This window comes from Nannobrachium achirus, assembly GCF_963921795.1.
Source record: "Nannobrachium achirus genome assembly, chromosome: 3".
In the NCBI taxonomy this organism is placed as follows: Eukaryota; Metazoa; Chordata; class Actinopteri; order Myctophiformes; family Myctophidae; genus Nannobrachium; species Nannobrachium achirus.
This window is the reverse complement of record NC_137812.1, coordinates 54299903-54371991: the sequence shown is the minus strand read 5'-3', so window position 1 is coordinate 54371991 and position 72089 is coordinate 54299903. Positions and strand designations below refer to the sequence as shown.

At 41.8% G+C, this 72089-nt stretch overlaps 3 protein-coding genes across 3 annotated transcripts in view; all 3 read right to left on the bottom strand.

Annotated features, from left to right (window-relative positions):
* The window catches only part of LOC308281660 (uncharacterized protein), a gene marked incomplete at both ends in the record, with an annotated part of 1757 nt that extends 1157 nt beyond the window's left edge, over positions 1-600 (bottom strand). The window contains 2 exons of the mRNA XM_080721893.1: positions 1-156; positions 444-600. The exon at positions 1-156 is cut by the window's left edge and continues 1157 nt beyond it. Of these exons, the coding sequence (XP_080578019.1) occupies positions 1-156; positions 444-600 (313 nt within the window). The remainder of the gene's footprint in view (positions 157-443) is intronic.
* Positions 601-16766: 16166 nt separating this feature from the next.
* Positions 16767-26651, bottom strand: mogs (mannosyl-oligosaccharide glucosidase). The gene is made up of 5 exons (XM_080721360.1): positions 26629-26651; positions 25314-25677; positions 24493-24716; positions 23540-23730; positions 16767-19099 (listed from the first exon to the last, which is right to left on the bottom strand). Exons 2-5 carry the CDS (start codon positions 25660-25662, stop codon positions 17329-17331), a joined length of 2535 nt encoding a protein of 844 aa, XP_080577486.1. The 5' UTR covers positions 25663-25677; positions 26629-26651; the 3' UTR covers positions 16767-17328.
* A 1387-nt stretch (positions 26652-28038) lies between these two features.
* pdcd4a (programmed cell death 4a) lies at positions 28039-56872 on the bottom strand. The gene is made up of 11 exons (XM_080721377.1): positions 56416-56872; positions 47754-48053; positions 47161-47258; positions 41514-41627; positions 40864-41085; positions 40387-40484; positions 39472-39586; positions 34078-34185; positions 33118-33228; positions 30537-30676; positions 28039-29982 (listed from the first exon to the last, which is right to left on the bottom strand). Exons 1-11 carry the CDS (start codon positions 56477-56479, stop codon positions 29931-29933), a joined length of 1422 nt encoding a protein of 473 aa, XP_080577503.1. The 5' UTR covers positions 56480-56872; the 3' UTR covers positions 28039-29930.
* Positions 56873-72089: the final 15217 nt, after the last annotated feature.

The following is a 72089-nucleotide window of genomic DNA, read 5'->3' as shown; positions in this document are numbered from 1 at the left end:
TGCAGCACGACGCCCCCTGAGATGCTTCCACATAGAAGCTGCCGGAGTAGGCGACAGAAGAGGAGGGGGTGGTGTAGCTGTCTTTTGGGTTCTCGCAGGAGTTAAAAGCGAATTCTGAGTTGGATGCTTCGGTTTTGAGGGTGACGGGGGCTCCCTCTGTAGAATAATTAAAAAAAAAGACAACTTTGTCATCGTTTTATTCTGATAACAATCAATCAGTGCACTTGAAACGAAACAGGGTGCATGCAGCCATGGCATGCACCGTTACATAAACATGCACGATCGCCTTATCACACTCATTATAGGTGCCAAGTAAGCAACCAAGTTCTTTAAGCTGATATTGAAATCCCCACATCTGACACAGTGCACTTGATTCATTGCATGCATGCACGCACGCACAGTTTACAGCTCGTGCGCTGTTGTTGCAGTATATGCGAACTCACCATGGCCAAACTGAGCAGGTACCCCCCGCTCTGCATCCACGTAGACCTCCTTGCTATCTTTCCGCACGTTATTTTCCATTCCCATGGAAGAACTGTTGCAACTGTCAAACTGTGGGTAGAAAGAATCCTTGGCATTCAAATCCATGTTGTTCAACATAATTGCGAGCATATAAGAAGTCCGTATCTCCAAAGTGGGTGGTAGAAAAAACTAAAAAGGAAAAAAAAAGCGAAATTCTTCTTTCACCACGGATGGTTTACAAATTATCCAAGGAGCGTAATATGTCAAAAGGTGTAAAAACAACAACAACAACAACAACAACAACAGCCCCAAAACAATTCCTTGTCGTCCAGTTAATTAGTTTGTCGGGTTTGCTGGTCCTTCGATATCTGTTGCTGTGAATGTCAGATCGGCGACTACCGTTGTCTCTCCTTATATACACCTTGGCTGTTCTCTCGGCCCTCCTCCCCATTCATCACCTCCAGTGAGAGGATTCCCCGCTGCGTGGAAACTTCATGCCCATACATGGACTAGAGGATGTGACGGGCTTCCCCCCGAAAAGGAGTGATGGATTTTGACGCTGCAACAAGTGGCCGTGACCAGGTAAAGAGGGGAAGAAGCGCGCCACAGCCACGCCACGTCTGTTATGTCTGAGATTATTTGTGATGTAAACATCATCATTATACTGAGTAGGCCTGTCTGAAAACTACCTGTGTGTGTGTGTGTGTGTGTGTGTGTGTGTGTGTGTGTGTGTGTGTGTGTGTGTGTGTGTGTGTGTGTGTGTGTGTGTGTGTGTGTGTGGGTGTGTGTGTGTGTGTGTGTGTGTGTGTGTGTGTGTGTGTGTGTGTGTGTGTGTGTGTGTGTGTGTGTGTGTGTGTGCGTGCGTGCTTCTGTGATTGCAAAGAGGGTACCCCAGCTGTGGGAAAACTATAGGGGCTGTTAAGTCTGACATCATTTTGTAGGCAGAGGAGAACTTTTGCCTATTTTTACTATTTACACATTTTTCTTCTCTTTGTTGTTGAAAGGAAAGTGGTAGAATTATACTTTAGTCGTTATTTTTGTCTCGGATCTGTTGAAATAGCGAGGGACAGATATTGACAATAAAACTGCTTGGAGGTCTGACTAAAATGATGTCACGGCTTAAAAGCCCCATAGCCGGAAAGACTCCTGGAAATCCAAAGAGTAGGCTATATCCTAAGTAGGTCTATCTCTGAGTGCTGAAATGGCGAAAATGTCTTCAAAGTGTATCTGCTATTTTCCTATAAAATAATTGTACAAAGTGGATCCTATTGTAGCCGTAGTCCCACATGGGAAATTCCACGCATGCACATGGCTGCATGCATGCTATATGTTGATAACATTTGCACTGTTGCCACTGGCTATCCCCTCTTCTTCTGTTATGTGACAACGTGTGAAGATGTGTTTCACTTTAATTCACATGCTGTGACAGTTACATTCTTGGGGAGTATAGATCTATCGGACATCATTCACAAATTATGTTATGCGATTCTTCAATATTGCTCTCACTACTGTTGACATTTACGTTTTTTCCATCCTTGAACGACGTAGGTGAACGATTTCAGGTGTAGCTGAGCTGACAGTGAGTACAGCCTATATGCAACTGCTCTGTTTTTGTCAGCCACTCAATACCGCGGCGCTGCCAGGTCGCCGGAGAACGTGACCGCTCACACTGAGGGCGAATCCCTTTGCCTTTCAGGAGTCAGTCGATAACACCCCTGAGGTGTTCAATGGTTGGCATTTCCCACCCAGCCCCAGAATCGTTTTTTATTTCATGTTCAGTTTCACACCTGTTTTCGGATGCACGCCGAAGTGGTCCTATTCTTTCATAGACTTATGAGTTCTGTGTGACAATATGGAAACTTTGCCAGTTGCTGTTTCAGCACCACGGAGAGCGCCAGTGTGGCCTGACTCCAGCTGATAGGGTTGTGGCCAGCAGTGTGTGTGTGTGTGTGTGTGTGTGTGTGTGTGTGTGTGTGTGTGTGTGTGTGTGTGTGTGTGTGTGTGTGTGTGTGTGTGTGTGTGTGTGTGTGTGTGTGCGTGCGTGTGTGCGTGCGTGCGTGCGCGTTGGGTAGTCCCACCACCTATTGTCATACCACCAGTAAGACGCCCCAAGGGCGAGAAGCGCACATGGATGCGTGCACATGGGCGCATGCACATGGGTGGTGCATGCACGCATCCGCCTGGGTGACAGCAGACTGCTGGGCGAGCGCTGGTGCTTTGGCATGCATGGATCAACTTTGACCAAAAGAATGCACAGACCTGGTTGGTTGTTTAAGTTGGACAAAATGTGGCCATATTTTCCCAAATATGGAGATGACTGACTTCTGACATCATAGATATTTGACGTCATAGACCACATGAAACTGACACAATTATGTACATGTGCATTTCCTGATATGGGCTATGTCCATAAATGGGCATTCCCAGATATGGGCTTAATATTGCTGACATCAGGGATTTCCATATGGGAATAAAATACATTTTACAGATTACATCTGTAATTAAAGTGTTCTATTATGATGAGAGCTTTACATAGCGGAGCTGGAGGTTTTCATACTAAATAGCGACGTTCTAGGCTATAAGATCTATACAGTGCAGTAATACTGGGGCTCTAACAAATGAGCATTCCATTGAGTCATCTTTTTGAAGTTAAAGTGTGATAATAGGCCTAGCATATATGCTCTTTCATTTGCGGCGTTGACATTCTCCGGGAACAAATTGTTTTCACCTCTGATGTGCCCTCTAATTCTAGGGCCCCGAGATGTTTAGTCTCACGGAACTGCCTTTAAGGTAATTCAGTCTATCAAAAACCAACTGGATCACAGGGAGTTCACGTCACGAGCCGCTATTATGATGACCGCGGCGCTGCGGCTTTGAACTCTCTTTCCTTCATAAATGCCAGAGCACAGGACCAAAGTAAAAGCATTTATGTAATGTTACCACTTACTGACATTATAGTGCAAGGGCAACTGCATAGCACCTGTAAAAGTAAAAAAGAATGCCTTTATTGTTTGTCATTTTATTTAAATTGCGCGAGTGATGGGGAGATGGAAAGGCGAGGGGGGCTCTTTCATTTCTTGCACTCGAGACGAGACAGTGAAACGAATGAAAGTTACTGGCGTGATCTAAGAACATTGACTTCAAAAGTGTTGGCCATGGGAGGAAGATGAAACATATATTGCTATAATGAAAGGACATAGCACTCCTTCTGAATGGATCATTTAAATAAAGTAGAACTGAGACACACAATGATATTGTCATGGGCTCAAGTAGGCTACGTCTGCCTTATTAATTAGCCAAAGCCAATAAAGGCTATTCCTTTGAGCTCCTAGAATCCAATACTCTAAATGTTGACTAGTAGGCTACATACAAATGATGTACACATTATATGTAAGCCAGCATGCAGTTATAGTCTATAGGCAAATATGTTATTCTGTCACTCACAATTCAACATAATGGTCAGTTCACCACACATGTAGGCTTAGTTAGCCTATTTTAAACCTTAACCAATCTCAGAATATGCTACTTTCATTATGTTTGTAAAGTGGGATTTGGCCTACACCTTACTGTAGCTTAAGAAGTCATTCGATGGCAATCAATAGCAAGTCATGGAGATTCAGCCATTCATAAAGTTCTCTAATGGTTTCTAATTAACCTTCAGTCATTTTCCCTTGTCATCATAGGCTACTATAACAACACATACATTTAGTCTGTAAATAAAAACAACACAATTATGTCTGATTCTATACATAATATCATGGATATTACCCCATCTATATGTGGTGAAAAGCAATACAATTCAGTATGGATTAACAATACACAACTCAAACCGCTATCTTGAGAGATACTAATGGTCTCTAAATGAATGCTGCATGCTGGATGTGCATCTTGTTACTGGTGTTAAACCTACTGTAATTGACATAATTGATCATGTTATTCTAGCTGACTGATTGAGGAAATGGGTTGGATAAGTAAGTCAATGACAGTCCAATACTAATAGGTAATAGCAGTAGGGGTAATGATGATGGTGATGATGATGATGATGATGATGATGATGATAATAATAATTATTATTATTATTACACTTATTATCTTAAATATTGACATGTTTTAAATTCATTTTGAAGAGAGTCCTTGCAGTTGCCTTTGATGTAAATAACATCATTTTAGCTATATCATTCAGTACATCACTATTTTGAACAACCTTTTTCTTTGATCTTAACTAAGGCACATACTAATGCCAGATGCCAATGCATAAAGAGAATAATAATATTCTACACAGATATGGGAACACATTTAAGACTTAGTGCTTTACTGAGCATTCCTTATGATAATGACATTCATTTCATATGCATATTAATTTAAATTCATCGTCAAGAGCTGTGTCTATTTCCATTACTGCTATTCCAACTTTCCAAGATACATATAAGATTAGTTTGTTGCAATCCCACGATAAAGCAAAGGAAGATCCAGAGAAATGTGTCTACCCTACCCCCTCCCACAATTACAATGTGACAACATGTCACGTCTTAAGCCCCCTCCCTCCCCAGGCAATAGAAACAGCTGCATTTTAAAGCCTGGACACAATGCAGATGGTTAAGAAACCGCAAAAAAGGGGATTGAGAGTGCTAAGAGCAGAGAAACCTCTGCCGGAAACACAACTTGCTATAAATATAAGATACTCGCTTCAGCTGCCAAGATGCATGCTCTCTCTCTCTCTCTCTCTCTCTCTCTCTCTCTCCCCCCCTCTCTCTCTCTCATGTTGGGTAATGCAATGTTACAAATATATCATTCAAAAGCTGGACAATCAAGAAATGCAAGAAGTGAGAGGGAGAAAGACTGAAGGAGAGTGGAAGCATAATTCTTTCTCCCTTTTGAAGAAACCATCTCTCACATTTTCCCTTTTCGCTCTCAATGTGGGAGTGGGTTAGGGAAGCCCGGTACCTGGCCCCCTATTGGATCACTGTTGGCAGTGGCAGGTTTCCCATTGCGTTCCAAAAATACTTACCCACATCGCCCACCTCGGTCCCCAGCCGCCTGTATTCTCTGCTTCTCCAGCAGGGATAGGTTAGAATCATATATTCCGCTCTCCACTAATCGTGACTGCAGTTGAGGGCATCAGTGATTCTTCAGCCATGCCCCCAGACTCCCCCACACAGAGCTCTGAGCTAACATGGCTCCCCCACCATGGCCCTCTTCTCCGCAGGATCCATAGCAATTCTGCAGGCACTTTTGACAGAGCTGCTATTGGGCCTGAGCAACCTGCTGGTATAGGTTTTGAAATTATTAATAGAAAAAGTGAAAAGTGACAATTAAATCATTATCTCATGTCAGGTATTAATACTTGATATATTATTTAGCACCATAGGAAATATGAAAAGAAAATGCTGTATTAGGTCTTTCCTGTCATTTGGCCTTGATATCAGTAATTTTTTGTCATGCCTAGACTACTGTATACCTTATAGCAAAAAAGTGATCTCCCATCTCTGATTGGTACAGCTAGACTGTTAACTAATTCTAAGAAACGCAACCATATCATTCTAATCCTTGCTGCTCTTAATGGTAAATGCATTTATATAGCGCTTTTATCCAAGGCGCTTTACATAGCAACTCACCGGGAGCAATTAGGGGTTCAGAGTCTTGCTCAAGGACTCGTCGACATTAACTCAGGGGGAGCCAGGATTCGAACTGGGAACCCTTCGGGAACCCTTTGTGCTCTAATAATGGTTTCTCTACCCCTGAGCTATGCCGCCCCTCTTCACTGGTTGTCTGTGAGTTTCAGTATAGATAGATACCTTTATTATCCCAAGGGGGGAAATCAGTTGCTCAGAGGCAGCACAGCAGTAGGCTATAAGGTTATTTACAAAGTTACAGAGAAGTATGAAAAAGATAAAAGAAAAACAAGATCAGAGTACAGAGTACAGTAAGAGCAAGGTACATCAAGAAAGGGAACGAATAATATGAATATATATACATAAAGTGTCCTAAAGCACAACTATCAATATAATAATACAGTGTCCAAATCAAAGTGACCATAATGTCAATATATATCAGTGTGAACGCAGCCTTAGATCCTCATAGGGCCCTCTTGGTTGTTCCTAAAATCTGCCTCATTGCCATGGGGTGATCAAGCTTTTGTGGCCACGGGCCCGGGGCCACACTGGCAGGAACTCCCAACAACGGGCCTATGGCTAGCAAAGTAAATGTCATGTTTTAAATCACCTTTTGAGGACCTACTTTTATATGAACGTCGGTTTATTTTATTGCATCTTTTGCATCTCTTGTTGTTTTAATTGATGCTATTTCATCTTCTTTTTTTTTTTTTTTACCTTGCAGTCGTATCTCTTTATTATCTTACTGCACTTCTTATCTTGTTTAGTAAAGCACTTTGTTAATTTTGTGGCATGCTTTCATTTCACTTCAATTGATGGTACAATAGGGAGTAGCACGTACGTGTCAGAAACGCAAAGATGTATTTTCAAGTAAGTAATTGTAGGCCAGTAAAATTAGAACATAGGCCAATCAAACACACATTTTGATAATTTTCTTGTCATGATTTTTTGTTTCATCAATTAGGATGTAACACTGCCAACTACTATCACACACCAACTCCTGCCAGTTTCTCCCATTCTCATGCAATAACAATGTGACAAAATGTCCAGAAATACACAGTGAACACCAAGTCCTGAAAAGGTAATGAAGAACCCATTGTTTCCTAGCTTCATTTATACATGACCCCCTGGAGGGAGACAAAATAACAACCAATTTAAACATCTTAAAACAAACACAGGAAACAGTTGAGGTGACAAATTAAAGTAAAGACCAACATAAAGTGTCTTTGTAAGGTTCTGGTGACTGCAAAGGCCATAGCATAATGACCTTCGCCATATGCTATCTAATAAAACAATCAATCAATCTATGATTCACATAATTTTGATACTCATCAAACAATTCAGTGAACCCTCTTTCCCTGTGGATGGGGACATTGGCATCCCGGATCCAATCAGGATAGAAGTGTCATCACTTGTCCCCTCTGCCTGAAAAATGCCCCACACAACATAACAGAACTACCGGGACACCCTCGCTAAAGGGGTCAAGCATTCAGACCTGTAGCGTTAAATGGTAAATGGTGCATTTATGCATTTATATAGCGCTTTTATTCAAGGCGCTTATGGCGGAGGAAACATACAAGGCACCAATCTGCTCACTGGCACCAATCTGCTCACCGGGAGCAACTAGGGGTTCAGAGTCTTTCTCAAGGACTCTTCGACATTAACTCAGGGGGTGCCCAGGTGCTCTAATGACGCATTCTCGTTTACGCCACACATGCTCTCACCGCTTGTGGAGAATACTGAAGAATGACAGATCTAACCATATCCCTTATTTCATTGAATGCAAACTCTATTTACTGATATGTGTCCTATAGATTGAAATTCAAATGTAATTAACCCATTTAGGACTGAGGTCAATTCTAAAAATGCCATCTAAATCCTGACCTAAGCTTTCTGAAAAAAAAAAGAAAAAAAGAAAAAGCATATTTATTCAAATATGAAAAAGGAAAAAAATTATGTTATATACTGTACATAGCAACAAGAACGCCAAAAGGGGTTCCCGTCTTGAAAGGTAAAAACCCCAAAAGGGCTTCCTGTCCTCACTGTTCCTATTGAAACACCAGCCATGAGTCTATGACTGAAGCTCCTGCCATCAATGCCCCAATTTATTAAGCAAAAATGCAAAGTCCTTGGCTTGAGCTAAGCAGTTGCCTCCTGGTCTGCATGGAGGGCAGACTTTGGAGAGGGCAAGCTTCAATGGTGTGCTCCATTGTTTACACCTCTCCACAAGCACACAGTGGGCTTGGGCTGCTGCCCCAAACAGGGGCCATGTCTGGTCCTTAGGAGGTTGGTGCCAGGGACCTGCTGGGTGAAATCTGACACCAGGGGCCCTATTTCCACCAACTTCTTTGCTTTTTTTTTGATTTTTTACTATTTTGAAAAACATTTTTAAAAGCTGTTTGAAGACTATTTGAAGTATTTTAAAATGTTTTTCAAAATAGTAAAAAATGCAAAGAAGTTCAGGGATTTAGGGTTTAGCATGGAAGAAAATAGGGCCCATATGTTGGGACCTCCTTGGACTCCTATTCCTTTTCCTAAGCTGATTGGATGGTGAAGTCGGGGTATTCTTCCAACTTGGTCTTCTACTGTAGATGGAAGTGGGTTTTACATTATGTTCAACTTATGATGGGTCAATTACTCGTATTTTATATAGCCTGGATTCTGGTCTGGTGTTATTGTTTGGAGTGTCATATATATAAAAACTAATAAGTAGATGGAAGTGTGTTGAGGATATCTGCATGGATTGGTTTAGTTGTTGCTGCTGCTTTCGGATTGGGGACAATGACTAGTATTCTTTGACTTGGCTCTCAGGCGTCGTCTCTTAGTTGAGTCTGTTGGAAGGATCATTTGCTTCCCTAGGCTAACTTGGGTACTGATCCAGTGCCCCAATAACAAAACCTCTTTCATAGTCACTTAAATCTTTTTCTTACCATCTTGATTCAACATCGAGGTGAACTCAGCCTACATTTGAATGCATGTCACAGAGCATCATAGGATGTTAATTGCTTAATTGCATCATGTAGTAAACCTGTATAGGAAGCCACTCCTTTGTGTTGTTTTTTACTTTTCACCTTTCAGGACGACCTGATAGCCAAACGACTCCAATTCCAGATAGCAGGTTCCCGGTTCACTTCCCGGCTGGCCGGACCATTTGATACAGTACATGTCACTCCCCAACTCTCTCTCTCCATGTTTTCCGTCTCTACAATGTATCAAATACGCGCGCGCACGCGCACAGAGAGAGAGAGAGAGAGAGAGAGAGGGAGAGAGAGGGAGCTTGCAGCTAACAAAAGTAACTATGGTAACGGCCAGCTCTACATTGCACTAGCTTCCACAGCTCTGGCCAGAAATAAAAAATGTTGGTGCTAAGAGCGAATCAGGTAAAGACAAAAGATCCAGGGTGAGACTATTTATAGTGGGCTTTACATAACGCATACACACAGAAGCATGTACACGCACTCACAACATGCACGCACATGCACACGCGCACACACACTCCAGCATACACACACACACACACACACACACACACACACACACACACACACACACACACACACACACACACACACACACACACACACACACACACACACACACACACACACACACACACACACACTCCAGCGCATGCATACACACAGACACAGCAGCCGGTGATGGCCAAGGCAACCTGGGGGCTCAAACATTAACAGCAAGCTTCTTGGAGGGGGAAAGGGGCCTGTGTCTGAGGGACGTGGGATGCAATGTGTATAAAGGGATATAAGAAGGTATGTTACACAATATAATGAGTATGAACAGATTATCATGAAAGAATATGTTGATGGGAATGATAATAAGGGAGATGACTAGACTGACAGAAACTATGAAAACTGATTATGGTGATGGTGGTGATGGAGGTAAAAAACCAATTGGGTTGGTGATAATTATTATCCTGATGATAATGTCGATGATACAAAGTAGGCTGATGACAAGGAAGATGACAATGATGATGATGGTGATGATGATAATAGTAGAACTAGTAGTAAAGAGAGAAGAGAAGCGAGTCACATTGAGACCAAACAACAAGTATCTAGTCATTTTGTGTCCAAAATATTAAAGTTATACTATGTAACTTTTTTTATAAAACAAATCTTAAAATTGTCCTAACTGTTAAATCGCTAAAGTTTTAGAACCCCCACTCTGTTATTTTCAGCTTCTGAAGCCTTCTCTTTATATGTTTCTATGAGTTGTGAGGGGGGGAGAATTTCCCGGCAAAATGATGTCATCTCCCACATGATACACTACCGGCCAATCACAGCGCCGATCATACACCACCGGCCAATCACAGCGAGTCTTGCTGTCTCTTCAGAAAATAGCTTCCCTTAGCAACTGTGTTTACATTGGTGAAGGAATCTTGCATGCTACTCCCTCAATCCTGGTCTAAAAATGACGGGAGACGGCTCTATGGATTCGTATCGGCGAGGCGGAGGCGGAGGCGGTCGCGGGGGTCGCGGCGGCCGCGGTGGTCCGCGGACCCCCGTTCCGGTGGTCCGCGGCGAAAAACGGCCGAAAAAAGCAATACCGCTACTGACCACTAGTTGAGCAGCTTCCACAGTACAGCTTTAAAGAACTTGGGAATCCCATACTACAACACATAAAGGACAGAACTGCTCATGCGTCTATGGCCTGAAACCCTAGGTGCGCCTGCTGTGTTGGCAATCCCAGAAGGAGAGTGTTCTTAGCATGTGCTGGGTGAGCAACTTTAATTGAAATGAATGGCTGGGTATTTTCCATCCGTTCTCTAGGTTTTACATACTGTAGCTCTATGGATGGAGATAGCCATTTATGTAACATGACCATCATACTGTATGTAACATGATGCAACATGAGCATCATACTGTAGCATGATCATAATGGAAACCATGGTAAATGTCTTGTCTATTTGTCTTGGTGTAAACGAAGTTAAACCAAATGAGGGTTCCCACACACGCGCACACACATTAATATACTTCTGAGGACATTAACATTTTAGGACATGGATTTCTTGAAGGCCATTTTTACAATATAAACTCACAACTGGTCACGTTGCAAAGCATTCTGAGCTTGATCTGCTATTTCTGTTGCTCGACACAGGCACACAACTATGTATAGCATAAATAGAAAAAAGTCATCCTCACAATGTCTATTTCTCAAATTCTACTATACATTTGTGGGGACATTTGGCCTATAACACACACACACACACACACACACACACGCACACACACACACACACACACACACACACACACACACACACACACACACACACACACACACACACACACACACACACACACACACACACATGGGCATACACACACACACACACACTATATATGCACACTACCATAGCACCTAAAAACTGCCAACAGCTCCCCACAGATGGTGGGAACATATAAAGCCTGGATGTACAGACACACAGAATCTGTGTGAGGAATGCATATAGGTGATCCATGAACAGCAATTTCCTACAAATACAGCCTGCCATCATATCTTAAACCCCAAATGGAACTATTAACAAAATTATCCACTCACACCTCTGCAAAGCTATGCAGCTCTCTATTGTCAGTGAAATGATAGCTGAGCTGTATTCAAAATATAAGGGCCCCATCAACTTTTCAAATGCCTTATTAATTAGCTCCCTCTAGCATAAGTTCTCAGTAATTACATGATAAAGTGTAGCCAGCGCTCAAGGACTCATAATCCACTATTAAGATAACTTTACGAATGCTCTTCAATTGTCCATTAATTATTATTTTTAACCATAATGAACACACTGTTCAGGGCAATATTCTACAGCTGTATGTGAGCTGTATGCACAAGCCTGTTAGTTGTTACAGGGAAGTCGCAAAATAGCCAACATGTTCCTCTAAGGAAAGGCTCTGATAGGGTGAGATGATATGCAAATTGGACCCTCTCCCTGACTCATCTGTTTATTATGCAGTCACATTAGTTAGATCTGATGCCGCCTGGCTATTATCCCATCGCGCCGTGGAAAAAAGGGGTCTTGGGTGAGGGGGTTGGATTGTGGAGAGTGCTTTAGTCACACAGAACAGCCATACTCTTCAAAGGAATAAATGCATTTTTTCCCTCTGACAGTGGTTTGCTTTGAGGGGATGCAGCATCCATTTCCTCAGAGAGAAACAGTAAAAAAAAGTCAGATGATGTGCTCACCAGCGCTCAAATCCCATGGCGATGTGTTTTGTGTTAACAGGTCAAAGGTTGAACGATGGGCTTTGGGTTTCTGGGATGTACTGTATTGATCGCACAGGCTTCTGACAGTACAAGATCTGCTGGTAAACAACGTGTATGGGCTCTGCTGTCTATTCTGAAACCAAGTATTTTGTTTATTTATTTAATATTATTATAATAATAATCATTCTTATTATTCTTATTGTTTTGTAAACCAGTGGTTCTCAAACCTTTTCATGCCAGGGACCCCCATATAAGAGAAGAGTTTTATGTCTCTAGCAGTGATTCTCAACCATTTTAATTTCAAGGACACCCAGATTGACATTATTAGTAGTATTATTAGGGCTACGGACCCCCATTTAATGGCATTTCTATCTCTGGGACCACAATTTATATTGTAAAATCAATCTTGACTTAACTCAGAGTGTACAAATGGAACCAAATGGACCCTTACGGGACCTTAGTACACTCTCAGAGTTACATAGCCATAAGGGTTAGCTGGGGACCCCCTGGAACTCGCATTTATGCGATTGGTGTTTTTATTGGTTGAGCCTATAAGGCACCTTTAAACATCCGGTCAAGGGTTACTATGAACGCTCAAACTCTGAATACATTTTCTGAATACATTAACTGACTACAATGATGTACATGTGCAGGAACCTATCAACATGCAACAAGTGATGTACTGTAAGTACCTAGTGATGTACTGTAACTACATAGTGATGTACTTGGTACAAAGGGACAAGTCTCACATCCATTGCAACTGCAATATGCAGGGTAACTCTGGACAAACAATTTCTGCTATTTGACATTTTGATGAACAAAATAATGTCTGTGGATAGAGCTAGTTATATAAGCTACTGAGATTTTGTTTGCCAATCTGTGCCTTCACTACCAGAATGCAGTTAGTCGAGCACTATATTTAGCCCTGCAAGCTTACTGCACTGCATGCTGGACCTTAAACTAAAGCTACTATCTGCTCTATCCTATTGAAAGGATTCATGAAAGACAGTGGAACTCAGTGGTCAAAGACACACACACACACGCACACGCGCACGCACGCACACACACACACACACACACACACACACACACACACACACACACACACACACACACACACACACACACACACACACACACACACACACACACACACACACACACACACACCTCTCTTTCTCTCTCTCTGTCTTTCTCTCTGAGAGCCAACATCAGTGCTCCCTGCACCGAGACACTGGTTATGTCATGTCAAAGTATTAATAAGAAACATGGCTACTTGTATGGCTCAGTGTGAGAATGTATGTCAGCGAGTGAAAAGAAAATTCCATCCCTCCGTGCCTTTTGATAATCGAAGTGCTCACAACAATGATGTGAGCAATGATGTGCCATGGAAACTGTGCAGGTAAAATAAACAAATAATTTGCAGCAGATTGACGTCAGCTAGTGACCTTCGGTTTGTGGTCTGACAAAAGGAGAAAGAGCCAAGCTGCACCGTTTAAGGTCACAGTGTGCTCAGGATGTTGATACCGTCTTGGATGGTGGAAGATTCTGCAGAACATCTTAAGTGCTGGTGGTCACGGGATGAATTCAAGAGACTAGTCCTGTGCCTGGGGGTGTGCACAGTATATGAGGGATTGAATGTCCCTGAGGAGTCTCAGAATTAATGTTGGAGAACCCAGACCGGTGCCCGTTGGGCAGAATAGTCACCAATTGACGCCCAGTTGTGCAATACCAGTTGTATCCATCTGTCTGTGTTCCTTTCATGCCCATACATTATATGGAGATCTCTTATTGCGATGTAGGTGTTCATATCTGTGTGGCTGGTACAGACAGGGATCTCCATGTATGGGAATAAAAGGGATTGTATCTATGATGTCAGATGTGATAGTCTTCATAGGATTTTCACATAACGAAATAACTGAGTAAGCATGTTTGGGGTCTCAAAGCATATATATCTCCAGATATGGCGCGGCCCTGAGGCGTCTTACTAGTAGTATCTCTACTACTAGAGATACTACCAGTAAGATATGTCTGGCTCTCTTTTATGCCCATATATGGTGTTCCATGTCCAGGCCAGTCTGTGATGTAATTTCCAAATGTGGGCACTGTAGTGATGTCAGTCATCTCCAAATTTGGTCACTTGTTTCATCATGTCAGACATTATTTGGGCATTGTTTCAGCAGGCGGCTGTTACCATGGTGACAACACTGTGTAATTACAACCATAGGTCGCAGTTTAGTTTGAGAATGCCCATATATGGAGGCCACATTGGCCACATATAATTCCTTTTATGCCCATATATAGAGATCCCTGTCTGTAGAACCAGCCACACTGGTTAGACTGACATGTATAGTCTATAGGTTAGAAAAGCGATTTTCGCGGATTACTAGTATCAGTGATGTCAGCATGCAGACTGACATGTTTATGCCCATATATGGTGTTCCGTGATATCAGTCAGTGATGTCGGTATTGTTTCAGCATGCGGCTTTTACCATGGTGGCGACACGGTTTAATACACAGAACACAGAGATTACACACATTTATCGATAGACCAAGAGCAGCTATATGGAATGGAAAGGTAATTAGACCCCTCTTTTTAATTTTCCCTCTTAAAATTGCCAAATACAAGGCACAAATACTTACTTTCCATACAATCATTTGCATTGCAAAACGATTCGATACCGATTGCCGCATTTTAAAACGATACAATACAAAGCCAAAACGGTACGATATTTTGCTTTTGCAAACGATAGTAGATCATTGCAATAACCACACCCTATAAGTCAGTGATGTTAATTGCCTAAGAATAATGTTTTGCTCAAATTGACATTTCTGCCCAGCTCTACTCTTCTAACACACCCTGTGTCATTGTGCCTCATTGCCTGTCCTCAGCCTGTCAGAATGCTTGTTACATTCCAAAATCACTCTCTGCCCAAGTCATTTTTAGTCAACGTTTTGAGAAAATAAACTCTACTCTCCTAACACTGCTGATTCACCCTGCCTTATTGCCTATATGTCCTCAGCAAAAACAATTTCTGCCTAAGTCAACTAGAATACAGTGGTTCCCAGGGGCGCCCGCTGACCTACTGGTCCAGGTGCATACCTCTTAGGCATTGGCATATAGGCATGGATGCCTGCTGGTGGCGTCACCAGTTCGATCCCCGATCCGGATGACCTTTTCCGTGTGTCACTCCCCATCTCTCCCCCCATTTCCTGTCAGTCTACTGTCCTATCCAATAAAGGCATAAAAGCCCTAAAACAAATCTTAAACAAATCTTTAAAAAAAAAAAGAAAGAAAAAATTCAGTGGTTCCCAAACTTTTTAGCTCAAGACCCAAAAGAGAGATTAGACGTCTGCCCGGGACCCAAACTAGTGACTAGGAGTGCTAATGATGCATTACTTGGCCAATAACACAATCATAATCATTCTGAAATGTTCAGTGAAGGTAAAATCCTATTTAATATACATTAAACATGTTAAACTAACACAAAAGAAACATAATTACAATTAGATAATTTATTGTTTAACAAAACAATGCCACAATCAGATTTCATATTATTCATTGGCACTCAAACCACAAGTTGTGGCACACCAATTTACTGGTGCTTCCCGAGACAATTCAGTCAAAGCTAACCAACACTGTACAGCAGTGGCTCTCAACGTGGGGTGCAGGGACCCTCGGGGTTCCTTGAGTGGGTTCCATTTGTACACTCAAGTTAAGGGGCGTCCTTGAAATTAAAAATGTTTCAAAACCACTGTTGTACAGAACTGACTGACATACCCCAAATACAAACGGTTTTCATTCCAAGATCACCAAAAAGGAATGAATAGGAGTTCAGACGGCATGAAGACAAAAATTGCACTCATTTGTCAAATAAGTCCATGGTCTGGTCTGGTGTACTGTACTAGTCTTCCTGCACAGCTTTATGGCAAATTAACCATATATTATGTGTTCAATGGGGCTGCACAAATAACTGGGGGGTTACTGTATATAATCTTCTACAATTCCAAAATAATATATTTCTTCCACCAGAGGGAGGGAAACAAATTCCCAGACACTTCCTGAACCAATAGTGCAGATTTCTAGGCCTATACATCATGTTACACATTACCTTTATTCTTTCCTATTAAACAAAATGGCCATTTCAACATGTATCACAATCCATACCACATACAGTATTCAGAAATACCAGACTTACCAAATACCAAAAGAAACATATGCAAACCAAAACTGGTCTATAATTGTTTAACCCATTTAGGCCTAGAATTATTGAATGCTTTAACCAGTGAAAAATAGCAGATATACAAGCTCACAGCGCGGCGCGAGCTTGTAGATCTGCTATTTTTGAAAAAGTCGTGAAAATGTGTGCAAATCTTTGAATATATGTATTTTCAAAGCGAACGTTTGTAACTCAAATTTTGCTTCTGGGTGGTCCCTGGAACTAAATATTTTGAGATGGGGGTCCGTGGCCAAATAAATATCATTTTGGGGGTCCTTCACATGAAAAGGTTTGAGAACCACTGACATAGTAGTCTCTCAAGAACAGACTAACTGAGCTCCAGTTGAAGTGAAAAGGACCTTTTCTTTGACGATGGCTGGCCAGATTGCTGACATAGAAACATAGGTTTTTCAAAAAATCTTAGAAGGATTCAAAAGACACTTATAGAATCGGGTCAAAATTCTAATTCTCACGATTTTTCAAAAATAGCAGATCTACAAGCTTGTAGATCTGCTATTTTTCAAAAGTTAAAGCATAAAATATGATACACAATAATGTGTACCCGTTCTGAATGGGTTGATGTCATAAGATGTCTGCATGGAACCTGAGGGTCTCATTAGAGGTTAATACCAAATGAACAATGCTCTTGACAACATGACTCTGACTTTGGGGTTTGCTTTCATATCAAAGGTAGGAACATTTCAGTTTCATTTTCTTAATCATCAACACTTTCATTAGCAAAAAATGTTTGTATGACAAATGAGAGACAATATCTTTTATCTAAAAAGACTTGAGGTGAGATCTAACGTATCTGTTCAGTACTGTTCAGCCATCATTAAAACTGTCAGGGCTGACCAGCCTGTGAATGGGTGGCTTCCTTGGCCTCTGCCAGTGCCATCGTTGTATTGTTCCCAGATATACCCTGTCTCCGCATATTGTCTGTAAACATTGTTGATAATATTTGTCCTGAGTTCCTGATAAAGGAGAGCTGCCTTCTCCTGATATGGGCCTTCTAGGTTGCTGTAGTGGTGCAGGGCTCTCACGGCCAGGTAGTTGAGGTTGATCCATATGGGGCCCCTCCAGTAAGGGGCGTCGTGTTCCGTGTTTCTCTTCATGTACATGGGGTCAGCCCTGGAGAGTGAGCGGAGGCCGTAGGGAGTCCACAGCTTGTCCGAGTCCCTCATATCTCTCAGGATGTGTTCTAGTTTGGGCGAGTTTGGCTCAAGGATGTGCAGCAGGAAAGGGAACAAGCCAACGTAACCAAAAGCGTTGACATACTGCAGTTTGGGGGCACGGCGGACTGAGCGCACTAGCCGCGCCACGGGGAACTGGTGCCGTGGCTGGCCAGCAGGCACGTATACCTTCTCCTGCTGTAAGGACACTGCCTGGGTGTGGTTGCCATAGTCACTGAAGGCACGGAGCTGCTCGGACCAGTGGTACTCACTGAGGAGGCTGTTGTCACTCAGCACTCGGTGAGTGCGCTCATATTCCTGGTGCGGTTCGCCCAGGAGCTGTGCAATGCTAGCCATGATACCCGATGCCAATGCCATCCAGCAGTGTAGATCCACATGCCGCTCGTCTGCTGAGGGATGGGAGGCTCGTGGATAATCATCGAGCCCGGATGTCAACGTCTTGGGGTTGAGGAAGAGATTAGTATCCTTGTCACGTCCGCGCCAGCGGTACGAGTTGGGCAGGAGCCCAGACTGAGTGGTATTGTACCACTCAAACCAGGTTTTGAGCCTTGGGTAAAGCCTTCGTAGAAACATAAAGGTCTTCTGAGATGACACGGCATCTGGGTTTGAAGAGAACTGCTCAATTAGCTCCTGAAGGACCAAGAAGAGGGTGGGTGGGTTGGCATTCTCATTTCGCTGGACCACAAACTCAGCAGGGACCTTACTTCGGGCCTCATCTCCAAGGATTTGCTCACGGGGGATCCAGCCCTCAACGTTAATAAGGTCCAGCCAATGAGAGATGGATTCACGGGATACCTGAGGATCCCATTTGCTAAGCAACAGCTGGTGAAAACCCTCATCCCACAGAAACCCTCTTGGGAAGAAGGAGCGGGAAGGTACAGCAGTGAACAATGTACCATCGGGGTAGAGAAGAGGGTATTCGTTGTAGTGTGACTGGACCACCGACTGACCATAGAAATAGCCCATCCCACCCAGCATATTACTGAGGGCTGCCTTGCTGAATTTAACTTGAGCCTGACTGAAGCCCTTGCTCTCAAGGCCAAAAGTCTTCTCAAACTTGGCATTAAAGGCAGCTTTCCTCTTTTCCAGCTCCTCTGTCATGGTGGAAGCCACCAGCTGGTTAGGCCGGTCATGAAAGCTTTCGGACTCAAACAGGACTTCAATCTGGAAAGGAGTCTGGATGGTCACCTGGTGAACCACAAAGTCACTCTCCTTCCGGGTGTCAGTGGGCTTCTGTTGGTGCTGGTGGTGGGTTGGCTTATAGGAGTCCAGACCAATGTAATGCCTCTTCTCACCAGAAGGGGGGTTGTAGACAAACCTGCGGTTTAGACTGTTCTTCACAATGTCAGTCAGCTTCTCCAAACCAGGAGAGACCGTCTGAAGGTAGTTGTAACTGCAAAGAGAATGCAACAGACCACACTGTCACTTGCCTTGGACATTAATCACCTGTTTGCACAATGGTAGTACATTAAAAAGAAATCGCATTATGTATAATTTTCCTTTAAAGGCAGTGGCTCTAGGATCATAGCAATACCTCATACCCACGATGTGTAAACATGGTTGTGCCTATAGATTTATGAAAGGATGATTGTTATTGAATTAACATGTAACTTAATAATTTTGTGGGACATAGTAATATGCTATATAGTTGTTAAAAGGTTACAGAGTGCTGCTTTAAGATCCTGGAGGGAGGTTAGCCAATCAGACTGCATGACCTCAAACTTGAACATTTAGAGCTTGTAGAAATTGAGAACCAGCTCAATTCAATAGAAATAATAATAATAATAACATAAAGGTAATCCAGCAAAAACAAAACGTAACTAGAAAGTTAGTAATCAATGCATAATGAATAATAAGGGAAATATGATTTGAATATGAATAGTCACTTCTCTTTGCAAGTCTGCTTTAGTCTTCTCTGGCCTTTGTGAAACTTTGCAATATTGGTGTTTCAACTGACAGTTGTTTGGAAATGGTCTACCTCCACTTTGTTTTCAGTCAAAGAGTCCATATTTTGTGTATTTCTTTAATAAAAATGTTGGATGATCTTACATTACCAATGTAATTGCTATCCTTCTAGAACAGGACCTATATGCAACATACCATAGATGTTATTTGCATGTTCCTTTACCGTCTTATTTTTGGTTAAGCAGTTCAGGCAACATACGATACAATACACATTGTTTTTGGTTTTGTGCAAGGAACTTGCACTCATTACAATTTTGACAGGCCATCTGTACTACACACACTTGAAAATGTCCTCTGTACTGCCTGTCATGCTGCTTCCACACATTGCCTCCCTGCTGTCGCTTCACTGCTTTTTATTAAAGCCCACCATTTTACATAATTCATTCTGGTGAACACTGCTTTTTCATTTGACATTACCCATATATTGCTCATTTGATTTCATTTTGAATCTTTAAGTTCTGTTTTATATATATATACATTTAGAGTAGCCAATTATTTTTTTCCCCTTTTCCTCCCAATTTAGTCGTTATGCCAATTCCCCACACTCTTGTGTGTGTGGCCTTGTCACTGCTTTTTTCCACCTACTGGTTCACCTGCCAGTGAGGAGCTTCACCGGGAGGACGTTAGCGTGAGCGGGTGAACACCCTATTCCTCACAGTTCAACATGCCCTGCTGACAGGCTCCCTGCCTAACCTGTAGGAGGAACTGGTGCAGCGACAGATTTTCCTCCCCGTCCGGCTTCCCTCCTGTAGCATGGCCAATTGTGCTCGTATGGACGACCAGAAGGCGCCGTGGCGGATTCAAACCCACAGTCTCCGGTGGTAGACAGGAACTTTACCCCTGTGCCTTTTACAAGTTTTTTCTTGGCATTGACAAAATAATATATTCCTGCCATTATTGCCTTATCTTTTTCCACACTCATTTTCTTTAGACGGATGCTCTATATTGAGTTATTCACACATGGCTTTTGACATTTTCTCGAATATATCCATATACAGTATATTAGTAATAATATTGTCATTAATTTTGCCTAATTGTTGACAAAATACAACAGGGAGGCCGGCATCATCTAATACCAGTAAGACGCCCTAAGGGAGAGAAGCGACCTCACCCTAAAGGACGAAGTCGCGCACATGGGCGCACGCACATGGGCGCACGCACATGGGTGCGTACTAAGGCTGACCCCCAAAAATCGAATATTCGAAGCTTCGTTCGATGGCACGGGATTCGAACTTGAGAAAGAAATTCGAATAATCGGCCGTGGCCGTTTGTCCTTTGGGGGTCCGCGTGCCTTAGCTTGCGCCTCGCTCCACTCCAGCGTGATAGCGTCACCTCCTCCTTACACAAGTGTTAACATTAACAACAAGCTGACAACAACAAGAGCAAGCATGAAGCCACCAGAATGGTCGCCGATGATAAAAAAAAGAAAAGAAAAGGCAGCGTGCTGTCACAGATAAAGCCGCAGACACCAATGTCTGAGTAACATCACCCATGCATGATGCAACTATGCAATGCGGTCACACGTTTCTGTGTCAAGCCCCCGACACCAATGTCGGTGCAACATCCATGCATGCTGTTGTTGCTGTCCTCCACACACTGACAAAGAAACAAGGTTCTTCTTCATCGGGAAACAAACAGCGAAAATTGGATTTTCCAAAATAGACCCCGTCACCCGTCGATCCCGTTTTAAAGAGGAAAAAATAGCTTAAAACCAACTTGCTAGGATTACGTGGTGTTGATGATGATGATGACGTGGTGTTAATATCTGATCTGCAAACTCAAAACTAGTCACGCCCGCCTAGTTGTCTTGACTGTGAGCTTTCGGTTGATGAGTGGAACGCTTAAATCAGCCGTCTTTACACAGACACACTGCAGTGCAATTATTTACTGTACAATCTAATATTATATTTACGTGTTTACACATTGATGCCTCGATGCGTTACATTACAGACATGACATGATTATGTCAATCCTACCGTACTGCATAAAACACTTTTCTTATAGAAAACATTTGTATCATATTCTTCTTCTTCTTCCTTGTTGTATTGTTGTTTTTACTGTGCAAATAGGGAGCTTTATAATGGGGAAAAAAATTGTGTTTTCCCATTTTTAATTCGGTAAAATTGTGAATTTTTTAACACATTTCGGACCATAAGTCCATATTAGTGGGGTTGCTCTAACAGGTCATCATCTGGGAATGCCCATAGGCCTATATGGACTTAATATTGACTATTCAGGCCTCGGGCCGGCCCAATTAGGGCCCAGTTAGGACACAGTTAGTTGTTAGGGCCAGGCCTTAATTTCCGGGCCCGTTGAGAACGCTGAGCTGGTCGAGTCATCATTGTTATGTCAGTAAAGGTCAGCTATATCCTTCTGCTGAGCTGGTCAAGTCATCGTTGTGATGTCAGAACAGGTCAGTGCAAATTAATTCTGTCTTGGCCATTCATTTGCATCATTGTGATGTCAGAAGAGCATGAGGTGTGACAGAAAGACGGACAGACAGACGGACATGAGCTGGAGGTTTTCATACTAAGTAGCGACCTACGCTCGCAATTAACACATACACCACATCTAGAGATTCTAGACTAATCCAAAATGAACCACATTCAATCATGCAATCACTTTTATCATTTGTATTCATTCTAGTCAGGCACAGTTGTCACTACTTTACTACTTTGAATAACAGTACTAATGTATTGGTGGAAGAATACACAGATCATAAAGATTACATAATGCCTCCAACCATCGGTTCCCCTTACAACAAGTTCAGCAGGACTCAGATAAGATGGCTACCACTACAATACCATTCTAAAATGGCAATTCTTAATGATGTCAACTCTACGACCCACAACTACAGATCCCATAGCCCACGAGGACAGTTCTCAAAAACACCAATAAACAGCAAATTGGCTTTGTCACTCTTAGTCGGGGGATATCTTCAGAAATAGTGTCATATCCTGGAATAAATTCCTTGCCAAAAACATCCTTCACCAATGTGTTTGTAAAGGTGTCTAGTAACACATCCCACAAAGACTGAAATTCAGTTTCCCTAGGAGAATCAGTTACAGCTGCTGAAAGTTGGGGTCCCATTAAAACCCATTCAGGCCGGGAACACATTTTGCTGTTTGGGAGGGGCTTACAGTACATGTACAGTATGTAGCAACATATTTGTTTTGTAGGCTAATTTCTGATTTAGCCCTATTCTATAGGTTAGGCCTAAATGGGTTAAATTAACTATCCAGGATAAAACACACCAAAATAAATATGCTTTAAGTAGCATGTGAGGGGTCTAACTAGAGGTTTTTCATGATTCTGAATCCATTGCAACCATTTGTTTTGCACAAAAAACATTCCTTGGGGTAAAGGCGGCTCCCCCAAAACTTTGAAAAGTGATGACTCATCACTAAACCATATTTTTGTGGGGGCGTTTTTAGCCCAAGGAATGTTTTTTGTGCAAAACAAATGCTTGCAATGGATTCAGAATCATGAAAACCCCCTAGTTTGACCCCTCACATGCTACTTAAAGCATATTTATTTTGGTGTGTTTTATCCTATATAGTTAATTTAATGGGACACCAACTTTCATCAGCTGTAACTGATTCTCCTAGGGAAACTGAATTTCAGTCTTTGTGAGATGTGTTACTAGACACCTTTACAAACACATTGGTGAAGAAATGTTTTGGTAAGGAATTTATTCCAGGACCTTTTAAGATATCCCCTGATTATCTCTACATATGATAATGGTCAATGTCTGTGTGCAAGTTCAGATTAATCTCTCAACCCACTGAGGGAAAGAAATGTGGATCAGACAGAATGACGGACAGAGGTTATTTCATTTTATAGTAGACTACTAGTATTATTATTATACCTGGCATATTTGACACTGGAGGAGTCCCCGGTGACAGGCTTGCGGAAGGTGATCTTGTAGTTCCCAAGTTCATCGGAGAACCCAGTGATGGAACTCAGGCGACTCTTCTCTACGTGGGTCTCCAGGGAGCCCTGTGTGTCTGCTGCCGCATAGAACATCAGAGAGATGACTGGCGCCTGGGGGGCAGAGCTCTGATGGAGAAAAGGTCAAAGGAAACCTGTGAAAACCTGTGATTATCATTTGTTTGCGACAGGAAGCTTTGAAAACATAAAAAAAAGCTTGTCTGAAAAATTAAGTTCATACAGAAGAATGAAGAAATGTGCCATTAATGTTCTTATTAAATTATGCTCATTCGTGAATTGCATTGCTTTTCCACTTTCACACATGCAGTATACTAACACTCCCCCATGCCTGTACACTACTCTACTGCAGTGGTTCTCAACCTGTGGGTCGGGACCCCCAGAGGGGTCCCCAAAATATTTTGGGGGGTCCCCAAGATGATTAACTTAATGTGCAACATTGTTTTCTCACTCAACAGTAAACAACCCAACATAAAGTTTAAGTGTATAGAGGATATTTGCACGTTTCTAAAGTGACAATTTAAGGACTTGTAATACCTCTAAAATGACAAATTAAACATTGGCCAAATTATCAAATATTAGAGGCTGAAATATTGTGAAAATAGCCGATCTACATGCGAGGCATTGTAGATCGGTTATTTTCCACATTAGAACCGTGTTATACAAAATGTAATGCCTCAACTCTTAGTGCTCATCAGGGTGGTTGGTCCCCACTCCCCAGTTAAAATATGATTATTTTGGGGGTCGTGGCCTGAAAAGGTTGAGAACCAATAATCTACTGTATACGTGCTGTCTGACTGACTGGACATTGCTCAAAGTCAACACATGCTTTGAACCTATTGTAAAAATTAAAATACAAATTATTATCCTCACATGCTGGTTGGCAGTGATCCTCCAGGACCAATCCCCACCATGGTCCCCGCCGGCCCTCTTGACAAACTCTGTGGTCAGGGTAAAATCAATGTCTCGGATCTCCTGGACTCCAAAGCTGAGGCCATCGTGCATCAGCCAGCCATAGCCTGGCAGACGGTCTCCCTGTTCACAGGTGTGCCTCAGGTTCACATCCATGTCTGAGAACTGACGCATCCACATCAGACCTGGGAGACAGATACGTCTATTAAACTTTGCTGGTAAGGGACTTCAGATAGGGATATGACATTCTCGCTTGTGTAGCACTGTTTGTCTATGCGCACCCAACCTTTTAAGATAAAGTAATACAACTGGATTCTGGGCATAAGTAGTATTTGCTGAAAACTAGCATTTTAGTTAGTGTTGGGTTGTTATACAAGTAACATGTAAACAGGAAGCAATGATCTTTCATTGATCCTTCTGAATGGATCATTTTCAATAAAGTAGAACTGAGATATGCATTGATATACAGTAGTCATGGGCTCAAGTAGACATGGGGTGAGTACTGTAAACCATAGAAATAGTAATTTTTAGGGTGAACTTGCCCTTTAAATGAGACAATGTGTCCACTTAACCCCTAACTGCTCCCGAGGTGCTGTATAAATGGCACTTTCCCACTGCTCATAACAGTTATTTAGGATGAGACAAATTTCTCATTGTGTGCAAATGTATAGTGATAAATGCCCACCCAAAAAACTAAAGGTATCCTGGGTAGAAAGATGGGTGCGCACAGACCCAGAAATCTGACATAAAGGAAGAACACCATCAAAGAAGTGGCAAGCTACCTGTGACAGGAGACCTGGGACTTCTGGTTTTCATGCCGAAGTATACCTGAGGCCTATATGATCCCCAAAATCTTTCAGGGGAGACCTCAGCACTGGTGCTGTTGGCATCAAGGACACGGGGTGAAGGGTGAAGGGTCACCACTCGTTTGGCCAGGGCCGATCGCATGTAAAGAGCATAGAAGAACCAAATGAGGCTGAAGATGCAAAGGCCAATGGAGATGTTGATGAATACTTTGCCGATGTCAACCTTCTTCTTCTTTTCCTTGCGGTGCAACACTGTGGGCTTCTCATCTTTCCGCGGTAGGGGAGCGGATTCGCCAGCCCCCACCCTCTTCCTCTGCTTGCCCATCCGGCCCTACTGGAGCTGAGAAAAGGGACAGATTTCAACTCAAATGAAATAGTAACTAGAAAGGTGCAATTCTGGTAAATTGCAAGTGTGGTTGCGCTGATAGTGTGTGAGGAATCCACTGGGAAACGAATTACCATTTATACTAGTATATATTGTGATGTTAAAAACAGGTTCACTTTAGCTGGCAAAAAGTTATAGTCCTAGAGCAATAGGTAGTTACAGTCAAATAGTTGAGACAAATATTATATTATAATCCATGAATATTGTCCTGGGGTATGCGATTGGACAGAGGACTTCCCACCCAGCAGGAAAGCAGACACCTGCTAGATGCAAATAAACCGGTTTCCTGTATTCAGAAGCTGTGATGATGATGTCGCTTCCTCATAGGAAGCCTCTGCCCACCCGGCCAATATTATTTATTTCAATATTGATAAAATATGATGGTTGCTAGCTTTTTTATAATTATTTATTGTTTTGCTTTTAACTATCCGTTGAGAAATGAAGTTACTGTTTTAGTAGCGGTATTTTGTTTTATACATATTAATGCATAATAACGTAGGCTATAACGTTGCTGGAATATCAAATCTTAGCGGCAGACCGGGGAAGCGTTATGTGATTGGTCTGTCAGGTCAGCTAGGCTCCAGCTGAACGTTGTCTGGTACTCACACAGCATTTTATTGTAATAAATTAAATCTCAATCTGGAAGGACTTCATTGGAAACCGGGCTTATTGAAAAGACGCACAGTTTCTACACACACAAGTGTACTGTGCACGCGGTGACAGTCAAGCAGCCGTGACTCGAGCCGCCCTTACTACCACTAGCACGATGCATGCCAACGTTGCAACGTTTTCAGTGTCTTAATTTGAATGAGGTCTGGTTTACGACTGACACGGCAGGCAGGACGTTACAGTGACGGGAACGTTCACCACACAAATGTCAGTAATGGTGTTGTTGTTGTTACTCACCTGTCCAATGTAACAGATATTCTCAACTGCTCATTATCCGTTGCTAGCTAATGCACTAGTAGTAGCTGCTTCCTGGTTGTAGGGAGACTGGCCCGCCTCCACACCACCACCACCATGACGTACTCGGCATGTGTTGATGTGTTGACTGCTGGCTGGTCGTCGCTGCATGGCCAGACCAGCAAGATATAGCCACTTAAGCCCCTTTTCCACTGGCCCAACACCACGCCACTCCAGTCCACACCACACCACACCGCCCACTTGTGCCAGGTTTTCCACTACAAGGACCTGGGTAGTGGTGTGAAAGTGGTACTAAACATGGTAATAAAAAGTATCCAATCTAGAGTAGGTCAGAGCTAGGCCAAGCACATCATAATGACTGAGTGATCACTCATTGACTTTTCATTTAGACCACCAGGATATAGTTGTAATACATGATAATAGATTATTGTGTTAACTTATAACCACTATTATAATCTATTATAGTGTATTATAATTATCATAGTAATACATTAATACTTTATATTGTATTATAATCACAGTTAAAAGGGTCAATTTGTTTCTTACCGATAGGGGTGCTTTTGTGTAATGGAAAATGTAGATATTTTTATGTGGTGCAGTGTGGTGTGTAGTGTGGCGTGGTGCTAAAGCTGCAGTCGAAAAGGGTCTTTATAGCCAGCATAGGCCTATCTGTTGTTTTTGGTTCTTTTTAGCCAGCGGCATTATTGACCAGACTTAAATCCTGTATACCACTGTTTCTCAAACTTTGAAGGTCTCCCCTCAACTTTGACACTGTAAAAATGGAACCAAATGGACCCGTTACGGTCCAATTGCTTCCATTTGTACACTGTCAAAGTTACAGACTTGTAAGGGTCAATTTAGACCCCCATAAAGGAACCTAGAGAGTCCCTGACAGGTTCTCAAACTTTTTCATGTCAAGGACCCCAAAATTGCAGACCCCCATTTCAAAAAGGTATGCCATGGACGCACGGCTCTAGCATTGATTCCCAACCATTTTAATTTCAAGGACCCCCATTCATTAGGCTACTGATCCCATTTAATGGCATTTCCATCTATGGGACCACAATTTATACTGTAAAGCCAGGGATAATTTAACTCCGAGTGCACAAATGGAACCAAATAGACCCGTGTCCATTTGTAGGCCTACACTCTGAGTTACAGACCCATAAGGGTCCAGGTGGTTCCTAAATTCCTATATCTATCATTTAGCTGGGGACCCCCTGGAACTCCCTCAAGGACCCCACTTTGAGAACCAATGCAGTAAACAACCTAGTCTTGGTTACACACACACAACACACACACACACACACACACACACACAAAATGTACAGTGTACATACCAATAAATCTCCTTTGAATTGAAAAGACAAAATCACAATTGTGACGACGAAGTGGGGAATAAGTTGTTTTTATTGAAATACAACTTTGAAGTGGGCTTATGCGAGACACAAAACTGGGAACAGTCTGCTAAATTGAAAAATAAAATGAAGTTTCTGTCAATAAAAAGATGACTTTGTGTATGTACAGAAATGTACAAAAAAAAAGCCTCACATTACTTAAAAATTGACAGCTGCATGCATGAGGTGTGGGTCGCTCTGGATATTTCTGAAACATAAATTGTTACAAATCTACACATTTAGAAAGGATTTCCCCCCTAAATCAGTTATTTACATTTGTTGGCATTACAGGTGTGCAGTAACACACATTGCCAGATATCCTATAGGTTTTAAATGTCAATGTACCATAAATGGGTTCAATGGGCTGTGAAACAGTGAAACTCTGGCCATAAACTGCCACCATCACATCTTGTTATACCCACATTGACCATAACTGACTTTGATACATACCTGTAAAACGATACAGGAGCGGAACAAAAAATGTCAGTAATTGTCGCAAATGAAATACCTCACTGAACGAGGGGACTACTGAAAACAGTATTATTAAGATGTGGTGTGTATTTTCCTGCCATGCTTTACCTCCAGCCCTAGAATCAGTAAGGACTGTTAAAACTGGTGATCGAGGATGTTCATCAACCACTCCAGTGGCCACTCGTGAGTGCAAGCTTGTACATCTATTTTTAACATTTTGAAAGTGTTGAATAATTTTGATTAGAAAAAAAAAAAAAAAAAGCCCCTGGAACAAAACATTTTAAGATGGGGGTCCGCTGGCCAAATACCGGTACATAATTTGAGGGGGTTTGAGAAGTACAGATTTTGAAGGCATTTGTAGAATCGGCCTCAGGTAATGGGTTAAAAAAAATGAAAGGTCACTCTTAAAGTAAGGTAAATGCCAAAACCATTACAAGAGGCTAAGTGGACCTAAACCATGGCAGAGAAATCCACATCAGTTAAACAGAGATGTTATAACCCAAACCAAAATGTCAGCATTTGCTACTGTGTTAGCAAGTAACTTGAAGAAAAAAAAAAGAAAAGAAAAGAAAATGCAGTTTTCCCATGTTGTGTCTGCAAAAAGTTAAACAAAAAATAAAGCGACAGATTCTCAGCTCTGCGAAACAGTTGGGCAATTCCATTCTCACTCTGAGAAAGAATCTGAAAACCCTAAAGCCTGTTTCATTTGAGCATTTTTCTTTGACTGCTGCACTTTACAAAATGAAATAGGTTGAGATGAAAGGCTGAGGTGGCAAAAACAAAAGCCACAAAACCAGCAGCGCCAGAAAGAACACAAAGAACATTATCTTTGAATGAAATTACAAATAAATCTGAGGCAGAAAATAAATTGCCATGGTCCTCGTTAATGAGATACATAACCAATTGTTTGCTGAGAAAAGGCAGAATGCTGTAATCTTCTACCTCATTTAAGTGCTCATACTGTAGCTTAAGAGCTTAATACATGCAAAAACAAAAATGATACAACAGAGCAGAAACGTGGTAAAAGGTGCAGCAGAAGCACGACCATAACAACCTTCATCCCCAGTGCCAAATATCACCCACATTCAACTCTTATTGAACCCAGTGAACTCCCGACCCACCTCCTCTCAAGCCTCCCGTGACTGACAGGTACAAAGACTGAAGAAATAGGCAGGTGGGGCCGCAACCTCAGAAATAAAGAACATTTACAAGCCTTTCAATAAAACAAAGAAAAATAGAGTAATGGGAAGGGAACTCAACTTAACGCCCCGGTCACTCTTAGGGCTGCTTTAAACTATTATGCGTGTGTGGCTTTGTGTTTACTGATGACAAAACAGGAAATAGTGAGATAAGAGCGCCAGTTTGCCAAACTTCAGGAAATCAGGCTCCCTTCCCACCTTCACTTCCTCATCTTCATTAGTTTTTAATCCTGCCGCCATCTCCCTCACTGACAAAGCGCTTCCGCCCTCTAGTGGAAAGAGAAAAAAGTAAACAAAAAAACAAACAGTTAAGAGGCTGACACAGATTGATATTTCTGAGCATTAAAATGCTAAATCAGAGTGGTATTAAAGGTCCAATCAGTGATAAAAAACATAATGGGTACACCAAACAAACCAAAAAATAAATAAAAAAAATTAAGAAAACAGTTTATTGTCTAATTCACCAACTCTTAGTAGCAGGATTATCAGACAACAGATAAGTCAGGTTTTAAAATGCATGTTATGTTTTGGGGTTGTAATAGGTTTGTTTACATTGTCCTTTTTCTAAATGCAATAATAGACCAACATTGTACATATATGTTTTCAACCAACCAATGAATCTATTTCAGAATGTGAATATAGCTCTATGTTCAAAAAAGTCCTGGGCTGGAGGAAAACACCAATATGTTTTCGTGTTCGGCCAGAAAGAGTGAATTAAGTTCAGTTTTATAATACCGTAGGTTAATTCTAGTTGGCTTAACAGGTATGAAAATATATAAACCATATCCAGCCATATTGTATATACTTCTATCTATGCTCTAACCTGGAGGGACAGGCATCTCTCAGCTGTTTGGTGATGACTGATTCCTGGTAGCAGAGGTCCACAAACGTCTCCATGATGGAGTGAGCGTGAGGTACATCTACGTTGATCTCTGGGAGTGCATCGTACACACGCTGGAAGCCCTGGAGCAGAAACAACGGGCCATACAAAAAGAACATCAAATATATGTATGTAAGACATACAGTATGAAGATGGAAATATAGTGTGTGTATATATATATATATATACATACACTGTATATATATATATATATATATATATATATATATATATATATATATATATATACACACACTGTATATATAGTAGACACTTAAATTCTTGCAAATTGTCCTATCAAATTATATATTAAGCCATCTTCTTTCTTTCAGTGTTTTATTTAATTGATTATCATGACTAGAGTTAATGTAAAACTTTTTATTAGTAAAAACATTTATTTTTATGTTTTTGTAATTCAAGATGATTCAATGATTTTATTTTATTATCAATTTTCTTGGGATTTCCTGCTTTATTCAGATGGGAGTGTCACAAGACAGGAAACCAAGGGCAGAGAGAGAGTTGAGACACACGAGAGAAGACGAGTCATTCAATTTAAATTCCAATCTAATAATTGTTCAAGAACAATTTAACGCTCATCTCTTTATTTTGGTGCCGAGCCAAACTGCAAGGGCGGTGACATTATTTAGAAAAGTAGGGCTTGCTTTTAATGTTCCAAGTTTTATGTTTTTGACCTTCGCAGTTTCAGTGAAGGTTGAAACGTTGTCACAATAAAGTCTTATCTAAAGCCTGATTAATAATTGGTCGTGAGACGATGTCACGCATTTAAAATGGCAGAGCCACAACGGGCGTCGTGAGCTCGTAGGTCTGCTATTTTTGCATTTGACACCGTCATGTGGTGGAGCATAAATTAAAAAATATTGTGCCAGTTTAAGCACTTTCAACCTGGCGTTTTTTTTCTTTTTTTTTGGAATTTGTGAGTTTGCAGGTCGGCAATTTTAGTTTTGTTTTTTTGAGCCATTTTGCTATTGTGGATCGTTGGAATTAAACAGTTTGGTTGACTGGTTTTAGCCACCAGGTACCCCAAGAACCACATTTTCCCAGAGCAGTGGTTCTCAACCTTTTCAGGCCGCAACCACTAAAATAATCATACTTTAACTGGGGACCCCCCCACCCTGAAGAGCACTAAGAGTTGAGGCATTACATTTTGTATAACACAGCATGTAGATCGGCTATTTTCACAATTTCTGACTCTGGTATTAACTTAACCTCTGCCAAAAAAATACCCCTTTGTACCCCTTTCCTGCATGCCCGAGGAACCCGAAGATTTAATAAGCTTTAATTAAAAAAATATTTTTTATCGAAGCGGAACTAAAATAGGCCGGAACTAATGCTCCGTGATCGGTTTCTACACGGACACATTATTGAGCGGACCAGTTAACATTGAGACCGTGAACCGGAAGCGGATGGTCCGTCCTCTATTTTGGCCCGTTAGCTTTCTGTGTAAACACTGCGGCTTACAGACGGAGAACTTATTGATCAATTGAAAAAATTTAAAAGGATCTGAGAAGCTGATGGAATACGCGAACACACGATGCATAGCAGTGTCCGATCACGCACGATGGGAACTGGATGAGCGCCCGCGTTAACAGGTAGGAGAAGCCAGCAGTGAAAGACATAGAACAATCTTCGGGCTCCTCGGCCGTAAACTACGAATGAGTTAAAAAGTCCTTAAATTGTCACTTTAGAAATGTACAGATACCCTCTATGCACTTAAACTTTATGTTGGTTTGTTTACTGTTGAGTGAGAAAACAATGTTGCACATTAACTCATTGAATGCCCTTTTCAAGATGGCCGCCAAGTACCAGGATGCCACGTTCCTAAATTTCTAGTGCACGGATCAATTTTTAGTGCACGGATCGTGCACGCCCATGCACCATATATGCACCATATGTGTAGTACTTTTTAACAGCTTTCAAACAAAAAAATCCGCTTGGAAATCCGTTCAGGCATTCATGAGATGGAAGCCTTCAAAGTCAGACAAAGCAAACACTGCCACCTTCCTAAATTTCTAGTGCACGGATCAATTTTTAGTGCACGGATTGTGCACGCCCATGCCTAGATCATGCACCATTCTGTGTAGTACTTTTTAACAGCTTTCAAACAAAAAAATCCGCTTGGAAATCCGTTCAGGCATTCATGAGATACAAGCCTTCAAAGTCAGACAAAACAGCCATTTTTGACATTTTGAGAGATGTGTTTGTTATGGGGCTAAACATGCATTGCGATCATGCCTAATACATTTGAGGCATTTTTAGAAAATTTTTTATAAAAAATTTTTTTGAAAAAAATAAAAATATATTTTTTTCAAAATGGCTTCCAACTCGGGAAACTCGGGCTGTGGCAGCCTGGGACTACTGTAATAACTCGGGAAACTCGGGCCTTGGCAGTCAATGAGTTAAGTTAATCATCTAGGGACCCCCCCCCCAAATAATTTGGGGAATTTGGGGACCCCCTTGGGGTCTCCACAGGTGGAGAACCACATTTTCCTGGATTGTGACTGACCCGGTTCATCTGGTCCACAGTGATGAGGCCACTCTTTCCGAAGGTCTGAAGTAGCTTTACCATCATCTGGACGGCTGTGTCTCCTTTAGACTCCAGGACCATCACCACAGCCTATCAAATCACAAACATAAAAAAGGAGAGAATATAAAACATCTACAACTTTGACTTTTGTTTTTCCACAATAGAGCATAATGCACTTCTGATTTTATTCATGAGTTTCATATGTGTCTAGACATGACCCATGGTATGATAGTTTATGGATTTGGAGGTTTAGTGTCTTGTTCAAGGACAGCATGTGTGCAATGTGCAACTCCGATGTCTTTGTGTTTCAAATTCAGTAAAGGCTTAGATTAGTTTAGATTAAATAGTTTAACTAAGTGTGTTATGATCACTGATAATGAACTGCATTTTAATGGTTTACCATAAGGTGGCAGTGCTGCATCTTTTTACAGGCTCTGTGGATAAGGCTCTGTGGATAACTGTAGTCCAGAGTTTCAGAAGGTGGTATACTAACACATGTGGTTCATTTTCCCATAGCTTTGTTTGATGGCTTGCAGCAGACTTGCTACCGAAACACATTATGGAGATGTCATAAAGTATGTCTTTATGGTTAAAGTCTGTTGTTGAGTCAAACAAACAAAGATATGAGAAAATCAACCGAAATGGGAAACATGTATACCACCTTTCGGAAACCCAGATGCACAGAGCATATTGTGCAAGTCCCAAGAAATGTAATGAAAAAAGGCCCCAAATAGTTGCAAAGAATCTTTGGTTGAACAGAAAATACATACAATCAAGACCATATTGTCTCCTTCCACTGATCTGAATAAGTTATGGAGGTCAAGGAATTAACCAGTATGCCAGGCCTACATTGAGGGCCAGTTGGGTACATTATAGGACTAAAGGTCAAAATAACAGGGCTCTTTTAATTGCATAGGAGGAGGAGAACTGGGGTCAAACCTCATAGACCAGCTCATGGTGGAAGTGTGGCACCTCCAGGTCACGTAGACAATGTTCTGCTTCCGACAGAACGCCTGATACCAGGTACTCCTTCAGCAGGAGATTCATCTGAAACACAGAATACAAATGCATACAAAAGTGAGACAAGCGAAGCTGCTCCCGAAGTGAAGAAACAGACTGTATGGAAGTAGCACATTTCAAGCCGTTAATGTGAAATGAATCAAGATTGAACATCTACATGACCCATTTACTGCCTAAAGTAAAGTGAATGGGACGACTACAAACTACTAGCCAAAGCTGCCAGAGATGAGCAACGAATGTATCTACTTCTCCTCCATGCCAACAGCTCTACTGGCTGGGCAGAGCAGTTGGCTCGAGCTAGTCAGGGCACCCGCAGCACTGGAGCCATCCCTGCTCTCTAAAGCAGTTTGTTTCCAAATGGTGTCGAGTGTCCAAAGCGGATCAAAGCAAACAGTTGCATTTATAACTTTCAAGTGAAGTTTATGGGGGAAAAGGGAGGAGTCTTGCCTTCTGCGTGGAACCAACATGGCCCGTCAGTCTCAGCGTGACCAGACACACACAGGCGCACAGCAGAGCGTGCACAACACAGACGCATTGGGTGGCACCGACGACGTTCATATCGACTTGCTGTGTGCAGTGCAGGCACTCAAACTTTATCGTTCATCATGCGTGACATGATATAAGCATTTGTTTTCACATTGGTTGGTCATCATTACACATTAATGGAGGAAATGGAGTCAATTTCAACATTCGAAGATCACAATTCAAATTGTATTCAACTCCCGGATTTCGTTCTTACAGCTCTGTTACACACACACACACACACACACGAGCTAGCAATCCTATGAACATCAAACACGCCTCTCCACATGTTTGAGGCATGAAGTCTATGCACCAAACCCTGGATATAGTTTGCCTCAGCAATGTTAAACTCTGCTACAAGTACAAACCAGGAACACATTGTGCCACTGTATATTAACTTTTGTTTTTATAATAGGATCTTGTGCATCTTGCTTTATTTCTTTTATACAGTTTTATCCACTGTATTTTACACAATGGAATTTTGAGACCACAGCATTAGTAAGGGAAATCAGTCTATTAAGTCTGTCCTGTGCAATCTCCTACGGAATTTTCATCTTCTAGCACTGTACTGAATGGAAAGAAAGCGAAACACAGGAGCAAATGTGCACACGGATGCACACACCTCAGCTGGGAGGCCACAATGTAGCCCACCTCACCATCAAATCCTAACCAAACCATAACTGTGTTTTTAAGTGTGATTGTGATTTGATTGTGATTGTGATTTGTAATTAAAAACTTGTGATATCCTTGCCAGAGCAATTATGTTTTTCTTTTTTTTTCAGAATGGCTGTGGTAATAAACTAAACAAGACCTGGAAAAAAAGAACCCCAGCAAACGGTTACTGTACAGCCATTATGAAAAGTCTGACCTACACAGAATTTCCATTTTTTAAGCAGAGCCACAGTATAATTTCAAGCCACTCAATGGGAAGTTCAAACAGGCCATAACCCAAGCTTTCCTGGGGGGCGAAAAAAAAGTCCTTTCAATCATTTGAAAAAGGAGTAGGCAGTCCACTCGCCAGTTAATTTGTACCCTTTCTGAAATGAGAACAACAAAGAATCAGTATAGGAAGCTAGGAGAGGGCCCGGAAAGAATTAGATCCTGCATGATGGGTGTATGCGAGTCCAGAAGAGGGGGGGTCTCAAGTATCATTCATTACACAACGCTTGGGTGGTGCAGAGGAAATATTAGCTGCCCACCACCGGAGTCTAGGTGTTCGAATCCACTGCAGTGCATCCGGCTTGCCAAGCGTCTAAAAACGAACACAACTGGCCTTGTTCGAGGGAGGGACGCCAGGCTGGAGAGCCATATTTGTCACTGCACATACTTCTAGAGCAGGGCTCTTCAACAGGGGGTACGGGACCCCTTGGGGGTCCTCAGAGTTACTACAGGGGGTCCTCCAAATCTTTGTGTGATAGAAGCTTTTTTTCTCCTTTAACCACTTGAACCCTAGCATCCATATTCTGAGAACTTTAGACAAAAATAGCAGATCTAGCGTTGTGAGCTTGTAGATCAGCTATTTTCGGCAACGTTTTCGGTAAAGTTTGTCGTAGAGGGGAAAAAGGGCAGACTAAGTACAGACTGAAATGTCAAGTTAAGTATTGACGATTCAAGTGGCTAAATACGTATCTGAAAACACAAATTGACATGAATCCAAAATACAATGATGATTGTGCAGTCAAACAATTAAACTACCTGTATATGGAATCTATGAAAAGGCTGTGGGGGTCCCTGCTTCATCTCTTTCTCAATTAAGGGGTCCTTGGCCTGAAAACGTTGAGGACCCCTGTTCTAGCGCAGCGGTTCTCAAACTGTGGGCTGCGCGAAGGTGCCGTGTTTTGTACATAAATAAACGGAACAAAGACTTAACTCCTCGATTCATCCAGCTCCAACCCACACAGGGAACCAACCAGCAATATGGGAAGCACACACAGAAGTTAAGCCCCTGAACTGATTTTACTGCAGATGAATGATATTTATCTGTAGGCCTAATTATGTTTGGGTGGCTCTTAAAAGAGCAGTTTTTGGTGTTTTTGCTACTTTAAGTAAATGGGTAAATTCCCTGTAGGGGTCCATTTGTACCCTCTCTGAGTTAAATAAACACTGGTAAATTGGCGCTGGCGGGGTCCTGTGTACATTTCATCTGTTGTATGTGCAAGCAAAGAAAATAAGCCTACCAGCATTTTAGTCAACAACCTGCGTTTAATTTACACATCGCAGAAGGTGCTTCTCTCAGACATAGCTGACAGCTGCCCGGACGGGCTGGAGGGTCGCCGTCGCGGCAGTGTTTTGGGGCACTGCTACAATATTATTTATTCATCATTTCATCGATAAGATAGGCATAAAAAAGGTTTGAGAAGCCCTGTTCTAGAGGCTAGGGCAGGGAATTAAATTACATGATGACTAAATTGGGAGAATAAAATAGTAAAAAAGAATTTACTACTCTATTTTATTTATTTATGTATAATTACAAAAATACTTCTCTGCTTTGCGTCAGGGTGTAATCACCCTGTTGGGGTTTATTTCTCAATAATTACTATCCATTTCATACCATTAATTATCCCTCGTATAACAGACTGTACATTTAAGTCGAGCTTGTCTTCCCCTTTTTCCTCTTTTTGTTAATGTAATTAACTACTCTGTGTCTAACTTCTATAGGACTCTCCAAGACCCCAAAATCTGAAAATATTCAACTTTTAGCTGGAGTGCTGTGCTTCAACCACGATTTTCAATAGTCGCTTAGCAACAAGAGCTGTGGCCAGCACTTCCCACGAGCATCTGTTAGTGCTGTTGGCTAAAAGCAAACTAGCTTGCGAGGCTTAGGGATGTTGTGGGTCCTGCTCTGGCTTCAACTCAGCTCAATGTAACAAAGGAAAATAATAGAAAGACTGACAGCTTGGCAGGATAAAGATGTCACATGCAGTGAATTCCAGAGTCTTTATTTAACGTGTGTATAAGTGTAAACAATTATTTTTAAATAGTTAAATTAACACTCCAGATTTACTGTAGCTGTGCATAAGATGCAGAATCAGTGAGACACAAAAGAGAGCAGTGAAGAGACCCTATGCTCACTACTAGGGCTATCACAATTATTACATAATCGCCTAATGGCAATCATTTTGTGATAATCGTTTACATGTTGAAAAATGTTTATATATGTTCAAACATTTAAAAAATAGTGGAAATAGCAGATCTACAAGCTCACAACGCGTTGCATCATGACGCGTTGTGAGCTGGTAGATCGGCTATTTCCACTATCAATGTTCTTTTTAAGTGTAAAGTTGTCAAATATGTCCTTCACTTCTTTGTATATTTGGGTTATGTGTCATATCTGCCATGTGCAACTTCAAAGCCTACAAGCCAAACAGAAATGTAATTGTAAATGTAAAACACAATTAAATCGCAATTATTTGAATGACAATAAATTAATGGTCATGTAAAATGTCATAATGGTGACAGCCCTACTCACTACAGCCCAATGCAAGCCCACTCCGCTCTGCCTGAGGGGCAGCTGCATGATACCAAGCAGGAAATCAAAACTGGACAGCGGTAGTTCTTCAGAGGGGTTATTATGTAACATTCTAGAACCCAGGACAGGGTGTGATCACACGTCCTTTCCTAAACAATAATAATAATAATGCATTCTCGTACAACACACATGAATTTACATTTTACAGTAACATAGAAAACGGTCTTGTCCAGGGTAGGGCTGTCACAATTATTACATAATCGTCTAATCGCAATTATTTGACATAATCGTGATTATTTTTCATAATCGTTTCCATGTTGAAAAATGTTCATATATTTAAAAGAAAGTCAAAAATAGAGGAAATATTAGATCTACAAGCTCACAACGCGTCGCATCGTGATGCGTTCTGAGCTTGTAGATCAGCTATTTCCACTATCAATGTTCTTTTTTAAGTGTAAAGTTGTCAAATATGTCAGTCATTTCTTTGTATATTTAGGTTATGTGTCATATCTACCATGTGCAACTTCAAAGCCTAAAAGCCAAACAGAAATGTAATTGTCCACGACAAAAACACAATTAAATCGTCAATTATTTGAGTGAAAATTAATCGTCTTGTAAAATGTCAGATCGTGACAGCCCTAGTCCAGGGAACAGTAATCCCACACAAAGCCCATGCAAAGAGAGAGAGATCACGTCTCATCGGGGGTGTGGGGGCGTGTCATGAACATGAGTGTGATTTGGCTACCATTTGTTTGAACAATGGTAAAAACACAGAAGCACTGATAAATAAGTTGTCCTCATTATAATACTCTTTCGCAACTTTAACATTTTATATGAATTTCCGATACTTCCCTGCACGACAACCAAATCCAAGCCAGGATTAAACCACCAACAAGTTGCGAGAGCAGCTGCACAGTGCACACATAAGGTTGAGACCGGACTTCCGTACCGACAGATATCTGTCCCTTCTTTTTCAAATCCAAATTCTCAGAGGGGAAGGTTGCTCTGCCAACACTGCAAGCAAGTACAGGGCTGGCCTGTGGCTCTTTACCCAGTGTGCACTTCAGCTGTTTACTTGGAAGCGCGCATGAGTTCTGGGAAACCCCCACCCACGCTGATCACAAGACACTGATTCACAACGCTGATTCGCCGTACGGATTTTCGAACGAGGAAAGCCATTTCAATGAGAGCAATTCTAGACCCCTGAATCGCCAAAACAACATTTTAAAGGGGTGCGGCTAGCGATTCAGGGTCTGGAACTAGGCTAACACTATATAGCTTTGTTTGAAATGTGTGTTATGCCCAATGTGGGTGGGGCTTACCTCTTTGACAAGGTGTTTGACAGGTCTGAGGCCGCCACCCACGCCCCACACGTTGTCTAGCCTGACTATCTCCTTCTTCATGGAGAGGAGCACAGCGGCACGGTCCAGCGCCGCTCTGCAGTGAGAGAACAATGCCAGACATACAACAGACAAACATGTAAAATAAGGAAAGGAATCAAGTACAACGGGGTTCCCAAACTTTTTTGTCTCAGGGCAACCCATAAATATTTTTTTAATCCGAGGCAACCCTACATTATAATTTTCACTCCCAGCACCTTATATTTATAGCATATCGTCGGTGTCGGGTGGAAACCTTGTATGTCCAAAACCGTTCATTTTGTATTTATCATCTATAAAATGTACTAAACTAGTGTTTTCACTAGTTTTGTGCGACAGTCTTGTATGATGAAGCAGGGCTTTGCTTTACCAAAAGACGTACACATTTTGAAACATGGCGATATTTTAGTGATTATGTTGCGAGGAAAACGTTGAGATAATAGCCATTTTGGTTAGAACTGACTGAAACTTTGTACTTCAAGTTTAAATTACCTGGTGGCACCCCTGGACTGCTGTCACGGCACCCCAGGGTGCCCCGTCACCCACTTTGAAAACCCCTGCTCTATAAACATATTTCTCTATTTTTGTAAACATTGCTGAAGGCATGGTGAACTTAATGAATTGTTTTTTTACTTGCATGGCCGGCAGAGTGAATTTATCATCATTTTGGGGGGTTTTCTGATTGTAAAACTGTCAATTGTGTAATCTGCATTTGCAAGATTGTGAATGACAACACAGTTTCTATAAATCTTTGAACTTCGTTATTCAGTTCAGCATGCCAGTTCGTTAAATTACAATCTTAGGGAAATTGGCAAAACAACTGTATTAAATGTTATATTTGCTTAGGTTTGTGCTCACCTGGCGTGGTCACAGTCCACCTTGCCCTTGTAGCGGTCCAAGAATGACATGGGGAGGGCATGGTCTGCTATAGCTCTGGCAATAAACTGACCTAACATCTGAGGATGACAGAAGGGAAACATCTATTTGTTGTTGTGTCACACAACCATTTCCTCATCTAAATGTAATATGCTGGTATGGACATTGAGCAGCCTAACACGACTAAACATCTAAATATTTTGTGTTGGGTAGTGTGATAAAACCATTCATTAATCTAAATGAGAAATACTTTATTGCACATTGGGTGTCTTACATAAACATCTTCATTTTCTTCAATTACTTTATTTTACCAATCTTGTATTCTTACATGTTGATCACCAACTAGCATGGTAATCTACTTTATGGGAATTAAGATCCGGGATGGAACAAGTATTTGACCTATGAGGGTGCTTACTTCCATATTCCATATGGACACCACTGCCAATTAGTCAGGCCTACCTGTGGAGCTTCTGGTGTGTCCAGAATGAGGTCTGGTAGCTCTCGGATAATCTTGTCAAAGGCTCTGGTCATGTCTGACTGGGACATCACTTTGCCCGACAGGTCAGAAAGCAGGCGGGAGGTAAGCTCTCTGTGACTGGCCTTCCCCTCAAGGGACAGGGAGACAGCCACAGAGGAAAACTCAAACCTATTGGAGCCCAGGTTCAGTTCCTTCAGTAACATCTAAACAAAAGGAGACAATTTCAATTTAGTGTGGGAAAGTAAAACAGTGACGCCCTTAGAGCAAACTCTAGCTTTCCAAAAATGGATAAAAAAAATAAGGAAAAGATGGATCATGGATGTGGGTTATGATTTACAGACATCTGCTGTGGTGTTTTTTTACAGACCGCTATGATGATCAAAATATAAATCAATAAAAGTTGATCTAAATAACAGCTAAACTAGATTGCAAATGTGTATGCAAATTGCAAAATAAGAAATGTTTTAACTAAGCTGAGAACATATAGTACATTATCTATTACAGCAAATATTTTCAGTTAATGATTTGTATGGGTGAGTTATACATTTATCTTGTGTGCAGAGATATTTATCCTGTCAGCTACTGGTGCATCTCAGATTTCTTTTAAATGTTTTTATGTTGCGTCACTTACCTGGACTTCTTTTGTGTCTCCGTGTTCAAAGTATTCTTGTACAATAGGGTTGACAGTTTTCTCAAGCTCCTTTACGTCCAATTCTGGCACCACTGTGGCATAAATCGTGTCCCCCTGTCAAAGAACAAACCATTTCACATCATCTGATACAAACAGCACCGCTAGGATTTGAACTTAAGCTTATACACTCGGAATGTACTGCTACAATATTGACCATATTCACACAGTGGCCATCATTCATCGCTCTCATTAGAACATGACAAGTATGATGCAAGAGCAAAATGGCCACTGTGTGAAGTGAAAATGGTCAATTGTATTCATCGCTCCTACATGTCCATACATGAATCGTACCCATCAATCATGCACCTGCCAATTCAAGGAAGGACCCAGCTGCGAGAACATGACCACTCACTTGCATCAGATGTTTTCTTTACCTTGTCATAACTTCCATTAAATGCTCAAGTCAATATCTAGCATTCCTTACTTAATTTCCATAGCTTGGACAAATACTATCTGGAACATACAGTATGCATTATTTACTTGAAATTCAATTCCGTGCACATGTGTTGTCAAGAGTACGAGTGACTGCTGGATTGAATCGCTTTTCAGGTGTGTGTGTGAGAGAGAACAACCTTGACACCAACTAGAAGGGAGAGAAGTCATCTTTCACTTGTTTTAAAATATCAGTTTGCATAAGGGTAAAGGAGTAAGTTCTATTTTTCTGACAAGCCCAGGTTCTCTCTCGCGCACACACACAAAACACACACACAATCCAGCATTCACTGGTACTAAAAAAAAGCCCATTACTCTGACTCACTTTCCTGTTTTGAGAAGTGATCCTTGACTGTGTTCCTTTTTTTCCCCCCCCAACTGAAGGGAGTCAAAACAAGACTTTTCTGAACAACCTCTTTGGTCAGCTGTTGCACCTTGCCCATGTCTTCTCACCAGTAAACAAGAGTTGATAACCAGAACATTGTACAACACAATAAAGTCAAAAGGGCATTACATACAAATTGACTAAAGATATAGTAGTGATATAAGTGACAAAGGCATTAAGGAAAGAGATCTTCTGGCCATACCACACCAGGCCAAAAGACATGACTGAGGTCTGTTTGAGCCCTTCTGAGTCTATTATCAAGTGGGCCATTCGCCTTGACAGATGCTCCATTCCCACTATGTCAGACTGACCAGAAAATAAATAGAACTGGCCTTGAGTGTTGTGCAGAACCTTTTCTTGATAACAGGGTTAAAGATTGAAAATACAGTGTGATTATGGTGGGGACAGAGCCATGTGTGTTCAATTATAGTCATGAGTTAGTAGTCTAGTTAAAAATAATCTTCATAGCAATTTCTACGGACTTTGGCCTTTAAATGCAAAATAATAATAAAAAAGCTCTAGCATGAAGCGCAGATCGGATGATAACACAGCTAATGCCATCTGTTGTCATGGACATAAAACATGAATAAAACTGTCAGCACCCACTCACAGCAGGAGGGAAATTAACGATGTCATCCCACACTGTGCCATCGCTTTCAATCATGTTTTGGTTCAAATCAATCTGCCTTTTTTCACCAGTATGTAGTTTCTAGGCCTGTCCCCGTCTAAGAATTGATATAGTGGAATCTGATTGGAAGAATATGTCCTATAGTCAAATGGTAGTCGACAATAGGCAGACTGGCAAAATCTTTTTGGGAAAAGAAAATACATTCGACAGAGATTGGCAGTCAAACCAGTCGAATCAGTCTGATCAGTCTGATTGCATAACATAAAAATGTTATGCAATAAAGGATCATTCCATTTGGGTGGTGGGGGTGCTTAATGTCTGATTCAACATATAGTTAATTAATATAACAAATTAGGCCAATCTCTCAGTCAAATCATGACTCATTCACTTTATTTCTTTTGCATTATTCTACTGAGAGATTGGTAGTCGAATCGGTTAACTAATCGATCGATTAGTCGACTTTCGACTAATCGAGGTCAGGCCAAGTCGTTTCCCTAGTAGGGATGTAAAATGACTGAGTACTCAGAAAAGCCCAACATAAAATGTATGTATTATTATTTATTATCCTTCTACAAATGAATACTCAGGGGGTTTAGTGAAACTAAAATTTTTCTTTGGGAAATTTTACAAACTATCGAAGTCAACAGTGGAGTCTATAATCATGAAGATGCAGTAGCCTACATTTACAATCATCAATGGTAAAGGTGTCTCCACACCAAACAGCCTACAGGAGACTCCTTCTGACTGTACACAGACTGCAAAGAACTGCAAAAAACTAAGCACATATTTTTTATTTTATTTTTTTCAGACGACGCCGACTGTAGTTACTGTATGGCAGTGGTGCCAGGTCTGCTCGTTATAAGCAACGTTGATCCTGTTTTCCTATAATGTTGCTAGTTGTGGGTTGCTTTTGTTTGGGCTTGTTTCTGAAGGGTAGTTGCTTATTTGGCCTTGCTTTCGACATTATTTTATAAAATAACTAATGTAATAGAGCTCAGAGGTGAAACTGGTCGCTGCTTGTGGGCTTATTTTCATAGACCTGGTCGCTTATTTCACTCACAGAATCTGGCAACCGGGCCCGGCCGGAGGCACTCTGTGTTCTCCGTGCAGAGGAGGAAAAAAAGAAAACAACAACACGGGCACATGCTGCACTATTACTAGCCTACTACTAGCTTTGCTTTGGATCCGATTGGAATAGGAATTGAGAGTTGAGAATATGGTATTTAGTAAAAATATGCGATGGGAAAATGTCTCTGGCTTATTTTGGCTTGGTTAGCAAACTATTCTACAACTCCCTCAATCTTACCGATGGCCAGGGGCGACTGAACAAAACTGAGCAAGTCCAGTTTTCCAGTTTTCGGTCGATACTGGTCGATAACGTTCCCGACCCGCTGCCGAAAACCTGACGATGAGCTCCCGTTCGGCAACAGACGCTATCCGCCGCCGGTTTGGTTAAAAGTGCCCTTAAGACCCCCGACACGTTATTATAATGCTAAGTGTGTGATATTAAGTTAAAGCAGCCGTGGTTGTGAACAGCGAATGAGAATTCACCCCATACGTACATTTGAAATGGTTTGTGTTCTTTCGCCTTTTTTTTTTTGTACGTCTGTTCGTTAAAGAAATCTGACTGCCTTGTCCTGTGCTTGACAATAAAAATATTTGAAACATTGGCAAAAAAATACCATATAAAACTATGCCTTTTAAATGGTCAATTTCAAGCGCACACAAGTGTAATCAGGGAGGGTAAACAGCAATGCTGAAATATTGTACGACGTTTGCGTGTCACTGTAACAAAATGTCTTGCGTGGGGTGCATTGGATGCATCCAGGGTTTTGACTAGTGTGCTTGTTTGTCGCGCAGTGCACGAGCAGACAGGCACGGGTGTGTTCCTGCAAAGCCACGCCCATTGGCTCATTCACACAAAGGACTCTAGACTGTCAAGTCACTAGCGCAACTGAGCAGGGATGCAGAGAATCTTGGGTATAACGAAGTCAAAGACGTTACTCTGCCATGTTATGCGTGTCCACTGTCCAAAGTGGACACTGATACCCAAAATGATAGTTTGACTTTAACCAACCCTTTTTTTAAATGGGAAAGTATCAGTTTTCATACCGGTACCGTTTTAAAAGTATTGGTTTAGCACCGGTATCGGATAAAACCTTACAATACCGATCCCCATTCCACAGCAAAAGCCCTTCAGTATCAGCATGTTTGTTTGGAATGCGCCATGAAAGGTGTGTTCTAAACACAAACCTCAGCTTTGTGATGAGTGGGCTGTTTGGGAACAAAAGATACTACACACACACTCTCACACACACATACACACTAGTGGTCTGACCAAAACAACCATCATACAGCTAACATTTTTCTGGTGGTTTTCATCCGGGGGAAACAAAAGCCCATTTTACACAGCCTGCTCAAGGCGGGAATGTTGCACCATCATTCTGTATGAAAGGTAAGGGCACAGAGCTGGCAGAGGAGGTAGTCACAGTGCCGAATGAACGGCCGTGTAAACAAGCCATGGTAGGACAAGTGTGTGGCGCTTAAAGTCCACTTTTCTGCCTTTAACCAATTCCTGCTTCTCTTCAATTTTCTCTCCAATGTATTGCTGCTCACCAAACACGTTTGCACAACTCCATTGTAGCATTACACAGCAACATGTTTATGATGCTTTTTAACATAACACTTACCGTACTTACATGAACATAACAAAAATACTCCAACATTGCAATACAGAGATGCAAACCCTTAAGTATAAAAGATGACACTGACATTGCTCGTCTTGGATCCACAGGCATTAGGCGCCGTGATCGTAGTTTTAGGAACAACCAAGATGGCCTTATCTAAGGCTCATGGCTGCACTCGGCGATAGTAAATGTATAAAATCTACTGATAACAGCTGCCAAACATATAAAATCTACTGATAACAGCTGCCAAACAGCATAGTTTAACACTGATGTTGAGGGCAGTTCAGAGTCAAACCCTTTCTGACAACTAACATGGCAAAGGGTCACTACCATCCAACATATTGGTTGATACTACTATACAGTGGTGTAAAGTAACTAAGTACATTTACTTAAAGGGGAAGACCACCCGTTTTCAATATTGGACTATGTCATTAATATACCTTAGAGGAGTTGTGTGGAAATAAAAAATAAATTAAAAAAAGTTCCCCCTCTTCTGTGTTGCTTAGAACTGGAGGATTGATTTTGGGGTTTGTATTGTAAAGTACAATGTGTGATGTCATCAAGTTGTAATTTGCAATACAAACCCCAAAATCAATCCTCCAGTTCTAGGCAACACAGAAGATGGGGAACTTTTTTTTTACCTCTAAGGTATATTAACACATTGACCGCCATTTTAACATACCTCCGTACTCCCACCTGCCATTCGTCTCCATAGACTTCCATGTAATTGGGTGTGCACGGATCATGCACACCCATGCCTAGATAATGCACCACGTGTGTTCACATTGCTCACAGCTTTCAAACAAAAAAATCCGAATGGAAATCCGTTCAGGCATTCATGAGATAACAGCCACTATGTTTAACAAAGATGGCTGCCAAAATGGCTGCCATGCTTGAAAGATGGGGTTGCTATGGGGGTTAAACATGCAATTTCGCGATTGCTATCATGCCTACTCCATTTTTGGGGGTCAAAAAAAAATTTGAAAAAAAAAGTTTTTTGAATTTTTTTTTTTTTTTTTTTTTTTTAATTCTCGGGACTATCGGGCCTGGCGGGGAAAGACATTGGAATAATCTCGGGACTATCGGGCCTGGCAGGGAATGAGTTAATGAAAATGGGTGGTCTTCCCCTTTAAGTAAAGTACAATTTTGAGGTATTTGGACTTGAGTATTTCCAATTTCCAATACTTTTACTTCTACTCCACTAAAGTATATCTCAAAGGCAAATATTGTACTTTTACTACACTAATATTATTTGACAAATTTAGATTTGGATTATTATTACAACATACATTGACCACTTCAGCCCTAAAGACATTTTGGCCATTTGAAAATAGCCGATCTATAAGCTGAGCTGTAGATCTGCCAGTTTTAAAGACTTACTACTTAAGTAAAACATTTTAGTAGTTTTTACACCACTGCTACTACACAACAAGAGACAAACATGCGGTCCCATACCTGTGCAACTTCATCGTAGTTCGGGTCTCGTACATCAGGCTCTTCAACTTCATAAACCTGACCTGCTGCTCCCCACACTCCTTTACCACCAGCACCACCTGACCACAGAAATACCACTGCTGTTAGCATAGTAAAGGTCTTAGTAAGAGCTAGCATAAGCCTTGATTGGTTGCCACAATGTTTAGCTAAACATTTCTTAAAAATGTCCAAAGATAACAGATCTACAAGCTCACAATGCCTTGCAATGTGGCACAATAAAGGGCTTTGCACACAGGCCCGTTGTGATTAAAATGCATCAGATTTGATATTATCAGTTTTTTCTGTGCAAAAGATCGCGATGTCTGCAAAGCCCTTAAGAGCGTGTAGATACTCTTTTAGCTTATGATGCTGATATTTAATGTATTGTATGTCTTGTCGATGAATTGAGTAAAATAACCCACAATGGAAACAAGTCCCCTGGGAATTTTTGTGTCATCCTTTTGGCCAAGTTTTATTTTAATGTACTGCCATACTGTTATCAAACGTTAATCAAATATTCAATCAATCAATCAATCATTGGACAGATTCAAAATGAACAAACCAGGAGCCCTTACCTTTCTTTGGCAGGCCCCGGCCTTTGCCAGTGCGTGATTTGCGGTCGTTGTTGGGTTTGCCTTTAGTGCCGTTGGGGTCGCCGTCTGCCAAGTCACCCGACTCGGAGATCGACTCACTGTTGGAGTTTCGGGATGAAGACTTGCGTAGACGACGTTTAGCTTTGGCCTTGAGCCGGGCCTCGTGGAGAGCCTTCTCCTGGGGCGTCCAGTTACCATTGACCTCCACTTCATTCAGCCCATCGTCTTCATCGCCATACATACGGTCAGTATTTGCTAGGTCACCTTCTAAGGAGAAAACTCCTGTGAACAGTCAGAGGGGAAATGGTGGCCAGAGTCAGTAAAGCTTCATTTATATCCATTATGCGACAAGACTAAGAGTATAAAATGTGTTTATTTTACTTTGACAGGATATGGATACAACCTTGGAGGTGTTATGGATACTGCAATAGCTACAATAGGACTGTCAACAATACATACCACAGATTGAAACAAGAGTTTGAACCTTTGTCACCCACGGTGACGCGCACGCACACGCACGACTGTAACTTAGATTATCTATTATCTATACCCATGTGCATGTTGATTTCAGAATGATGCAATGTTTACAACCTCCAGTGCCATATTATAAATGATATCTATGTGTAAAAGATTTTTTTTTTAAAGAAAATAGATACGCATAGAGACATAGGCTATACTTTTATTTTTTTAAAGATTTGTTTTTGGGCTTTTTATGCCTTTATTTGATAGGATAGTAGACTGACAGGAAAGGGGAGAGAGATGGGGAATGACATGTGGCAAAGGTCGTCAGGATCGGAAATCGAACCGGCGACGCCAGGAGGCATCATAGCCGAGTATGTGGTATGCGCCTTGACCACTAGGCCAGCGGGCCAATACTTTTAACAGTTGTTACAATAAGTACTCACAGTACTATTGTGCAACCATTGCTATAATAATTTCTTCATAGGTTGATGTACTGGACTGGAGTAAAGCCAACGGATTAGTGAATTGTCCTTACAAAGCCTGTCTTTATCTCTCTGAGTGGGTTATCAGACAAAGACGAAAGAAAATACTGTGCAAACAACAACAGCTGTTGGATATGGTCCGTTTAGTGTCACCTCTCTCCATGCAAGGGATGCAGTCTAGTCAGAAGTCCAAAAACAGTGCTCCTGTTAAACCTAATTTATACACTGTCGCACCACTGCGTCACTCCTCAACTTATTTTGAAGTTTGAAATTAAGTAATTTCTGATGAGCAACACTGCCATTGGACAGAGTATAACTTGGGCCTTAGTGTGTGTGTCCCATGAAATCATCCAGAACATGCTGTTTCACAGAATTGTGCCAGAAACTGGCGAGACTCTAATGAGACACTTGCAGCTGTTTGGATGCTTGGTTTAAGGGGAATTTCACCCATAATACATCTGAACTGCATTGTTCCAGCCCTCTGTGTAATTCTCTCCAAGGGTTTTCAGGAGGTTATGCATTTCATTAGATACTTGTTTATAAACGTGTTATTGAATCCTAGAAAGACCAACCATACTAGACTATGCTTAAAATGCCACGTTGTAATCTGAGAACTATCCGTTTCCAGCAGCAAGTCCTAGCGGAGTTTCCAGCACCCTCATTTACAGCAATTTACTACGCTGATTTTCAAATTATATGGAGTAGCTGTCCTAGTTGTGATATATAAACTTAAATGAGTGGAATATATGTGAGATTATGTGTCCAATAAATCAACTTTAAGTGGTACAATTCTAGACTAGAGTGAGTAGTAGTAGTGAGAAGATTTCAGATGTGTTCAACTTCAAACATCTCCTGAATGATCTTTAAGTTGCACAAATCACAGCCATGAGATCTATTCTGAGGCACGTCTGCCAATACAAGTGAAAACTGCAAACTTAAGTCCATATGATCCATATCCATATAACACTTGTATATACTGTATACTGTATTATGTAGTCCAAGCTGAGCTTTGCATGCCTACTGAAGGTCATGCACCCCAAAATGTCACATTCACACCTGGGCATCCGGATAACCTTTTCATTGGATCTGCAGCAACACGTGCACAAGTAGCTACATTACAGCAGGACAATATTGCAAAAAAATGATCAGATTGCAATAATTCTGCGAAATATTGCAACTGTAGTAATTGAATGTGTTCAGGGTGTATGTGTTGTACTTGTACTATGCTACTGTACAATCTGAACATTTATTCAAACAGTAGGTTTGATTTGTATGCAGTTCAAGCCAAGGATAACAACATTCTAATTACAGTAATGATTTGAAGCACTCCTTACATAACTAGCCTACTACACAATCATCCAATGCTCTTCTGTGCCATTCAGCTCTATCAAGTGTTTGTAAACAAGGATAAGTTGTGAAACTAAAAACAGGCCTAGTTCCATCCATGGAAGCGAAAAAAGAGAAATGAGTAATAAAATGGCTGTAGAACCTCTGCAGACACAACAACAACATCACCAACAAATAGGAAGGAATAGAGTGCTACTGTTGGCAATTGACATGGGAGGCGTGCTACTGTTGGCATAGGAGGACGGGAGGTAGGGAGGGAGCAAAAGGGGGAGCACATGGCGGAGAAATGCTGACACCAGCTTCTCTTTCTCCTTCGGTGTCTCATGGCAGTGTCTAGAGCAGCACAGCGTGGGTCTGACTACATATGGCAGTGTTGTTGGGCTTACTGCTAGTCACATGACCCAACTGTGGGAGATAGGGCAATGAACATTGGAGGGGTGTAATGAATACCCCAGCCCAGAGTCCTTCTACATCTAGTCCTCTACCAAACGCCAGTGAGTATGAGAAGTTATGGCGGTTCTGACAATGTTAGAACCACCATATTTTATATAGATTATATAGATATAGATTACAGGACATGTAGTGGGAAGGGCAAGGGAGGAGAGAGGGAAATTGGCCAAACCACAGACCCAAATCAACCGTTAGGCTACTCCTCGCTCTTACTCAGCAGCCTGTACTTTCCTAGTATAACTAAAAAACCAACTGCAAGTCTTCACTCTCATACAGCAGCATGTATCCCACTATTAGGCTAGTACTCGCTCTTTATACTATAGCTGACAAAAACTAATAAACATTATTTTGGCACAGAGCATGGCCGGCTACATCACTGCCGGTTGCTCAAGCCACCCTACATGAAACATGAAAAGAGTAGGGGTTAATTAGCACAGGGAACTGGTTAACAGCAAACAGATCAGGAATTGTGGGGAGATAAAATGGTGAAACAAATATATATGAATGATTGACGCTTCAACTGCATTATTGCAGGGCTGAAATTTGAAGCCAGCTCAACTTTCTTTTGGAGCGCGTCACACACCGCCTTGAAAATGACTAGTAGTGTGAATGCTACAAACTCAGTGAATAGAGAATCTGAGAAAGTTAGATAGAAATGTATCTCCTGTCCTCAAATGCACACCAAGTACCATGGTGCATACAAAGTTTACAGTACATTATGTAGTGTAGCATGATTTATTTATGAGATAACATTTTGACCACATAAAATCAAAGCCCCAACGGGTTCTGTGGATAAACATAATGTGTTGATATGAGCAGTAAGAGTGTAGTGGTGGGCCATTCGCGGAAGGGGTGGGGGGTGTCTTTTTTGTTTTCTGTTTTGTATTTTGTCTTGTCTTTCACTTTTTCTACTGTCTTGTTTACAAAAAAAAGAAAAAAAGAGTGATACATTGTTTGATGATATTTGTATATTGATTGATATTTGCCAATAAACACATCTTTAAAAAAAATAAAAGCCCCACATAATCTGTGACCTACAAAATCTTTGCAATGCTTAAAAAAAACTTTGCATAAGTACTCTATTGCCATTTGCAAATTCCACAAGGCTACAATTCTATTCTTTCATTATATTCAAAGTAACTGAACAAATCTCAGTCATCACATTCCCCCCCCCCCCCCCCCCCTTCCACAAATTATAAATATGCAGTGCAGACAATATGTCTTCACATTCCACACATCCATTCATATTGAACAATTCTACAAATCATGCCCATCTAGCAAAAACTACCCACAGTAGCTCCATTTAATGCTACATTTTATGGACCCACTTCAATGCAACATTTTCAAGGCAGAAGTTTTTTTAACTGACTTTTGCAGAGGGTCATTAATCCTGTATGCAAGTACATGGCTATGTATGCACTGATTCAAACTGCTGCAGAACAGGTAGAGCTCTACTCTCAAACACTCCCTGGGCCTGCAAAAATGTGTAAACAACTGACCACGTGTCATCTTCTCCTCTTTCGCTCGTACAGACCACACGCCCTGCCAGGACTGTAAATTAACATCCATGTCAGCCAGCCAAAAACACACCCAGTCAATTGGAAAGAGCTAAAAAGGCAGGGCAGAGGAAAATTGGCCCGCAGCCAAGACAGCCATCACAAAAAGGAACAAAAACACAATGTTACCTTAATAGGTATGGATAACTTGATACCAATGCAAGACCACATGTCTTTGGGCATCGGTAATGCAGATAAATATCATTGTCTTAAGAAAATACATTGAATTTATTAAAAGGGTTTTCATATTGTCACCATGTTATGTTCTGTATCATGCAGATCCTATCAGTGCCGTTTGTTTTGCAGACTTTTTCTGTTTTGTGTATCACTTCTCACCGCTCACTTTCCCTTCCCCAATTGAAGGCAGCGATACAAAGCAACATTCGCCTGCTGCCGTACCCAGTACTGTCTGCCACCTGCACACTGACCATGACAGAAGGCATACAAATACAATACAGCAACACAGAGCAGACAGACATGTGATGTGCGAGTTATCTTCTATTTGCTCTACCAATCCACCCCACCAACTCCACAAGGTCAACCAACCCACCACCCAAACCCAAGTGTTAAATCCTCATGACAGCTGTTAAACTATTTTAACCCTGACATCCCATTCATTATAGGCAATTATAAAAACAGTAAAAATATTGTTTGTGGGCTACTATGAGGAAAATGTCACCGTGTAAGAGAGGGCATGTCATTGGCTGACTGATTAGTCAGTAGTGCAAAGAATAGTTTTCTCAAAATGTAAATGGCTGCCTGGTCTAAGATGACCATGCTAAGATGAACAGACTGTGCTCACGAACAGACACACACCCCAGGGTGTAATGGTAGCAAGGTAAATTTCACATAATGTACTCTACTACTCTAGTCAAATAAACAGCTGCACTATGATATGGAGTCTATGGACCAAGTAAGTGACCCCCACAAGGCTCAACAGTGGTTAAGTACAGACTGAGGGAGAGACGTGTGCGGTGGGTCGGTGGGTGTGTTTAGTTCAGCCTCAAGGGGCTCAAGTTCAACTGTCATTTCTTACAGACGTTGTGGAGGAAGCATTTCATGTCACACACTCAACTCTGACATTTTAGTAGTAGTCTGTAGGTTTGTCAAATTTGTATTTTCCACGACCAGGTGCAAGATCGGGAGTTGGACAGGGTAAATATTAATAAATGGTCATGCAAATAGAGTGCCTAATAAGATTTGTTGGTTTAATTTGAACCAAGTCACAAAAACAATACGACTTGTTGTGGTCAAACAAGTGAATGCTTGTTCATGCCTGTTGCATGACCAAAATAAAAGCTGCCAAACTTCTAGCAAGCCACACCGTTCTGTACCACCACCTCCACCAACATTTAGACCATCCCAACAATACGCCACACTAGACTTCCATGTCAGAGTTTAATCAAAACTAACTTGTTGCTCTACATTGAACTAGGTGAGGCTTAGCTTAGAGATAAATCATGAGACTGTATTTGACTTGGGCCGTCTGACAGCTGCAGTGCAACAGCACAGATAAGAGCAATGTTAGTTGGGTACAAAAGATTAGAGCTAGAATAATAAACGGTTAAGATTCAGATAGTGACTTTCTCAACAAAGCAAAAATGCTGACCAATGTACTGTTGCTGCCAATTCCAAGTTCAAGACTTCATTGCATTACTATACCTGCTGCCCACAATGAAACGAAATGTACAGAACACACATGAACCACTTTTAGACATTAGACGTGCCATTTTCAACACATTTCCAGAATGGTATGGTCCCGGTGTCAACAACAAGCACGTTGTAGGGTGGGCAGGTCAGGGCGTGTGTTTATGTATTAGGGTTGCGAGGAGGGAGGGAGGAGAGGGCGAGGCAGGAGTTGACAAAAGAACAGAGTGAGACCTCAACATACATTATGTGTATTCAGCAGGCCATGAACAAATCAGGCTTGACATTTATGGCAGAGTGTGTTCCAGTTTTCCTCTGTTTACCCCACTGGGCACAGAAATGCCCAGCAGACAGGTAGCGAGTGTAGAGACGTTGCAATGGTGTTAACGATCCTATGGCATGATCTCTATGCTACGGTACATTAATCAGTGCCATCCGTCAAGAGGATAGTGGTATCATGTCACCCAAACATTAATTTTTCTATATTTGGGGATTTAGCTGATGCTCTTATCCAAAGTTATATTCACTGAGTGAGCACTGAGCAGGTGGCAGGCAGGTCAGAATGTTATTGATACATCTACTCTACCGGATGTACAGTAGGGTATTTTTGTACAGTAGGGTATTTGGGTCACATATTTGTCTTACTATAAGCATTATACTAACTAGACTCACTCCACAACATCGCTACAGCCAAAAATACACTGAGTGACAGGTAAAACAGACACATCTATGTGGGCTGCATGGAACTACTGTCAACTGGCTCTAAGCATGGTCTCAAAGCTACATTGAATGTGATATTGCACACTCATTGTTGTTAAAACAACATGTCACTTTTTGTTGTCACTTGACAACAATTTTCATGTTTGTGTATTGCATTACAGTATTTATTTATGTTGTTCTGTGTGTGTGTGGGGGGGGGGCATGAATAATATGTCCTATGTTTATACTTGTTATGATTATGATACACGTGTTTCTTCACTCTCATTTGCGTATGATACACTTGATGCCATTGCATTATCACATAGACTGACATCTGTGCAGTGTGCACAATGATATGAGATGCATGTTGCTTTCCTACTCATTCTGTTCTTTTCCGCTTCTTATATCTTCTGGTCACATCATGTGTCCAGTACTGTATACATAAACTTTAGAGTGTGTGAGTGACACTGCCTGGTGTCATCTTGAACATTCAGCCTCATGGAGGGTCATATTCACAACAATACTAGACTTACTGTCAAATTCCAAACAACAGTGGATTATTATTATGATGATAATGTAACTTATGAATCTCATAATTCATATGTTGTGCTGTCCAAGCAGTAATAATTCCATGTATGCTTAATAGCCAAATAGCCGACATGTAAGCAGAAGAGTGCGCCCCCCCCCCTCCCCCCTCCCCACCTCCAAGTCACACAATAGACTCATTGAATGTGTGACCACCACATCAACTCAACTGAGCTGCTTTATGAAGCGTGACTGATTTTCCCTGAGAAGTTAAGGGAGTCTCGATATACACTCAAGGAGGCCAACATAATCTATCCATTGTGGGACATTTTAGCATACGGGCAGTCATTTCATTTGTCGTTTTTTTTGCAAAGAAAGTGTGAACGCAACACACGCGTTACAGTCGTGCTGCCGAGAGAGATAGTTATATGCCAAGTATATATCCCAGTCCATTGAATAACTGGCAGTGCTGCTAATACAAGTCAATTTCTTATATAACATTAAATGCAAGGCCATTGAGATTACGTAAGGCATTTCCTAGTAGTAAGCTCTCAACGCCACAGTAGTGGCGTCACACAGTGTGACAGACTGATCATCACTCAAAATTAAAATTACAATATATTTACATGTGTGCATGTTACAATAAGGTCGGTCGGTTTGACTGTTGCAATATGGATAGGATAAGTAGGTACAATTAATGGACTGCGCGTGAACTTGCATACATTTAATGCATTAGGATGGGCGTACGGTTAATATTACATGATCTAAATGATCGAAGAGAAAAAGGTGCAAAAGAATGTGTCTTGTGTTGATCACACCACACGTCATCCAGAAAGGGGGCGTGTTGCTTCCAAAGCAACATTTACAGGATCCGTGGTGCGACGGTGTCGCATCATCATGCCAAAATAGAACTGTTATCTACCGTAGAACGTGTTCACTGACGTTAACACCGATACATGTACAATAAAACACGATGTAGATTATCGTGGACACACAACGAGCATGCAGATCTGAAGGAGGAAAAAAAAGAGCATGCGGATTATGATTATGAGTCGTTCAACAACAACAACATGGACAAGCACACAAACAAGGCTTCCTAAAGCGGAAGTAGGCACTGTCTGTGTGGGGGTTGAGCCAATCACGAGAGTTAACTGGTTAAACGTTAACGTGATCGGGCCAGACGACGTGAAAACAAAAACAAACCAGTCAAGTCGATTAAAGACGCAAGTTTGTTCGAACGTGTAATGTCAAAACAGTCGAAATGTGCAGCACTGTGATGATGGCAATGTGTGTGTGTAAGAGAGCACATGGTGGTGGTGTGGCATGCTGCTGCTACTGCAGCCCATCCCCGTTCCAACAACAGGACAATGGATCAGGGTCTGCACGCAATGTCCTCCCCCCGACGCCCCCCTCCTCAAATAAATGCAGCGAGCAATTTGTTATTGATGCATTTTATTATTTGCGTCGTGGACTCACCGTCGTGTTGTTGAGCGGCGGTCCATGTCTCCACTTCGGTCGCCATGGCGCTCTTTAAAAACATATGCTTCTTTGTTATTATGCTCGATCCCGTTTTGTTTTAGCGTGAAACAGAAACACTCACTGTAGGCGAGCTCTTTTACAAATCGCTACAGAACCCAGCACAAAGGGTGCAAAAGGGAGAAAAACGTCAATAAAACGGGGAAAGGCGTGGGATTTGACAAACAGCACGTGCTGAAAAAAATATACCCAGTTCGTTCACCTGAAAATACGAGCAGCTGATCAAATGCACGCAAAAATATAACAACAAACGTAAAATAAATCAAAATAAATCGACTACACAAAAAAAGACAATCAGTTGCACCCCTCTCGGAGGTCTGCAAAGAGTTGAGTGAAGAAGATATCAAATGATCAGTGAGAAGAAGTGAGTTAGCGTTGTGTGTTCAAACGAGCAGTGTGCAAGATAAACAAAGTGTGTTTTTAACTTTGGAAGGCTGTCTGCACGGAGTCACGTGGAGAAAAGGCGGACGGGGAGTGGTCAGTTGAGGGGGCAGGTACACACCCGGTCTGACCAATCACAGAGGAGGAAAACCTTTTGGTCTATGAAGAAAACATAATGCACTGTTTCCCAAACACTGTGTCGCGAGCCACAAATGGGTCGCAGACACATTTTTTATGGGTCCCTTAATTTTTTGTTTCCTACATTTTGTTTTTAATTATTATTATTTCAAAACATTTTCAAAAAACATTCCCCAAAAAGCAGTTAGTTTATTAATAAATAAAATAAAAATCTAAGAAATTCTATAAATTAGGAAACAAATGCTTTCGCGCTGTGTCCTGGGCAAATGTCTAATTTCTCTTTTGGGTCATGGGCTAAAAAGTTTGGGAACCACTCTCTCACACACACACACACACACACACACACACACACACACACACACATTTTAACCATTTATTTATGTCCACACAAAGGAAATGCATACAAGGACACAAATAATATAGGTGCAGTAGAGTTACATTTACAAAATCATGGCATATGTCCTTCATGATACAATAGCAAGTCACTCAGTACTCTACGGGTATAAGTAACAGCGTCTCCGCCATATGTGGCGGCTGCCGATTATAGCGGAGACGGCACAATACTTTGCCAGCCTTTTTGCCTCTTTTTTAGGCACTCCAAGTTGTTGAAACCCTCTAACAACCAGCCTGTGGGTATGTCCTAGGCTGCCAAATATAAAAACAAATAGTCTGCACCTGTACCCCAGCTCTGAGATGGTATGTAGGAGAGGTTGATATTTAATGACCTTAGTCATGAAAGCTTCCTCTAGGCTAGGGTCAAAGGTACAGGCCATCTCTAATACAGACACTTCCATGGACTCTTCATCAACCACAACAACATCTGGTGTATTAGCTGTCAAAGATGCAAAAATGTCAGAGTTATCACAGAGATGAAACATGGATGGAATGACACGGGAATGTTTGTACATTCTCACTGAGGGTGCATGATATTTTGATATGTCCTTTGCTGTGAGTTCCACTATTCTATCATGGCGTGCTATGTACATCCCTTTGTATGCATAGCAGCCATTCAAGATGTGTGACAGATTAATATTACAGTTCAGTGGAAATTATTAACACATCTTGTTTAATTGATTGAATAATGTATTAATATATTTATTAACAATAATGAAAAATCATCATGACTAGGATCAAATAAAAGTATATTTACAGAAAAAACAGTGTGGAGGGGTAATTTCTGTTGGCAAGCTAGAAAACTTGTCTAGGTCCAGTTGAAAATTGTAGACAGTCTTGTATGGCAGTTTTGAAGGAAGGTAAGGCGCGCTACACACAGTCGCGACATCTATCGTGTCTGTGTAGTCTGAGAATGAGGGGGGAAGGCTAGAGTCCAATGCATTTCAATGGAAGATTGTTTGGTTTTTGTCGTTGCCGTGTCTCTTGGCTAAAAGACAGCCTTCGGTTGAGCAAGAGACACGGCAACGACAAAAAACCAAACAACCTTCCATTGACAATGCATTGGACTCACCCTCCCCCCCTCATTCTCAGATGATACGGAGAAGATGTCTCACGCATGTGTGTGAATGCGGCCTATAAGGGAGTAGCACTTTTTGATGGCTGGTGCCTGGTGGGCATTCCATATTCTGGCAGCAGAAGTTTGTGAATCTGGGGGGAACGAGATCAGTGGAGCTCCCTCTGGTGTTGTGCCCATGGTCGTTTCTCACTCTATAAGTAGTTTGACAGGCACATGGGCCATTTCCTCCAAGGTGGAAAGTCTGGTGATGCGAGGTTACATGGGCAGCTAGTCCCTTGAGAATCTTGAAAACCAGGCCTGCCCTGTTGCATGTTGCTGTACTCTGTCCTCTACCCTGAGCCACCATCCCACGTACCCTAGCATAATGATTAGGGGTTATACAGTACTAGGTGGGTCCAGGGTGGGAGGTCTAGTTTGTTTTGAGAGGTTTGTACTGTAGTTGTGTGTAATGTTACTACCTTCAAGGTGCCAGAGTACCATGAGGTGCCCCATGCATAGTCATATAATGACATTGGCTGAGTGCTCCTGCTCATCAAAGCTCATCAAAGAAGCAGCAAACAGAAAGATAGGCAGAGGGCTAGGTATCTAAGTTTGATGTCAAGTCTGGAGAGGACTATGAAGTGTTGAACGCTAAGTTGTTGTGTGAACAGCATTCGCACAAGAGTTCCTCTTCTACAGGTGGGCGAGGGGCCTTAATGTGGCTGTTGAAATGAAGGTGTGAGACCAGGACTACACTATACCACGATTTCTGTGGGTTAAATCAAATCATTGATTTGTTTACTTTAATTTGTATTTGCCTATTTGACCTTTAGACCCTGTTGGTATGCTTATGCAAATCTGTGTGCATGTTAAGGGTGGCTTGATCTGACTGCACATGAGAAGAGACATGTTTACAATTGGTAGAAGATTTGAGGCCATGCAATATGAAATACAACACAACAACAGCTGGAGGAAGATTTCAGATTGTATAATGTCCTCCAAGTTTTTATGGTTTATCGGATAGAATAGTATAGAATAGTGCCATGGTATTTGAATTAGTTGCATGCATAACATCTTGAGTGTTCATTTAACTATGAGAGCATACAAATGGAATCAAATGGACCAATATGTTATTGAATTTTTTGTCAGATTAACTAACTAATGTAATGTGTTTTTTATATTGCTTGTAAGCTTGAGGAACCCAATATAACAGGGCGCCACATCTCCATTGAACTCAATGGACGCGGCCGTCATGTTCTTTTCTGTCGTCCTATTACTTTAGAATGTTTGAATGTTGTCAGGCTGCTTACGCGCCTAAGTGCCTGGACTGCTGGACCATGGCCCAGGTCATGTTACTGCATAATGCTGTCATCCTACATCACACAAAGGAAAGTCAGCAGTGTAGAGGAGAATAATTCTATCCAAACTACACATTTGAACTGAAGACAGACACCAAACAGCATGATATTGTTTTCTGTATCCGGTAGCTGCACATTCTTTCCAGCTTGCTTTCAGTGTCTTACGTGCATCACATATGTCTGTGACATTTCCTTTATAGGATAGTCTCACCAACAACCCACCATTCCAGTTCTCTTTCTGCTCTGTGGGTGAAAGGGAGAATTTCTGCTGTATATTTCACATGTTTGTCCTGAATAGAGGCATCCATCACACTGGGCTTCTCTCAGTGGGGGGGAAAGTGGAACTGAGTTACTAGGGCCCAAGTTGGAGGGGCCTTAACTATTTTATATATTTTAGCCATTGAAAAATAGCAGATATACAAGCTCACAGCGCAGCACAGAGTGCTGCACTGCAAGCTTGTAGATCTGCTATTTTTGAAAAGTTGTGAAAATGTGTGCAAATCTTTGAATGTATTTTTTAAGCTAACATTTGTAACTCAAATTTAGCTTCTGGGGGGTCCCTGGAACGAAATATTTTGAGATGGGGGTCCGTAGCCAAATACATATCATTTTGGGGGTCCTTCACATGAAAAAGTTTGAGCACCACTGACAGAAACATAGGTTTTTCAAAAAACCTTGCACAAATTCATACGATTTTTCAAAAATTGCAGATCCACAAGCTCGCAGCTTGCTGTGAGCTTGTATATCTGCTATTTTCAATAGTTAAAGCACAAAATAATGGGTAATAATGCGTTCCCAGTCTAAATGGGTTAAACACCCTATACCCCTATGAAGAACATTCATGGGAGGCCCGCAGTGAATCCTTGTACCCAGGGTCCAGAATTTGGTGTGACACCCTTGGCTTCTCTGCAGGAATGAAATCTTCCTGGCTCTTTTACGGTCCAATGACCTTCAGAATAGCAGCATCATGAAATGAAACCTCATCTATGTGTTCATGAAGTACCGCATGTCCCAATTCTCCCCTGGAATCTGGTTCCCCCTCTCACATCTTTAACCTCTGCTCTCTCCAATATGTCCTCAGCTTGATTTATATTGAGGAGTAAAATCCATCTAAGCTTCTTCTCAGTTCTCGTCCTTCTGGTACTGGTGCTGTCTCTTCTCTCTTACAGTACGATAATTCTGAGATCACATAAATATTGTCAACCCATGTTGGTGCTAAATTGGTAGTCTACCAAATTAACTAAAAAGTCTTGTTTACTGCATCTTTCCTTGCTACAGCTTACACTGTAAGCTATCAAATAGTTTGGGATTTTTGTTTCTAGCTGCTACAGAGGCTGAGTAATACGTTTTCCAAATCAGACTTATGCCAAATGGGTTAATAAGGTATGTTTAAATGGCAGTGGTATGGCCACCGCACTCGCTGTATCTGTCTATTATTTTAATAAATAAATGTCTTTCCTCCTCCCTACCCTTAGCTTTCTGTGGTTTCTAAACTTTCTGTCTAAATAAAGCAAACACTGCCTAAAATGATCTTTACACAGCTCTTCAAAACCCTATTGGTTCTCTCATTGTCAGGCAGCTGCATTTTCCCATATCCTATTCATAGGTATTTGTCAAACCAACACGCATTGGAAACACAAACAATATACAAGCTTAGTGTAAGACTTGGTAACATTTATTTCGACACAACATTTCCACAGCTGTTGATTAATAAAGCGAGGCAGATGCCCATGTCCAACGTGGTTGAAAACTGAAAAAGCAATGACATTTCCTGGGATGAAACAAAGAAATGCATGAGCTGAAACTATAATGCAGCTAAAATATAAAAACTGCTGCCAAGGATGGAACTAAATAATTACCTACAAATACATAATGTGACAGCATCTCATTGTGAACACGTACATCAGTATTTGCATAAATGAACTGTGCATGCATGCAGTACATAAGGATACAAAATAAACCAGTAAGACTCCCTAATCGGGAGATAAGCGACCGTTGGTCGCTTATCTCCATAAATAGAGCAAAAATGTGTTTTTCCAAAATCTTCCTGATCCATGTTGTTGACATGAGTGTAGACATACTGTGTAGTGATTTTCGTGATTTTAGGGCAAAATCTGAATCGGCCTCATGGTGGCGCTAGAGGGCCATGTGAGAAATGAGGGGTGGGGTCTCCTCGCCGCCAAGGCGGACGAATAGGTACCGGCCCCGGCTCTCCCGGTCGCTCCTAGCCCGAGTTACGGCATTTTATGTGAGCTGCAGTGGCAGGGGGTCCTCCACTGGGGGCGCCACCACTTTTGCATCCGTTCTGGAGCACCAGGAGTGGGTGGTCCCCGGGAATGCCCCGTGAGCAGCCCCGTTGGGGTGGTCATTTGGTCATTTTTGCACATTTGGTAATTTTTTACACCTGGGGGTCCCCCAGGGACCTGGGGGTCCCCGAAACTCCGGGGGTCCTTGGAGGTTGTAGTTTGGCAGGCAAGGAGTGTGTGTGCAAAATCTGGCATGGATCGGGGCAACGGTTGCAGAGATATGAGCAGGGCAAAAGTGTGACGTGTGACGTGTGACAGAGGGAGTGACGGAGTGACGGAGGGACAGCCGGTGGAGGTTTGGATAGTGTGCAAGTAACTGCGACCTACGGTCGCAATAATATTCAGTATGGCAAAATATGTAAAAAGGCTTGGATATTCATATTAACAGATATTGTCCTGTCATAACAAATACCAACAACAGTCAACTTTGGCCTCATGATAAGCTTTAATGGCCAAATACGTACCATACTATCTCAGGAGAGAACATCACACTCAATTCTACAGTAAATTTTAGGGAAACTCTAGCATTTCAATCATGTGGTGTTGTTGCTTATCGCAACTATCACAGAACATCACGACAGGGGTTTTTCTAAATTTTCTGAGTACATTTTCTGAGTGTGTGTGTGTGTGTGTGTGTGTGTGTGTGTGTGTGTGTGTGTGTGTGTGTGTGTGTGTGTGTGTGTGTGTGCGCGCGCGCGTGTGTGTTTTACTAGAAGACCTCACTGACTCAGAAAATCCCCTACAGTATAGGTCATATCCTATGACTTACAGTGTGTTCTGACGATATACCGCCACACAAACTTTATGTTCAGGCATCATATATTGATAATTCTTCTCCCATATAGAGAACGGCACATATCAAGGTCTATGGCTAAACACCACAGCAATAAAGCTGACAATAAACTCTCTCACACATGCATACTACACAAAGAAGAGCTCCAGTTAGGAATTATACAGTAGAACACTCTTTAAAAAACATCATGTTTTTTCTCAAATAATAGTCATGTGAGCTACTCCAATTTACAACCATGTACAGTATATAGATAGATACAGTCTTGCTGTCTTTGCCATGGCAGGTATGGAAGTCAAAGGTAAACTATTTTTTGTTTGTTTGTTTGTTACCACGGTCGTAAACATTCTTGAAAAATCCTGATGCAACAGGGATCATTTCTTTTTTTCCCAGCTCACAATAGTTCAACAAAGCCAATCTGGGCTTTATCTGTGTGTTTCTTTTAGGCTTCCTCTTGTTTCTAAGCAATAGAAAATGATGCCAGTACAAATATAGAGTAAATATTATCTACTTAAGTTGAAGGGAACAGTCCATAAGTCCTTAAAAGCCATAACAGTCACATTTCAGAGGAAACAAAGATGCAGACACAACAGGTCCATACTGCTGCCGAAAAGGTGAGAAATTAAAGGGCTATTTCACCTACACTACATTTGAATTAACTCGTTTGAATTAGTCCCAGCCCTCAGAGTTGTTGATTCTACAACATATATCTTAGTCAGTCATAGGATGTGTCTGGAATGTTTTGTTTTTGTTGTTAACATTTGGGGTTTGTCCCGCATAAAGTTTCCCATTTTGAACATCGCATTGACTATGACCAGAGGCCGCTGCCCACCACAGGTTATGGATCAATAAAGAGGTAAAAGTCATTGTCACCACATGTCCTTTCCTTTCAACCAGCGTTGACTAGAATAAGGAAATGTGAATACTAAACTATTGCTAAATACTTTTCTTTTTTTGCAAGTCTCACATGTACCATGTATTTTTTTATAAAGAGACTGCTTTAAGTACTGGTAGAAAATAAATTCCTCCCATTTGGTGTACATCAATAGACACCTGACAGAAAAACACAGGTAGCAGCACTAAATGAGAGAACGCCTAATGCAATCAAAGTATTCATCTAGGCACACTAATATACCATAAGAAACAATGCAAGTTACACTTTTACAAATGTCAGCTAGAACTAAAGAAAAGAAAAACAAATAAAAAACAAATTGTAGACATTCCCATACTCGGAAATATACAATAGCAGTGGGCTTTCATGCTGATATGTTCAGATTCTGAGCTTTCTATTCAGTGCTTCGTCTCTATTTACTAGTGTCCTGTGTGATCATTAACGAGGCACACTTTTAGAGAGATAACTCTACAAATAAGACCATTATAATTATGTCCAATTATTACATAAAGTTATCATAATTAAGTGAAATAATTACAATTTTCCAAGTTGGCAAACGTGTTTATAAACAAGAACACAAGATTCAAAAAGATTTCAAAACAAAATATCCTGATGCTACACAAAATATCAAGCCTACAAAATTGCACGAGGATTTCTTGCATTTCATTTATTTTAAGTAAGGAAATGTCTTAGCAGGGAAGAAAAACTATGTAGAAAAAGCAAAGTCCACATGGATCACTTCACACTGCAGAAATATTACAATACATTTTTGTTCTAACATTGTACAGCCCAATGTACAAGCCATATGATCTGGTCAGATAAGTGATTAATGTTCATATCTGACCAAGCAGATCAAAACACGCACTTCGCACGCACACACACGCCCGCACGCACGCCCGCACGCACGCACGCACGCACGCACACACACACACACACACACACACACACACACACACACACACACACACACACACACACACACACACACACACAGGTTCATGAAATCCTCTACCGTCTTCATAGAGGATAACTAAGCCAAAGCTATCATGCTGGACCAAGGCATGACTACGCTACGACTTCAAACAGAAGCTGTGAAACCAGGAATTCAACAAGGGACAGGATCACAGCGACGATCACATGACCTCTGCTCAACCATGAAGAGGTGCCAAACATACCTCTGTCTAAGAACAAGTATAATACACAAAGTGAGACCAAAACATTGTAAATTTGAATTGAGACTCCATCTCTCGCTCAAGCCTGTTCTTCAGTGCAGTTGCTACTGAGACAGTTACCTGTCATCATATTATAATGACTGAATATGTGTGTTGTATTCACAGTGAGTACTCAGACAACAAGTGATGCAGAGAATATGCTGTTGCGATGCAGCACCGTACAGATGACATACAACTTCACAAAACATAATGAACCATACTACAGAACATCTTGGAGGCAAGAACAGCACATTTGTGTAAAGTGAACACGTTATAGCCACAATAATAATCATTACACACATGTTTTGAATCATTTCATCTTAGACATTAGCAGGACACAAAGATCCAGACAGACATGACAAATGGGCACTTCATTTTTAAATAGAACCACCACCTTCAAAAGTCACACACAGCGGACTAGGTTATTTCCCAAGGTCTTGGTAGCAAATTTACCGAAGTTACCAGTAGCGTAAAGTTCTTCGTAAACAGTTTTCTTTTTGGTACCCCCCCCCCCCCCCCCCCCCGCCCCAAAAGCACTACTTTTACATTCAGAATCAGTGAGGAAGGATAGTCTTAAAGTTCCTGCTTATTAAAAAAGTTAACAGTCCATCATTGAAGAAAGCAGGTTGAAAAAACACTGCTAATGGGGCAGCAAATGCCCTACTACTACATGTACATTAAAGTACTTCACATCCCATGTGTGTTCACAAGAGTGAAAGTACACAAAATGCATTTAACAGTCTGAATCAAACACAGATACTCGTATTCCCATCATAAAGCTTTGTCACCCGACACACTGTCTCCTTCAAAATGTGTATTTCCTCCGTTTGAGACACAAACAGAGGACTGAACAGAATTTGTGTTATTTTTGTGATCATGGGACTGCCTGGTCATGGGCCATGACCAGGTAATATGTGTACTTAATAACTAACGTTCAAAAGTGGGTTTTAAGAAGATTCTTTATAACAATGCCAGTACTATTCTGTACCCCAAGTATTCAAAAGGATACATCATATTACATCTTGATTGTCATAAAAATGATATCAGCAATTTCAGCAATGTCCTATTTCACAGTAAAATCCTGTAAAAAGTGTTAATTTTACTGAGTGTACAAATGAAAACAAACAGATGTGTTTTTGTCTGTGTACATTTGTACACAAATTAACACTCAGGATTTGACTGTGTGATACGGGTGGAGCAAGGAACATTAAATATGAACAGTTGCAGTTACATTTCAATTAAAACTGCAGTCTTGGCCCTCCTACACACATCACTACCACATCTAAAGAGTGGGCGGTTAGTGGTCTGCATCAAAGAGAGACTGAGCAGAGAGAGAAAAGAGAGACAGGGACAGTGGAAAGGACAGACACCATGCCACAAGCACAGTGTGTGTGCGCGCGTGTGTGTGTGTTGTGTGTTTGTGTGTGTGTGTGTGTGTGTGTGTGTGTGTGTGTGTGTGTGTGTGTGTGTGTGTGTGCTGACTTCACCCAACTTTTCCTTTTATTCCACTGGCTCCAGTCAGATCAGACGGTGGAGGGAAACAGAGGAAGATGACTTGTTTCTGGTGTTTAGAAATATAAAAACAATTCACATGAATAAAAAAAATCTAAAGCGTTTCCATCCGAATCTTTGAGTTGTTCCCTTTTCTCAACATTCAACATTTGAATTAGAGTAAACACAAGCATGTGAGCTATATGACTCTCTTATAGCCCTCCTGCCATAAAATATACTGTACATCCAACAAGGCCTCTTGTGAGATGACATGGGCTCTCCACCTCCCAGTCATGACCAGTAGAGGGCGACATCTGGCCACACAAGAAAATTCCACCACACTACTTTTTGCACTCAATGCAAGTTTTGTGGATGGTCACCTAATTCGAAGTAGTTCAACTACATCGCATCGGCTCACCAGCTCACGAGGTCTCCACCGCGATAATGGCTTCAGTTGCCTTGGAGACGACTGCAGTGTTGGAGGAAGAGGGGTGGGCGCGGCCAAAGTCCTCCGCCAGCTGTGACTGGACGGCAGTGGTCTGCGCTCGCAGCGAGCAGTCCACGCTGTCATGAAGCAAGTCCTCTCCTTCCCCCGTCTCGTCACCCATCGCCTCTTTCTCTCCTCTTTTACCCAAAAGCCCTTTCTCCAGGTCCTCCTCCCGACACTCCTCTGCCTCTCTCTTCTTAACGTGGCAGCGGCACACCTCAATGCCCGAGTCGCCCGTTAGTCTGCGATGGCGGAAGTGGTCCTCCTCGTCTTCATCATCTTCCTCGTCGTGGTCGTCTTCCTCCTCTACTTCGTTTTCCTGTTTCTTCTCGTTTCCGTCGTTGCGGTGCTCGAAGAAGTGTACATTAGAGGAGAAGAGGGCATGTTTAGGGGACTTGGGGGAGGGCCTCCGGTCATCAGGGGAACGCCGCTCCGCCGCTTCCTCGCCCCGTGCGGCGGTGGCTCCCAGTGGGTCCGACGGAGCAAAAGGATGCACCGGATGACGGGGAGGAAGAGGAGGGTGCAGGGAAGGGGAGAGAACGAGGGGAGAGAGCATGAGTCGAGGTGGCCGGTAGTGATGAAGGGTGGGTAACGGAAGAGACAGGGCCGAGGCCGGCGGCAGGGAGGCGCCTCCTTCGCCGCCGCTGTGTACCGGGCGCCTGAACACAGACACAACATCAGGAGTGGTGGCGGGTATGAGATCAGGCGGAGCTTGCAAAGGAGGCGGGGAAGGGGTGGACGCAAAGACGGCGGCATCTAAAGAAGCCCCGGCGGCCCTGGGCGCCATGGCTCGCTCCGCCCCGACCTCACTGGGAGTGGTCCCGCGACTGCTGTCATAGGTGTCGTCCGTCACCTGGACAGAGAAGGAGGTGCTGGAGGGCGAGGTGAGGGAGCAGGACTCGCAGGAGCAGCTGGTGTAGTTGTCGGAGCTCTGGGAAGAGGTCATCCCGCTAGGGCCCGGGGCTGCAGGGCCCAGGTAGGGGGGGCACGCCGGTGGGTGTCGATGGGGGTGGTGGGGTAGATGAGGGTGGTAGTGAGGGTGGTGGGAGTAGGAGGAGCTCGGACCCCCCATGGAGCTGCCTCCCTGCAGGGCGAAGACAGAGCTGTAGGGTGGAGGAGGCGTGCTCGGCTGGGCTGCCACCTCCTCATAGGAAGGAAGCTTGAAGGATGCCAAGAAACCTGCGTCATGAGAGAAGTGTCAGATCAGGGAGGTTCTGTTTCCATTCATGTTGGAATTTAAACAAGTTCTCCCTCTCTCCCTTTCCTCTTCGTCCTGTGTTTCTTGAACACACATTAATGCACACACACTCTAATTCTTGTTCTCTCTTTCTATCTGTCTTACTCTCTCTCTCTCTCTCTCTCTCTCTCCCCCCCTCTTTCCCTTCTCTTTTGATTTCCTCTTCTGTGTTTAAGTTTACTTATTTCACTGACTTGCTTTCCACCATATTTCATGATTATCTCCATCCACGCATGCAGGGATCAATCCCCACTGAAGTCCATGTATTGTATCCTATCAAAGTGTCTTTGAGGAAGAAACTGATCCCCAGGCATTGACACTAAGGCTTGCCCACCTGCCCCCGGGTGGGCAGGTAAATAAAACTTTCAGGTAGGTGGAGTATGCTTTCAGGTTGCCCGACCGGGCAAGTGCTAGTTTGAAAGGGGACGCAAACATCTATAAACACAACACAAGATATCTGTCTAAACACCTGAACGTGGCCAAAGAGCTGTGTCTTCTGGTCTTTGGAATGTAAAGTAAAAGCACTGTTTTATAATGTGCTTTCACTGTTCACAGTAAAAATATAAAATGGGTGTGATATGTGAAGTCATATTCAATCATAATTATGTAGGTATTTGGATAAAATTGAGGTATGACATTTTTAAAGTGTTAAATTGAACGGCAATTCAAATTTTACTTATCATTTTCTAATGGGCAATTTACTTTTCAGGCAAGTGGGCATGACCTTTGGGCAAGTAGATAATGACCTGTCTCAGACCTTAGCGCCAACCCCTGGATCCCTTACCTCCCCTTCATTTATGTCTGGATAAGCTTAATGCCTAAAACCTCACTATATTCAGAGTATGTAAACGTACTGAGGTCGAGCATGGAGGTCGGGTAGTTGCAGGCTCCGTTGTATGCAATGAGATTGATTTCTCTCTGCCTCTGCTGTTGCTGGATACGGAGCTTGGCTCGCCGATGCCGATATGCACAGAAACAACTGAACAAGATCAGAATGGTCCACAGCAACCAGAACCCTGCAGTAAACACAGTCAACACAGACCAAACATGAACCGATGTAAACAGTGTGAGCTCTTTAGAGCAGTGGTTCTCAACCTTTTCAGGCCGCAACCCCCAAAATAATCATATTTTAACTGGGGATCCCCACCCTGACGAGCACTAAGAGTTGAGGCATTACTTTTTGTATAACACGGTGGTTCTATTGTGAAAATAGCAGATCTATGCTCACAACGCCTAGCAACGTTGTGAGCATGTAGATCGGCTATTTTCACAATTTCTGCCTCTAATATTTGACAATTTTACTTTTTGTCATTTGAGAGGTATTAAAAAGTCCTTAAATTGTCACTTTAGAAATGTGCAGATACCCTCTCCACACTTAAACCTTATGTTGGTTTGTTTACTGTTGAGTGAAAAAACTATGTTGCACATTAAGTTAATCATCTGGGGACCCCCAAAATAATGTGGGTACCCCCCTGGGGGTCCCGACCCACAGGTTGAGAACCACTGCTTTAGAGAATGCATGAACAAACAAACGATGGTTTCAGTCTGTATACAATAACAAAGCTGCCCTTAATGTTCCAAACTTTGTGAACATTTGTGCAGTGGGAAATGATGAACTACATGAGAAATGGCTGTGAGGTAGCTAGCTAGCTACCTAGCAAAAAAAAAAAAAAAAAAAAAGATTCTGTTATCCATGATTATTACCAGATCAGGTTGTTGCTTTGAGTCTCCTATAAATTGTTGAATCAGGGCTCCAGACTAATATTTGAGTTGGCTGCACTGGTTCGCTAACCTTTTCATATAGATGCTCCAGGATATCATTTAGGTGCACCCACCCACACATACACATACATGGGCAGACCTGCTGAATTTAAGGTGCACTGGTGCAACCAATAAAACTTTTGACAATTTTGTTTTGTGGCCCTAAAGTTTCTTTTCATTTTGTGTCAATGCCTTACTGGTGATTTTTTTTTTTTTTTGGGGGGGGGGCTTTTATGCCTTTATTTGACAGGATAGTAGGCTGACAGGAAATGGGGAGAGAGATGGGTAATGACATGTGGCAAAGGTCGTCCGGATCGGGAATCGAACCGGCGACGCCAGCAGGCATCATAGCCTAGTATATGGTACGCGCCTTGACCACCAGGCCAGCGGGAGCCCCCACCTTACTGGTGATTTACTGCACCTGATAAACACTGAAGTCACACATTCACAAACACATGCATGTGTTCTTTCTGAGCTAAAAGGATATTTTTGAGGGGGTACAACACTGATTATTAATTCTCTTGCATGCTTAGACCTGAAATATATATATATTTTTTATACAAAGAAGCATGGTTAGTTGACTTACACCAGAGTTCATAGTAGTAGGTGCAGCAGCCAGTCTCTCCACAGCAGTGCCCTGTCTCACACAGGTAGCCTGGGTTGCTGTTGACCCCAGGGCAGTACTTAGGACTAACTACAGGCTGACTTCCAGAGCCCCCGTGGAACTTCACCCCCTGGTGGACAAAATGCCACATGACAATATAACTACCAAAAGAAATCACTTGGGCAGTTGAACAGTATTTTAGAGCAGTTTTGTCAGACATTTTTGGCATACACACCTTATTAATTGTACCCATGTCAGCATCCTTTTGAGAAGCTGGCACTGTCTGAAATAAGAAATTGAGAAATGTGAATTGTGAAAGTTTGGTCACTGGAAAGTCACTCCCATGACGTAGATTAAAGCTTGATTTATACTTAATTATATGTCTGTTTCACTCGCTGTTTTTCAACAGAAAAACACGATGCGTTGAAATATGAATTAGGCCTTAACGTGATTCCGTGAAATGAACAAATGGGTACAGCATGATATTACTACTACTAGTGCTATTTACAGTTCTTAGATATATAATTCTTTGAATTTACAAAACCTGTGTCAGTGTATGTCCATCACCCCTAGGGGGTCCTCATAGTCACTACAGGGGGTCCTCCATCTTTGTGTGATAAAAACCTTTTTTCTCCTTTTTTATATTAACCACTTGAACCCTATAGTGTCCATATTCTGAGAACTTTAGCCGAAAATAGCTGATCTACATGCTCACAAAGCCTCGCAGCGTTTTGTAGAGGGGAAAAAGAGCAGACCAAGTACAGAGAGAAAGGTCAACTTTATTAAGTACTGTATTGATGGTTCAAGTGGTTAAATATCTGAAAACACAAATTGACATGAATCCAAAATACAATGATGATTGTGCTGTAAAACGATAAAACTACAGTATATGGAATCTAGGAAATGGTTGTGGGGGTCCCTGCTTCATCTCTCTCTCAACTAAGGGGTCCTTGGCCTGAAAACTTTGAAGATCAAGAGTCATTGGACCAGGCAGAACGCCTGCTAGTTGACAGTGGTAGAATAAATATTTATATGATCTTAAACTGACGCTTGGAACTAACATATATGGATTATGAATGAAATCCCAGATCTTACGTTTGGGTTGAGAGGGGCCTACATAGACACAGAGGCCAAAACGTCAAACCAGAGTTACAGTATAATGTGATGAAGATTTACCATCTTCACCTTTATTTACCATCCATGAGCCTGAGCAATGTTCACTAATGTAATTCAAGACTACTTTATCGCCATATCAACCACAGTTGCTAGGGACTGGTCTCCATGTGCTCCACAGAGACATACCAGAGGCACGTACTACTGTATACATGCAACGCTCTTACAAACACCCAAATAACTTATTAGGAGGCTGGGCTATTAACCAAATATATATCGAAACCCACATTTAGAACCAATAACGTAATCTTGCTCATATAGGTTAATCAAATAATAATGTTTTTTAATGACTGTTTTGTTCTTTCTTATACAGTACAGTATATCAACAAATTGAC

Excerpts from the sequence above, each read along its gene's own strand:
- pdcd4a (XM_080721377.1), bottom strand. The coding sequence starts at position 56,479 with ATGTTTTTAAAGAGCGCCATGGCGACCGAAGTGGAGACATGGACCGCC. Across the intron at positions 30,677-33,117 it reads CTGTGGACCAGATGAACCGG|GGCTTCCAGCGTGTGTACGA; the intron begins GTCAGTCACAAT and ends TTTCTGCTCCAG. Across the intron at positions 29,983-30,536 it reads AGAGATGCCTGTCCCTCCAG|AGGGCGGAAGCGCTTTGTCA; the intron begins GTTAGAGCATAG and ends TCTTTCCACTAG.
- mogs (XM_080721360.1), bottom strand. The coding sequence starts at position 25,662 with ATGGGCAAGCAGAGGAAGAGGGTGGGGGCTGGCGAATCCGCTCCCCTA. Across the intron at positions 24,717-25,313 it reads TCCCAGGTCTCCTGTCACAG|GTCTGATGTGGATGCGTCAG; the intron begins GTAGCTTGCCAC and ends TCTGTCTCCCAG. Across the intron at positions 23,731-24,492 it reads GGATCACTGCCAACCAGCAT|AGCTCTGCCCCCCAGGCGCC; the intron begins GTGAGGATAATA and ends TTTCTCCATCAG.